This window comes from Stylophora pistillata, chromosome 5 (assembly GCF_964205215.1).
Source record: "Stylophora pistillata chromosome 5, jaStyPist1.2, whole genome shotgun sequence".
Taxonomy (NCBI): domain Eukaryota; kingdom Metazoa; phylum Cnidaria; class Anthozoa; order Scleractinia; family Pocilloporidae; genus Stylophora; species Stylophora pistillata.
In genome coordinates, this window is record NC_142523.1 from 4623192 (window position 1) to 4684476 (window position 61285).

Genomic DNA, 61285 nt, shown 5'->3' on the forward strand with positions numbered 1-61285 from the left:
ATAGACTAACATCAGTAAGCCTTAAAAGATTTGAATTAATTTGATGCAACTTTTAAACATGAAACTACTCTGGACAAGTGATGTATGTTCTCAGTAAGAATATTCTGAATGGTCAGTTGAACTACAAAACAACCAATCACATCACAAATTTCAGAGATTGCGCATTAAAACGCTTTAACTCCCAAGATCTGATTGGTCAATTCTCCCCTCTGGCTGCTACACATTTCTTTGTGAATTAGTTACCGTAGAATTTGGAGTTCGATCAAGATAAGAACTTCTACCTGATAAGTTTTAGTATTCTCATTACCTGTTTGCTGGATAATGTATGGATATCATAGGAAGAAGTTACAGGTTAATCACTTCTGGGAGTTAAAGAGTTACACTAAGTGTGATCTGTCAGTCAGCCAAGTCAATAAGCTCTTTTTGGTCAATAATTACACAAGTTTAAAAACTTTTGTTTCATGTCAAGTCTAACACGATGACAAGAATACAAAATTCAGTTGTACCAGATCATTGATTATGTTTAGAGGTACAGCTTCAAGTAATGTTACTTCTAAGACAAAGCAATTGTAGAGCCATAGTTATTTGCTCGAATGTTTTCACCATACTGATCTGGGAACCTATTCCTGAGTTAAACCAGCAGAGTGAATAGACTGTTCTTTGACACTTAATTTGGTAAAATTTTGTTATTGCATATATAAATATGCAATATCAAATTGTAAATAATCAAAATATAAAAATATGTCAATAAAATAGTTGTGATTGTTTATAAACTTTGCTGTATACTAAGTCTTTGATAAAAACAAAAAAGTGATTCGAAACTTTCTGACTGCTTTACGAGCAATTTACTAGGAGAGGTTGCACATTCACCCGCTAAAATAATCTGATTTAAAAGTGCTTTAATAATTCATGAGCTGATTAGCCTATCACACGAGGCAAATCGATCACGTGTATGAACCTTTTAAAGCCGGTATAGAATAATCATTCTGAAAAGCCCGGAGAGGGTTTTGATTTCGGTCTCGGGGAAAATCGGGGTACAATTCATTAAAAAACTAAATCATCAATGAATTATTAATGAAAATATGATTACTATGATCACTAGAGATCTTTCACGTTAATTTTAATTCCAAATTATTCCCTAAAAGGCAGCATACAAAAACATTAACCGCAGTAAACAACAAAGTTTATTTTCCGGATAATTTCTTATTAGAACAGAAATTCGTTCTTTTACAATTTCCCATTGTTCACAAAATTAGTTGTGCAGTTTTGAATGCTCTCATCTTTAACTCTAAATCCTATTTCCTCTAAGTTGGCGTCTTGAATTCTTCTTGAACTTTGCCACTCGTCAAAAATTTTTAAGCCCACTTTGTGGCATACTGAGTAGCCCTTGGAACACAACTATCCAAGCAATCTTTCTCTTCCATCGCATTTTTTGGTTCTCGAAACACGCGTTTGGGCGGCATTTCAAGGAAAAGCTTACTGAACTTTAAAGGTAGGCACACACGAGGGGACAAGTCCCTGCGACTAGTCCGTGCGACTAGTCCCGGCGACAAGTCTTTGAAGGGGTTACACGAGGGGACCGGTAGCAGGGACTAGTCCCTTAAGGTGTTCATACGAGGGCACTCAATTGCACATGAACATAGGAAAATTAAGAGGCAAAAGATGTTTCTTAGTCTGGGGCGTTACACGAAAACAATTAAAATTTGGTAACTTTTCATTGTAGCACTATTAAACATCAGCGCAAACGAACTACACTTATTCAGTCGGATTATTCATGCTTTTACGTGCTCCGTTTTTGTTTTTTTTATTTTATTTTTAACAGACACAGTCAAATAGGGTAAAAATTCCATCAAAACGGCTCCAAGACATCTGTATATGTTTACAAAACTAGAAATAGTTTTTTATTCTTCAGTTGTAGAAATCTAGAAGTCAGGGAAAATTCATCATTAGAAACTGCAATGTTTACAAATACCGGAAGTCACGCATCATACTGACCGTGATTGGCTTATTTACCGTTTAGTCGCAGGGACTCGTCGCACAAACAGTTCACACGAAGGGACAAACATTTGTTTCATGCGACCAGTCGCAGGGACCAAATTTTGGTCCCTGCGACCACAGAGATGTGTAGTTCACACGAAGGGACTAGTCACATGAAACTGGTCGGTGGGACTAGTCGCAGGGACTGGTCCCCTCGTGTGCGCCGACCTTTAAGCGCCCTTAATGTCAAAAAACGTTTTTCACTCATCTAATTCTACATTTCACCAAATAAACTTCGGTGAAAAATTTTTTTGGATTTGGATAAAACGCGATTTTTTACGAATTTTTACAAAGTTGAAAATTGCATTTTCTTGCGGTCAACCCCTGCCGCTGATCACAAGAATACCATGCTCAAAATGACCACGTGACTGATGTCTGCGACGTAAGTTCAGGAACCTCACTTGACCTTAAAGTGCATATAAATACACTGGTCGAGTGCGGGTCGTTTACGATATTGTGAGCTTACGATATTGTGACCACTCTGTAGCAAATTCCCACTTGTTTTCAAGTCAGATAAGTCACAACCTAAAATCACGTGTTCCTGAACCTACGTCTCGACTCACTTTAAACCTATGAAGACTGGTGCGAATGGTGGACAAAAAACTTATAAAAAAGTTGCCTTTTATCCAAATCGAAAATTTTTTTCGCAGAAGTTCATTTGGTGAAATGTAGAATTAGATGAGCGAAAAACATTTTTTGACATCAATGGCACTATAACAGCAGCCGAACAAGGAGCACTTTTCCCCTCTTTATGTAATTAACTTTTAATACATTCAAATCACGTTTAGAAAAATCCCTTGAGAGGCACGGCTTTTTGAAGCTATTTAATGCATTCATATAACGTTTGGAAAAATCCCTAGAGAGGCACGAGTCTTTGAAGCTATTTAAAAAACTCGCAGCACGTGTTTTATCGAGTCTAAAAACACTGCTGCTCGGTTTTAAATAGTATATAAATAGCTTTATTTACAAGCCGGAAGTAGTGTTTCACCCCTGAGAGATCCAGGCCAACCGGAAGTTCTTTCAGCGCACCCTTGAGAGTTTGCAATGCAACACGCTAATGCTAAATGCGCTTCCGACTGTTCTGTGAAAACTAAAATCCTTTCCAAAGATAAATAATGGCCAGTTTTTTTCTTTTTGTTTTCGTAAAACGCGGCCATGCCCTAAACCTTGTTTCTTTTATAACTTCAAGTCCCGAAAGCATCAGGTAGTTCGGGGTTACTGACTGCTCATTCGGAGAGCAGCTCTACAAAATACTGCAGCCGCAGCAGCACTTCTCTGGGGGTAGTCTGGAGCATACACTTTGTGATCATGACCGTAGACCCAGAAGCGACTTGATTGCTCCTTCCACTGGTGGGCAACTTCAGACACGGGTAATGCTCGCAGCTGTTGGCGCTGAAAACAAAGACATGTCCATAGCTAATTAGTGGGGCGCGAATGTTGGGACGCTAAGAAAAGTTGTACAAACCACACAGAGTGGACGGCAGCAAGAATCTTTCCTTTAAATAATTTACTACTGTTATTACTGCTGTAAGCGTATTCCACGTGTATTTGCGATTTCTTTTGCTGAGATGTGTTACTATTTGTTGGCCCAAAGATGGCGGATTAGAGTTATTGATGTGACTTGATGTTACCGCCGCAAAACCATAGCTTCTTTTTTGTTTTTGTTCTCTTTTAATGGATTGGACATTTACTTTGATATTAAATGAGGTGTGAAATGAGGAACTTGTAACCTGGATGAAAAAGCACATGTTTTGGAGTCGAAAAGAAGGTTTTTTTTTGGCTTTGTAAAAAACTGGCAGAGTTTCTGAATAAATTGTGGTAAACAAGTTACACATGATGTCGATTTGAAGTCTCGGCAACACCTGATTTAATAAATTTCCTGATTAAAGATCTATCTACCTGCATAAGAATGCTCTTGGCGGGCCACTTGGTGCTGTGTTCGTCTATCAGCCTCTTCGAGCCCATGTTTACTTGCTGGTCAAAAAAGGTCTTGATGGGTCACACCTTAATAAGAATCACAGAAAACATGGGTGTAGTTTAGTAAGAACGAGAAGGCGAAAGAGATAAAGTCATGAGTAATCCAGGATCGTATTAATTTTGCTTTACTCTTCTCTGTGATTGGTACAAAAAAAAAACCGCACTACTCAACCAATCGGATGCAAAACTAAAACCAGTCACGACCTGTTCGTCTGCATTTTTCCGCGCTTTAGGCGGTTTGCCTGTTTTATTCTTTGATTTCTCATTGGCGCACGATTCAGGTAGTTTTCTCGTTCTTCAATCTCCCCAAAGCTCTTTCTCACATTTCCCTTTTGCTAACTTTGCTGTTGCATTTACAAATCTGGTCACTTGCGTTTTCCCGCGCTTTAGACAAATTTGTTGTTTTTATCTTAGTTTCTTATTGGCTGATTGTGATATTTCCTTCAATCTGATTGGCTGTTATGATTACTTTGCTTTTGGTTTGAAAACTCAATCGAATAGCGCGCTATGTTTATGTCGGACGAAGAGTCTATTGAGATAGAATAAATATATGAAAATCATATATTTTGAACTGCGGTATTTGATACGTATGATGGACGATCCTCGCAGTAGATAGCGCTATTTGAGCAATAGCGAAATTCAGACCTGAAAAAAAAATCAGGCCTGTACGGGACTCGAACCACTGACCTCTGCGATACTAGTGCAGCGCTCTAACCAATTGAGCTAACAAGCCTGCTCTCAGTTGGCTTGTTAGCTCAATTGGTTAGAGCGCTGCACTAGTATCGCAGAGGTCAGTGGTTCGAGTCCCGTACAGGCCTGATTTTTTTCAGGTCTGAATTTCGCTATTGCTCAAATAGCGCTATCTACTGCGAGGATCGTCCATCATACGGAAGAGTCTATTGGTAAGAAAAGAAAAAAACTCACCCCTGGTAGTTCTCGCTTAAATATTTCAGTTCCTTACGAATAAACGATGAGTTCAGCGGGCAACTAATCTCATTTTTCGTCCAATCGAATTCCAGATCTTCGGATTTCAAAAGGAATCGAGTCCCAAACCTTTGCATTTCACAAGGTCTTCCTGATCTTCGGGTTTCGAGCTCGGATGGTCACTGGAACGCAAACCCTAGGAATTTCGAAATCTAAAATCTAGATTTCGAGTCTTTTTGCGGGGACTCGGATGTTTTTGGTTTCCTCCACGTTCGTGACCAAACAAATAGCTTCGTTCGGCTTCATTAGAAAGAATATGGTTCAAAAGATTTTAGCATCGCATGTCAACGTACCCTTCCACGTCCACAACACTTGTCACAGCGCTTGTATCCCACAGCCACACAATCATGGCACGGCTGGGAATAAAAGTGAGATGAAACAACATGAAACGAAGAATAAGAAGAATAATGTGATGGTTAGAAACCTCTCTTATATTGACCCTGGGGGCATGTTGGCTTAAAATGTTAAATTTATTAGAGATTGACTCCAAGTTCTGCAGTCAAGCATCGCTATAGGCTCCCTATTTTTAGTATTGTTGACCAAGCGTGTGAACACGATGGTTGGATATTGGTCAAGTTCTTTTTGCGTTTCCCTGCATAGTCATCTGAACAGGTGTATTGTTTTGCCTTTTTCCTTCTCTTTTTGCGCGAATCATCCTAATTCAATTAATGTACATCATGGAGAAGAAGGAAAGGAATGGGGTGGGGCTATATAATAAGTTGTATTCTTAAACCTTTGCACCCTAATATCAGTATGCATATTCTCCATACTGTTCTCTATACATTTCTTAAGGTGCTGACAAGGAGAATTTGTTTAACAATCAAGAGCTTCTTTAGTTGGTGATCATTTCCTTTATTTTCCTGACCTCAATGTGATGTTATAGCAAAGTTTATTTCAAGGTTTTAGTGTAACACAACCGTGACAGTGTAAGTCATGCAATCATCAAAGAGTTATCACTTAAATATAAATAAATAATACAAAATTTCCACGGGCTCGGACTTCGCAAAGTCAAGGTTTACTTTACTGATTCAAAGAGCTATGTGTCGTAGTATTGCAACGTACTGCTAAATGATCTTTTTACATGAATAAAACGAACTATCTACCTCAAAACATAGCTCCGCAACTGTGGGAGTCATTGTCGTCCACGGAAACAACATCCATGACAGCCGATTACGTGACCTGACAAGTTTCCATTTATCACGTGATAAATGATAAATTATCGCGCGATAATAAATATTATCGCGCGATAATTTCCATTAATCGCGCGATAATTTCCATTTATCGCGCGATAATCTCCATTTATCGCGCGATAATCTTCATTTATCGCGCGATAATCTTCATTTATCGCGCAATAATTTTTCATTTATCGCGCAATAATTTCCATTTATCGCGCGATAATCTATCATTTAACGCTCGATAAAAAAAAATGTGTCATGTCCCCTATGGGCCACCGTACTTCTGGGATAAACTGTAGGTCTCGTCTCCAGTCGCATCAGTCTCTGTGATGGTTAGTTGAGGACATTAGAGAAATCTCTTACTTCTTGCAAAGAGCAGGGGAGATAACTCCTAGAGGTGTGTTCTGGCCTTGTTATACAGGCACCCCATTCAAACCAGCTTGATTGCTAGACTAGGCCAGCCTGCCTGAATTACGCAAGTGAATTAATAAATGGATACAGTCTTTGAATTTTAAGGTTAGCCAATAGACAGCACTGTTAATGGACCTACCCCACCTCCATGGAGCATTCCTGCCCAGTTCCCTCAGTTGTTTAATGACTTTACAACCAATATTCAAGTTCCTCACACCACAACCATCGAGATATGTACATTATTTTTTTGTTAGGTGACAGTGCCCTTTTTTAACCTTTTTACCCCTTAGAGTGAGTAACATCTTATTTCTTCTTACAATATCAACCCTGAATCACATATAAAGGTCAGGAAAATAAAGGAAATGAACACCAACCAAAAACGCTCTTCATTGTTAAACACATCTCCTCGTCAGCGCCTCAGGAAATGTACAGAGAACAGAATGGAGAATATGCATACTGATCTGAGGGTGCAAAAGCTGAGAATACAACTTACTATTTAGCTAGCCTCACCCTCCCCCCTCTCCTCCAGAGATGAAGATGAATTGAATTGGGATGATTTGCGCTAAAAAGGTAGGGAAAAAAAGGCAAAATATTACACGTTTTAAGCGGGCTATGCATGAAAACACCAAACGAACTTGACCAATATCCAGCCATCTTGATCACATGCTTGGTCAGCAATGCGAAAAATAGGAAGCCTCTGGCGGTGCTTGACTGCAGAACTTCAAGTCCCATCAGATGAAGTCCCATCCATCAGATGAATTTAACTCTTTAGGCTAACATGCCCCCAGGGTCAAATATGGGAGAGTTCCGTAACTTTCAGTTTATTCAGTATGGACAATTTGTTAATAAATGAGTTTCGTTTTTTTCTGATCTCGTCTTCATGTTGTTTCATTTCATTTTTCTTTCCAGCCGTGTCATGATTGCATGGCTGGGGGTACAAGCGCTGTTACAAGTGTTGTGGATCTGGAAGGGTACGTTAATGTCAAAATCTTTAGTTTCATATTCGTTTTAATGAAGAACGATGTTATTTGTTTGCTCACGGACATGAAGGAAACCAAAAACATCCGAGTACCGCTAAGAGAATCGAATTGTAGATCTTGGAAATGGAAATTCTTAGATTTCGCGTTCCAATGACCATCCGAAACCCAAATATCAGGGAGACCTCGTGAAATCTGAAGATCTGGGACTCGATTTCTTTTAAAATCCGAAGATCTGGGACTCGATTTCTTTTGAAATCCGAAGATCTGGAATTTGATTAGCCGTGAAATCCGAAGATAGGCGATTTGATTCGTCGTGAAATCCGAAGATACGGGATTCGTTTCTTCGTTAAATCCGAAGATAGTTGATTTATTGATTTATTTAGTTATGTTTTTCGTTTTTCAGGTGTAATGGTTCTGGTCTCGTTAAAGGAATGCAGAAGTTTGAGCAGTCTATTAACTGCATGGGCAGAGGTTGGAAAACGTGAGTGTACAGCTGTCTTGGTTTTCATTGGTTTGGCGTGTTTGTTTGTTTGTTTGGTTTTCACAATACAGTCGAACCTGAACAAACTGCCACCTCTCTCAATGGCCGCCTTTCCACAACGGCCACTTTTTTGGTCCTGTCGGGCTGTCCATACATTCATTTAACCTCTCTACAATGGCCACTTCTTCACAACGGCCACTTTCTTCTGTCCTCAAAGTAGCCGTTGTGGAGAGGTTTAACTGTATCTGCAACAAAATCAGTCAGACACAGCTCTTGTAGATTTTAAAGAGAGGTGGATAAATCTTGTTACGGTATCAACATTTCCATTCCTTTCAAAGAAAAAGAGCTTTTAAAAATCTTTTTCGATTGCGGTTGTGAGGTTTGTAATAGCAACGGCCGAATAAAGTGTGGGACTTGTTTGGGACAAGGTCAATTAAAAACTTTCATTTCTCTGACTGTAAAATGGCAAATTAGTGAAGCCATACACATTTATAAACTTCGCCATGTTCTATCAAGTGAGGTGTGTAAACTTTAAAGTCCATATTCCAAATCTACTTAGCGAGCGTTGAGATTTGTTGATAGATCACTTCACCCGTGAACAAGTCGCTGACTAGTTCTTATACCCTTTTCCCGAGGAGTAATCTGTTCGTACGTGTGAGCAATCACCCGCGATTCGTCCAAAAGATTTGTTTTAATCAAATGGATGAAAACTGTAATAGCCTGCTTTCAGGCAGTACTTTGTGTTTTCAAGCGTGAGGCGAGAAAAAAACCCTTTCCCCTCCCCCTTGCTTTGTTCTTTTCCCAGATCTTCCACCCGTCCAATATGGTGACCGAGTATTAATCTTCAAGTACTAGTAGGCTGAAAGTGTAGCTGACTCTTTGAGCTTTTGAAATTATCCTAATAATCATAATATTCATCGTCGTCATCATTATTGTTATTGTTATTCTTCTCATTATTATTCTTATTGTTATTATTATCATTATTTCTATTTGTTTCAAAGGGAGAACCATGTGTCTTAATCATGTCGTGGAGAGAACAGATCAGTTGCCCGCCGAACTCATCGTTAATTCCCAAGGAACTGAAATATTTAAGCAAGAACTACCTTGGGTGAGTTTTTCTCTTTTCTTATCAATAGGCTAATCGTCTGACACAAACATAGTGCGCTATTCAATTGACTTTCCAAACCAAAAGCAAAGTAATCACAGCAACCAATCAAAGTCAAGGAAATATCACAAGCAGCCAATCAGAGCCTAAGAGAAAAGCAACAAATTTGTCTAAACCGCGGGAAAACGCGAGTGAGCAGATTTGTAAATGCAACAGCAAAGTTAGCAAAAGGGAAATGTGAGAAAGAGCTTTGGGGAGATTGAAGAACGAGAAAACTACCTGAATCGTGAGATGAGAAATCAAAGTAAAAACAGGCAAACCGCCTAAAGCACGGGAAAACGCGAGCGAGCAAGTCGTGACTGGTTTTAGTTTTGCATCCGATTGGTTGAGTAGTGCGAGTTTCTTTGTACCAATCACAGAGAAGAGTGAAGCAAAATTAATGCAATCCTGGATTACTTGTGACACAATTGAAAACTGTCTTTTTCTCTATCACCTTCTCGTTCTCACTAAACTACAACCATGTTCTCTGATTCTTATTGAAGTGTGGCCCATTACGACCTTTTTGACCAGCAAGTGAACATGGGCTCGGAGAGGCTGGTAGACAAACACAGCACCAAGTGGCCTGCCAAGAGCATTCTTAAGCAGGTAGATAGGTCTTTTATCAAATAATTTCTAAACCAGGACACATCAATAACTCAAATCTGCTATCTTTGGGTAAACAAGTAGTAACACATCTCAGCAAAATAAGTCGCAGATACATGTGGAATACACTTAAACAGTAATAACAGTAGTAAATTATTTAAACAAAAAGTTCTTCCTGCCGTCCACTCTGCGTAGTTTGTACAGCTCTTTCTTCCTAACGTCGCAGCATACGTGCCCCACTAATAACCTATGAAAGTTTTTGTCTTCAGCGTCAACAACTGCGAGCATTACCCGTGTCTGAAGTTGCCTACCAGTGGAAGGAGCAATCAAGTCGCTTCTGGGTCTGCGGTCATGATCACAAAGTGTATGCTCCAGACTACCCCCAGAGAAGTGCTGCTGCGGCTGCAGTATTTTGTAGAACTGCTCTCCGAATGAGCAATCAGTAACCGCGAATCACGTGATGCTTTCGGGACTTTGAAATTATAAAGGAGACGAAGCTTAGGGCATGGCCGCGTTTTACAAAAGGAACTGGCCATTATTTATCTCTGGGAAGGATATTGGTTGTGTCGCGATAGAATTTACCCGATCCAATATTGTAATAATCACTCCTCCATTGGCAAACAATTATCTCTAGTCCCCACTTTTGTATTCTATTGGCAACGACTGATTCCCCCTCCCTTCCCCTTGAACACCTCGCAGTACCCCCCTAAAAAAATTAATATTAACTCATAGAGTTTTTCATAGTATAGATGAAATACATAATTATGCTCTCCATTGCTATAGACGTAGATTTCTGAGTTCTGCAGTTCAATTAACTGCTGTTTTCTTTTTGTTAAAGAAAGACAGCATATTACTCTAGGTCCTTTAGCTGCCATGGATATGTCTGGTGCAAATCCATCGCATCTCTAATTTGACAGATTACCGTTATCAGTAGCTTATACAGCTTTGCTTTGAATGTTTGTTGTAGTTAAGTAGAAGTGAAAGCTACATTCATCTTAAGCAACATCCGTAATAGTAAAACGTGCGAAGTAATCTTGCCCTTGAGCCGAGCGGAAGTAACGCGCAGGCACATCCTCTCCCCACTCCGCTCAGAGTTTTTGTGCGACACCACATCTCGCTTAATGCTCCCGCGCGGCTTATGTATCTCCCTTTAAATGAATTTTAGATAGTGTTTATTAGGTTTTCATCACTATGTTACCTAAATTACATAATTCCACACTGCCGTAAAAACTCTGCTAAGTGTTTTATTCACAGACTTTAAAACAGATCATTAGACGCTATTGAAATGTCGACTCGAGCTTGCTTGGGGATTTGTTGTGTAATAAATAGGCGTAAAATGACCGATCATCAAAATAAAAAGATTGGTAAAATTTTCTTCGGAATAATGGCGAAGGTCAGTAGCATTGCGTAAAGGTTCATTATTCAGGAACTCACAACGACGCAACTAATTACGTAACGCCGCACAACGGTGCTTTTATGACAAAACAAACCATGTGGTTCGTAGGTTTGAAATCACCGCAATATCAAAGTGTGGGATTTATAATACGACAAATTCTCAAAATACTAAGCATCCCTGTAAATCCCTCTGTCCTCTATCCACCATCATTCGGTTAACGGGCCTAGTTGGTAGTTCTTCATGACCCTCAATGAAAATGAAGGTGGCGGAGCCGCCAATTGGAGCTGCAGAGCTTGGGTTTCAAAGTTTCAAACCTCGCAACTCATTTGCTTAACGTTCTAAAAAGCATATAAACTTGCTAGCCTCGTAGGTTATCAATCACTTTTTGAGGTTTAGCATTAGCGTGTTGCGTTACAAACTTTCAAGGGTGCGCTGAAAATTCACGGTTGGCTTTGATCTCTTAGGGGTGAAACACTACTTCCGGCCTGTAAATTCAGCTATTTATTGAGATTTCATATTTTAGCCGGTGGCTGAGCAACCTCTCTCAGTAAACTGCTCGTAAATCAGTCAGAAAGTTTCGAATCACTCTTCTTTGTTTTATCAAACACTTATTACACAGCAAAGTTTAAAAACAATCACAACTATTTTATTGACATATTTTTACATTTTGATTATTTACAATTTTATATTGCATACTTCTATATGCAATAAAAAAATTTTACTAAAGTAAATATCAAAAAACAGTCCATTCACTCTGCTCGTTTAACTCAGGAACAGGTTCCTTGCTCAGCATGGTGGAAATATTCCAGTAAAAAAGGTATGGCTGCAAAATTGCTTTATCTTAGATGTAACATTACTTGAAGCTATACCTCTAAATATAATTAATGATCTGGTGGAACTGAATTTTGTATTCCTGTTATCGTATTAGACTTGATTTCAAACAAAACTTTTAAGACCTGTGTAATCATTGATCTAAAAGAGCTTATTGACCAGGCTGACAGACAGATCACACTTGTGTAACCCTTAGACTCCCAGAAGTGATTAACTTGTAACTTCTCCCTATGATATCCAGACATGATCCAGCAAACAGGTAATGAGAATACTCAAAGTTATCAGGTAGAAGTTATCATCTTGATCTACCACCAAATTCTCGTAACAAATTCACAAAGAAATGTGTAACAGCCAGAGGGGAGAATTGAAAATGAGATCTTGGGAATTGAAAGGTTAATGTGCAATCTCTGAAATTTGTGATGTGATTGGTTGTTTTGTAGTTCCACTGACCATTCAGAAGATTGTTACTGAGAATATACATCACTTGTCCAGAGTAGTTTCATGTTTAAAAGTTGCATAAAATCAATTTAAATCTTGTAAGGTATAATGATGAGTCTATTCAAATATCTGAATGCGATGGTTACTAAATTCAGACACAACTATTCGACCATCCCTAAGTACTGCAACAGAGACGGGATTATTAAATTTTCCTTTAATGTCTCCTTTTGATCCAAATTTTGTAACGAACTTTCCACTAAGATCAAATACCTGAACTCTGTGATTACCTGCTTCACAGACAGTCAGGTGTCCTGCCTTGTTAACTGACAAACGAGGGTAAATGAACTCCCCATCCCCCTCCCCCTTCTTTCCAAATTTGTATAAAAAACTCCTACTTCTATCAAACACTTTGATACAATGTTCACGTCCGTCTGACACTATGAGATATTTTTCATACTGTGTACAGTGAATGGGATAGGTTAAAGAACCCTCACCCCCAAATTTACCTAAATAATGGCCTTTAGGAGAAAATATCTTGATTAAGTTGTTGCTTGAATCAGCAATAATTATATTTCCGTCGTTCTCTACACGGATAAGCCACTGAAATGCACTACATATTATTGACAAATTACATGTGATGCGTAAAAGGGTAATTGACAAGCGAGATTTCTGAGAATCGTGACAGGTTACCCGACTTGACCTCGCACATTTTAATGCTCACTGTGTAGCTGTCGGTGGACAAACGTGTTTTCAATCAGATGGTGGACCGGTTTTGTGAAGATTGGCTGACCTTCAGTGGGTCTTCAGAATGGCTGCGACAGATCGCGAAGTTTAATTGAAGGGAGATTTTAAGGAAAAGTTGACGCTATTGTAGAGTTGACTTAAAATTTCTGGAATAAATGGGCGAATTTTTATGGGAAGTCAAAAGTGGTCGTACCGGCTGTTTTGTTGGGGGAGCGCGTTTTGAAATGAATGTGATGACTGAAAAGGGAGATATCTGAGAATCGTGTAAGTTTACCGTGACCTTGCTCATTTTGATGCTCAATGTGGAGCTGTAGACATATGTTTTCAATCAGATGGCGGACATGTTTTGGGAAGAGTGGCTTTATTCTGGCCTCGACGAAGCTTAAAGATATTTGGGAAGAGCGTAGGTGATTTTAAAAAACAACAGACTCTTTATGACATTTATTTTGTCAGGTTGACATTATCAGTAGCTTATGCAGCTTAACTTTAAAAGTTTTTTGTACATAAGTGAAGGTGGTTTCTACTCTCTTAAACCACACACGGAAGAGTTAAGCGTGTGAACTAGTTGTCCTTGAGCCGAGCAGAAGTCACACGCAAGCGCGTCTTTTTCCCACACCGCTCAGAGCTTTTTGCTTTATTAGCTCTTGCCTTATGCTCCCACGCTGCTAATGTATCTCATGTAGTGTTTTATATCACTCTATTACCCGAGTTTTATAATTCCACACAGCGCAAGTCAGGTGTTTTATTCACTCCATAAACACTAAATTTATCACTCGCCGCTATTTACAGGAGCACTAATTCGAGCTTAATATAGCTTGCGAGGGGACTTATTGTATAAGAAACACGCGTAAAATGATAGATTGTAAACTTTCACCCGGAATAATTGTAAAGGGAAACCGGAATCCTTTGTCTCCTAACTTTTTCTGTTCTTTCTACTCCGGAAATTATCTTTCTCCCCTTCCTCCACTTTTCAGTTTCGTTCTTCCAGCCAATTTAATTGTAACAATATTCTTTTCTCGTGAGATAATAAGTCAGAGACTGGACTCTTTCGTCACAGACGAAGGGAATGTGGTGGTCCTTATTGTGGGATGAAATCATTATCTATCTTTGGCGGTTTTTTAATTTTTGGTGACCAATCCCTTCGCGCATGTTTGTGATTTCGTACATCAGAATAAGAGGAAAACGGAACTGTGACCTTAGGCAGCATAAAAATTGCTGCTCATAGATGTCATCTATTTTCTTTTCTATTTTGTCACATGTTTTGTGTAAAGTTGAGTTTGCTTTTAGAACAGAGAGCAAAACACTCGCAGACTAACACTGCAATCGACGATCGCGGCATAATTAGCAACTACCGTGACGCCAAATATCTGTTAAACAACTTCAGTTAGTAATCTTTTGATTGAAATGCTACTAATATTGACCAGTAAATGGTTTGAACCTGGGGGTAACATGTGAAGGTGTAGTCTGATCGTCCGCGTGAGTGTAGTCCTGAGAAGGACTGTTGTCGGTGGTAGTGACTGACGTTTCGACAACCTGTGCGGAAGTCACCATCAAAGTCAAGTGAATGATTGTTGTCAGTAGAATGTTCTTATTCCAGTTCGTGTGAAATGATCGGTTGGTTTTGCCGTGATGTTATTGGCTGTAAGACTCAAGTGACTTAAGTCGGTCGTGATTGGTCTGTTTCGATCTGTCGGTAAAGTTAGGTCGTTCTTTTTCGGTCGTTTGTGATGTTTATGTCGTGAATGAGTCGTTTGTATGGAGCGGGTAGTTGTTGACATCTGTTTAGGGGAGTCTGTTCTAAGTTAGTAAACCAGCTTTCCAGTGTCAGTCGTTGAAAATAGTCAGTGCTGTAGGTTAGGCATTGCGCAGAGTCCCAGTCAATGTTATCCAGAGTCCCAGCAACCATACCGTACATAAAAGGCATGTCTGAAAACATCTCGCGCATCTTACTACCCTTCAATATCCGCGTCGCCTACAAACCCATCATCACACTACGTCAGTTACTAACCAACGTTAAAGACAAAGACGAACCGAGGAACAGACAGGGAACGATTTATAAGATCAATTGTTCCGACTGCCAAGCCTCCTACATCGGTGAGACTGGCAGAAACCTCACAACAAGACTGACTGAACACAGACGGGCGACGAGGAAAGGTGATGTCAGCAATCACATTGCTGAACACCATCGACTTACCAACCACAACATTGACTGGGACTCTGCGCAATGCCTAACCTACAGCACTGACTACTTTCAACGACTGACTCTGGAAAGCTGGTTTACTAACTTAGAACAGACTCCCCTAAACAGATGTCAACAACTACCTGCTCCATACAAACGACTCATTCACGACATAAACATCACAAACGACCGAAAAAGAACGACCTAACTTTACCGACAGATCGAAACAGACCAATCACAACCGACTTAAGTCACTTGAGTCTTACAGCCAATAACATCACGGCAAAACCAACTGATCATTTCACACGAACTGGAATAAGAACATTCTACTGACAACAATCATTCACTTGACTCTGATGATGACTTCCACACAGCTTGTCGAAACGTCAGTCACTACCACCGACAACAGTCCTTCTCAGGACTACACTCACGCGGACGATCAGACTACACCTTCACATAATATTGACCAATTACATAAGATACCTAAATACTTATTTGACATGCAATACATCTGAGAATTATTTAAATTTAGCTTGACCTCAGAAATTCAAAGCTCATTATGAAGCTGTCACTTGAGACAGACATGTTTTATCAATAAGAAAATTGATAGTGTGTTAGAAGAGAGGCTTACCCTTATCATAGCTGCGAACGATCCAAGTTTTCACAAAGGTCTTTGAGAAGAGCGTGACTTCTACAAAAACGCTCTGAAGTCAAATCCGTGATTTCTGGCGTAACATTGTGTGCCGAATGGACTATGTGACTCAATCAAGCTTTCATTTTCGTGTAGCAACGACGTTGGACAGAATGAAAAGAACTTTCCTATTCTCGCCCTTCCCTTATGATCATGAAAACGTTTCATCGATGGCTAGTTTGTTTCTCAGATGCAGTCAAGTAGTTTTCATTACAATTGGTAATGGGACTTCGTGTCGTACAATTCCGCTTTTAGTCATAATCCTAACTAGCAAGTCGAACTCCCCCATCGCAGTTGTTCGTTTTTTGTTCATCAATTGTCTTTTTAACAGCACTAAGCAGATACGTTTTGAACGAGAACGGCGACTACAAGAAGAATAAAACTTTTTTATGGCGCACTTGTACATCCACCAATTTTCAGAAATTTCCCCGTATGAATATCAAATCTTAAAACAAACTAATAAGGGAAACACTGCACTACATACGTCACAAAAGGAAGATTCCGACCGCGACCGCATTCCATTCACTCTCACGTTTCACCCTCCCAAGCACTCACTTAAATCCATCATTCTTAAAAACTTTAAATTACTTCAAAACAATCCAGAGACAAGAACTATGTTTTCGCAGCCTCCGCTCATTTCATTCAAACGCGACAAAAACATAGGCAATATTTTGGTCAGAAGTTCTTTTCAGACTAATGACCAACCAGGCACTTTTAAACGCGCTCGTGTACGATGCAAAACGTGTCCTTTCATTCACAACACTGAGAACATATGAGGACCCAAACGATCCATAAAGATCACCGATCACTTCACGTGCACTTCCGCCAATGTAATCTATTGCATAACTTGCACTTATTGCAAAAAGATTTACATCGGCGAAACAGGCAGAAGACTAGGTGACCGATTCCGAGAACACCTTCGCGACGTGCAGAGGAATGACAAGGACACATTGAAACCAGTCGCTAGACATTTTAGTTTACCTAATCATTCTAAGCAACATATGGCAATCTGCGGTCTTTCCTTACACTTAAGTAGCACGGAAAGCCGTAAAACTCTTGAACAAAAGCTCATCTTTCAAACCGGCAGTCTAAATCGCACAGGTATCAACGAACGCTTTTCATTCCACTAATTTATTCGTGTTTTTCTCGTTGCCATGTTCCCACCAATCACGTAGCTCCATTTTCTGCCTTTAAAAGCACACACAACCCACAATTCCTCTATTCGCTCCGACGAAGGGCTAACGCTCGAAACGTCAGCTTTTATAATCGTAACGGTGGCCAATTTACCATTTCAACTTTGTTCATATATTGAAATTATTTCGTTACCCCCACCGACCCAGCCCCAAACAGTTTATTTTGAAACTATCAGCCTTTAATAAGGGAAACAGTTTGGCAGGAAACGTCGAGGAAAAGAACCTTTTACAGCCATCCGTTTTCATCTCCGCCTATGGGATGGTGGCAAGGAATTCGAAAGAGGAACTCGCGCCCTTTTGCTCCTTGGAATTAGGGAATCAGTTTGCTAATGTTTTATACTTTGGCCAAGATTGAAATTTTTGTATCTATATGTAATTTTAGCCAATAATTATCAATCACTTAGTAAGTTCAAGAGTTTACCTATACACCTACATTGCCTATTTTCAATTTTCAACCGTTGATTTACCAAGCTAAGGTTTAATTGTGTAAAAACTGTCTAGCAACATAGATCTGAGTGAAAATACGATCGTCGGTTTGTTGAGGTGTACATTTCATGTCGCTGTCTAGGTTTACAAGTTATCAACTATCAGAAATAAGAAATTTTTTATCAATTTTCGCTGCGACGGAATGACCGGCAGCAGGGTGCGGTCTCAAATAGACTAAATGCCTGGCAGTTGGAAATTTTCGCGTAATTTTAATTGAAAAGTTCTTTTAAACTTTTTAAGAACATCAGATGCTTGTGTAGTAGATTCAAAAAATTCAAAAAATTTGTTTGTTTTTTTTTGTAGTGGACAAATTCTGCGAGTTTGTACTCCCCATAATATTGCTCGGTTGTAGACGCTTAGCAGCCTACGCCTCTGATCAGAGTGCTGGGCACGGTCTCCAATAGAATAAATGCCCGGCAGTATGAAATATTCGGCGAAATGTCATTGAGAGGTTCTGAGGCGTTGTATTTCATATATGGCACTTTTACCCTTTCAGTTCTTTCTGTAAGCCAGCGAATCAACATGGAACTAGTCAACATGTCCCCCTTACGCTAACGCTGTTTTGGTTCACTTGATGTAAAGACTTCCGACAGAAGCAGTGTAGTTTATGCTACGTACAATACTCCCAAAGGCCCTGTTACACTAAATAAAAGTACAACTTCACTAAGGTAAAACGGGATAAGGATCTTAAATCTATGCTCCGTGAGAAAGGTCTTCTGTACTATTCACAGAATTCGGGGGGACATTTTAAGACCGTGCCCAACAGTCTGCTAAAGTGTTTTTGTGGTTCGGAAAAATTTATCCACTAAAAACCAAACTAATTTTAGAATCACTTGGAATACCTAAACAAACATCGTATTTTCTCACTGAATAGGTTTATTTGAGGTTTTCTGTATTGTTTACCTCCATATTTAGTAAACTTGAAGCTGTTCTGACGTAGGCCACCCTTCACGCCACAGTGATCTCAAAGAAAACATATTGCGAAACCAACTTGACCACCCAAGCCGCTTTATCTAACATGTTTATGTGTTTCAGTACGGTACGTTCAAGCGAGCTTGACCACTACAAAACCAACGCAATTCTTAGAATCGCTTGGAAATAACTATGGTTGCAACAATCTCTTTATCCCGGATGAAACATTACTTAAAGATAAATCTCTCAGTATGATCAATGACGAAGTAGAACTGAATTTTGTGATTAACATGTTACTTCTCCCTATGATATTCATACATTATCCAGCAAACCGGTAATGAGAGTACTCAAACTTATCAGGTAAAAGCTATTATCTTGATCTAACACCAAATCCTCGTAACTAATTCACAAAGAAATGTGTAACAACCAGAGGGGAGAATTGACCAATCAAATCTTAGGAGTTGAAAGGTTAATGCGCAATTTTTGACATTTGTGATGTGATCGGTTGCAATTGTTTTGTAGTTCCACTGACCATTCAGAAGATTCTTAGCGAGAATATTCATCACTTCTCCAGAATAGTTTCATGTTTAAAAGGTGCATAAATCTTGTAAGGTATTATGACGAGTCAATTCAAATATCTGAATGCGATGGTTACAAAAGTCAGACACAACTATTCGACCATCGCTGAGCACTGCAGTAGAGACAGGAAGATTAAATTCTCCTTTATTGTCTCCTTCTCATCCAAATTTTGTTATAAACTTTCCAGTAAGATCAAATACCTGAATTCTGTGATTATCTTCATCACAGACCATCAGGTATCCTGCCTTGTTAACTGACAAACAACTAGGTTCATTGAACTCCCCATCCCCCTCCCCTTTCTTTCCAAATTTGTACAAAAAAACTACCATTTCTATCAAACACTTTGATACAATGTTCCCGAAAGTCTGACACTACTATATTTTTCACACTGTATACAATGAACGAGAAAGCTTAAAGAACCCTCACCCCCGAATTTACTTAAATAATGGCCTTTAGGAGAAAAGACCTTGATTAATTTGTTGATTGAATCAGCAATAATTATATTTCCGTCATTCTATATAGATAACCCGTGAGGATTCAACAGCTGGTGATCAAGATTTCCATAACCACCAAACTGGCTCAGGTACTCACCCTGCTCACTGAACAATTGGGCACGGTTGTTATTATTGTCCACCACTACGATGTTATTGTTTTTCTCAAAAGCTATCCCAGGAGGCCAGTTTAACTCTCCCTCTTTATCACCTATGATACCTAAAGATCTTAAGTAAGATCCATCGCAACTGAATACCTGAACTCTGTGGCTATTCACCTCAGTCACTGCAATTTCATTACGTTCATTCACTGCCAATCCCCAGGGATTCCTTAACATTCCAGGACATGAACCTTGTTGTTCAAAAGATAACACGGGTCTGAATTGTCTGGGTGAAACTTGAACCGGGAAGGGACTACCTTGAGCTTCTTCTTTGTTCACTTTGATTACTGCCTGGCATTTTCCGGTTTCTTTGGCGAAATAGCTCACTTTGTAGCTTCCATCTTTCACTTGCATTTCTTCCGTGCAGTCATGGCCTTGCTGGCTTTTTGTTTACACAGTTACTCGGTCACGCTTTTCGTAACATTGTTGTCCTATGGCATTTTTTGTTGTTACAACAAAGTTTGCTTCAATTCCAACGATCGCTTCGGAGAGTCCTTTTCCTTCAGCAGTTGACAATCAAGATCTATCTACCTGCATTAGAATGTTCTTGGCAGGCCACTTGGTGCTGTGTTTGTCCCCAAGCATCTTCGAGCCCATGTTCACTTGCTGGTTAAAAAAGGTCGTGAAGGGCCAAACCTTAATGAGAATCACAGAGAACATGGTTGTAGTTTAGTAAGAACAAGAAGGTTTAAGTAATAAAGCAGTTTTCAATTGTGTCATAAGTAATCCAGGATTGCATTAATTTTGCTTTACTCTTCTCTGTGATTGGTACAAAAATTGGCACAACTCAACCAATCGGATGCAAAACTAAAACCAATCACGACTTGTTCGCCCGCGTTTTTCCGCGCTTTAGACGGTTTGCCTTTTTTTACTTTGATTTCTTATTGGCTGACCATTCAGGAAGTTTTCTCGTTCTTCGATCTCCCCAAAGCTCACATTTCCCTTTCGCTAACTTTGGTGCTGCATTTACAAATCTGGTCACTTGCGTCAACCCGCGCTTCCGACTGTTTTGTGAAAACGAAACGAAATAAACAAACAAACCAATGAAAACCAAGACAGCTGTACACTCACGTTTTCCAACATCTGCCCATAAAGTTAATCCACTGCTCCCTCTGCTACATTCCCTCAACAAGACCAGAACCCTGACACCTAGAAGAACGCAACTAACAAACAAAAAATATTAGTAAATACATCAATACATCGGCCACATCATGAGGAAAGAACCAAATAATGACTGCAGAACTGCATTGACCTGGACCCCAGGAGGACGGCGAAAACAGGGCAGACCAAAGACAACATGAAGGAAGACAGCAGAGAAAGAAAGGGAAAAAGCTGGATGGAACAGCCGGAGTGAGGTACAAATCGCAGCGGCTGACAGAGCTGGTTTGAGGGAATGTGTTGAGGCCTTACGTGGCACATGGCATGAAGGAGATAGGCGAAGAAGGTGACATCAATACATCTACTCTCTCCGGATTTCACGAAGAATCGAGTCCCAGATCTCAAGATGTCACGGGGTATCGAATTCCAGATCTTTGGATTTAGAAAGGAATCGAGTCCCAGATCTTCGGATTTCAAAAGGAATCTAGTTCCAGAACTTCGGATTTCACGAGGTCACCCTGATCTTCGGGTTTTGAGCTCGAATGGTCAAAGAAACGCGAAATCTAAGGATTTCGATTTCTAAGATCTAGAACTCGATTCCTTGAGCGGGACTCGGATGTTCTTGGTTAATCCTCCGCGTTCGTGAGCAACAAATAACATTGTTCTTTATTAAAATGAATACGAAACTAAAGATTTTAGCATTAACCTACCCTTCCACATCCACAACACTTGTAACAGCACTTGTATTCCACAGCCATGCAATCATGACACGGCTGGGAATAAAGGAGAAATGAAACCACATGAATACAAGATCAGAGTAAAACCAAACTTATTTGATAACAAATTGTCCATGCTGAATAATCTAACAGTGACAAACCTCTTCTATATTTAATCCTGGGGCCCAAAAAGTTAAATTCATCAGAGATGGGACTTCAAGTTTTGTAGTCAAGCACCGCTATTGGCTCCCTATTTTTTTTATATTGATTACCAGGCATGTGATCAAGATGGCTGGATATTTGTCAAGTTCCTTTTTGGATTTCACGCACAGCCCGCTTAAAACGTGTAATATTGTACCTTTTTTTACCTTCCCTTTTAGCGCGAATCATCCGAATTCAATTCATCTTTGGAGGAGGGGGGGAGGATGGGGCTAACTATACGATAAGTTGTATTCTTTGCCTTTGCACCTTAACATCAGCATATTGTTCTTCGTAGGTTTCCTAAGGTCCTGACGAGGGGATCTGTTTAACAATCAAGAGCTTCACTAGTTGGTGATCATTTCCTTTATTCTCCTGACCTTACTGTGTGATTCAGGGTTGATATTTTAAGGAGAAATAAGATGTTAGTCACTCTAAGGGGTAAAAAGGTTAAAAAAGGGCCAATTGTAACGTAACGAAAAAAACATGTACATACCTTGATGTTGGTGGTGTGAGGAACTTCAATACTGGTTGTAAAGTCATTACACAACTGAGGGAGATGCTCCATGGAGGTGGGGCAGGCCCATTAATAGAACTGTCTATTGGCTGACCTAAAATTTAAAGATTTCATTCGTTTTTTCGTTTATTTGCGTAAATCAGACAGGCTGGCCTTGTCTAACATTCCACCTGGTTCGAATGGGGTGCCTGTGTAACAAGGCCAGAACACAACTCCAGGAGTTACCTCTTCTACTCTTTGTGAGAAGTATGTGGGTTCTCTAATGTCCCAAACTAACCAGCACAGAGAAGACGCAGCTGGAGACAGAGCCTACGGTTTATCGTCTTTATCCGAGAAGACTAGATTGTCTAACCATTTCCGAAAGTATTCGCAATTATTGTAATACATTCTCCTCAGTCACTAGAGACCCTAAGTGCATGTTCATCTGGACTAGGGCTTTTATTCATGTTGTTAAAACAACATGAATTAAAATTAATCTTTTTTCTTCTATTTTGGAGCTGGATTTCTTGGAGGAGTACCTCTGTATCTCTGCGATCTGGAACAATTTCCAGAAAAGTATGCAACAATAATTCTACATGTAAAAAGGAGAGTTATTGAAACTAAAAGAAATTCTACGCTGCCAATAGGACTATAATGACATTACTAAGTTAGTCAGTACCTTGTTGAGATTCAAATTTTCACTCAGTCTTTTGCAATTCACAGAAACTTTCCAGAGAGTACTGCAATAGTAAAATTCAATGAAAAGAAACTTTAAAAAAATGCAACATGTTAATATCTGTATGTGAATGACAATGTTAATCTTTTTATTGATTCCTTCTTGAGGAAAAAAAAAAGCAAAATTAAGATTTATCCTCTAACTCCCATGATCTGATTGAACTCTGGGCAACTGAAAATAAATAATAAATAATTAGATAATAATAATTAATCTTATATATTATTATTTTTTATTACATGATAATAATTAACCTCATTTATTATAATTAGCAGGGAGTAGGACTTGAACCCAGGACCACCAGAATACAAGTCCAGGGCCCTGGGCACCACTCTGCCACACTGCCTCCTTCAAAACTAAAGTTGTCACAATGTTAAGTTTTGTAAATGAAAGAAAAAAATCTGTGGAATAAATAGCAGACAAAGGCCACCCATCACTAACTTGAACAGAATAAAGCAAATCAAAAATAAAATCAAAAATCATTGTGGATTAAATTAGGGTGAAAATAGAACATCACTTACTCTATTTCAACATTGCATTCCTTATGTTGCTTTCTGTTCAGATCGTATTCCTCTGGTAGAATTGAATTTCCAGCCTGTGAAAGTTTGTAATTCCAAGGGGCAAACTGAAGGTTCAGAAAGTTAGAAGAGTGCAAATTAAATTTATTCAGGGCTGTTATAAAACTACAGTCCAACTTATACTGTACACTGGATAGTCAGAACAAAATAAAGATAATTGATGAAGCCAATGTTTGATTCACTCAGCAACACTCAGTCAGCAACGACTTAAACCTTTGCACCCTAATATCAGTATGCATATTCTCCATACTGTTCTTCATACATTTCTTCGGGTGCAAACAAGGAGAATTTGTTTAAAAATCAAGAGCTTGTTTAGTTGGTGATCATTTCCTTTATTCTCCTGAACTCAATGTGTGATTCAAAGGGGACAGTGTAAGGAGATATTAGATGTTAGTCACTCTTAGAGGGGAAAGAGTAAATTACCCACAATGTTTGTCAAGGCAAAAATAATAACAAAAAAATTTTCTAAACACTACGTTCTATTGTCTGTGCCATGTTGAGTACTACAGTCAGTTCATTTACGTTTTGTTATATCCGGGTATCCATGGATATTGCAGGCTTGGCTGCTAAGCCCAAGGACGTTTTAGATACATTGGATTTGCCTACTTTCGGTGTAAACTCTTCTTGTATATTTGAGTCTGTTCCATTACAGTTAAAGACTTTGCGACGCTACATTTTTCAACAAAACTTGCCTACCTCAAACCACCTCCAAATGCTGCCCCAACAGCCATTTTACACCACCTAGAAAAGATGTTATACAGAACACCAGTTGAGGCTGTTATACATGTTCAAAGCAAAAAGTTGTGGTAAATTCATTGACCTGATTAATAGTCCACTTTTAGTGAAAAACTTTCATCACAGAAAAAATAGAATTATGACTTTTTATTCTAAGAAAAGAAGTTTTACAAACTATAGGTATTGTTCTTCTTCATGGCCTCTGTTGAGGAAAAAATGTTGTACATGTCTACGGGCTGTTTAAATTTTGTGTATGTGGGGGAAATATTACCTTTCCTTTAACCCTTTAACTTCTATGAGTGACCAAGGCAGAATTTCTCCTTACAATATCAATATGATATCAAGCAGACAAGTGACGAGAATAAAGAAAAATATCATTAGGGGATTAATAGTTGATCCAATTCCAAATTCTCAAAACTAACATGAGAATTGTACAGCAAGTAGTGAAGAGAATTACCAATGAAATCTTGGGAGTTTACAGGTTAACAGAAGTATTCATTTTGGAACAAAATTTTTTCAAATTGAAGCAGTGTTGTGTTACTTTATGGTATTCATGATAATTATGTGGATATTAACATATTTGTGGCACTTTTATAACCAAGGCTCTTTGAAATATGTAAAAAGTCAGTCCTACCCTAAATTAAAATATGTTTTCATGAATTTTTCCATCCATCTTTATCAAGATGCACATCATTCTGTCTAAAGAACAAAACATGGAGGACTCATTTTATTTCAGAATTGTTAAGGTCAGGAGAATTACGGAAATGATCATTAACTAAAGAAGCTCTTCATTATTAAACAAATTCTCCTTATCAGCACCTTAGGAAATGTGTAGAGAACAGTATGGAGAATATGCACAGTGATGTTAGGGTGTAAAGGGGGGAAATGAGGAATGGAGAGGAAGGAATAAAAACGTCCCAATTTTTGTGCCCTGCTCAGCTGCCATTCCAACCTTGGACAACCTTTTCCTGTCCCTTGCGATAAAATATGCAGATTTATGATTAAGAAAAAACATTTTAATTTGCACTCTTTTTCATCTTCCCACCTTTAAAAAAGACTCAGCCTCCTGCCATTTATTCTCAGTCCTCTTACATCCTCCCTCCCCCCCAACTCTCCTGGCCCTGGTTGCTTGAAGAGTAGGTAACACTATCCACTGGATGAATCACTATCTGCTTCATAGCGCTGTACATTTTGTTAACACTTACACCCTGGGTAGCAATTTATCCATTGGATAGTGTTATCTACCCTTTAAACAGCTAGGCTCTGGGCTTGGCCCTTCTGTTCCTCTTTACCCTCTTTATCCTCTTTACCCTCCCCCCCCCTCAACTCTCCTGGCCCTGGTTGCTTGAAGAGTAGGTAACACTATTCACTGGATGAATCACTATCTGCTTCATAGCGCTGTACATTTTGTTAACACTTACACCCTGGGTAGCGATTTATCCATTGGATAGTGTTATCTACCCTTTAAACAGCTAGGCTCTGGGCTTGGCTTCTGTTCCTCTTTACCCTCTTTATCCTCTTTACCCTCCCCCCCCCCACCCCACTCTCCTGGCCCTGGTTGCTTGAAGAGTAGGTAACACTATTCACTGGATGAATCACTATCTGCTTCATAGCGCTGTACATTTTGTTAACACTTACACCCTGGGTAGTGATTTATCCATTGGATAGTGTTATCTACCCTTTAAACAGCTAGGCTCTGGGCGTGGCCCTTCTGTTCCTCTTTACCCATAAGGAGACTGGTCATCACACAACAAATTAATTTTCTGACATCCTGGCCGTGAATTAACAAAAATGCAAAACAGCTTGAGTAAATCATACCAACAAGAAAGAAAAAACACTAAAAAAATTAACAGCGGTAAAAGTGGTTACTTTTCAACTTAAATCAAGGATATCAAGCTTCAGGGACTGACGAAGTCCTCCAGAAAGTATACCGCTAGTGTGTTTCCTAAGTGCACGACGATAAGCAGATCTTATGTGTTGACAATATTTTCCTTTTTTTACATCTGCCAAACCTTTCTTTGTAGAATGATTCCTTCAATCTCTTCCAAAGTGTACATTTTCAAAGATCTTCGTCACCTTTCACAGATGTCTTCCTTCTTAGATATTGTCCTCACGGTTTTTTTATCGTCAGAAAATGTACCAGGTAATTTTCAAGCATTATTCACTGTACATCTTGGAATCAAGCGAAAAAACAAGAATTGGAAAGAATACTGGACATCATTAAATATACCTATTAAGTATTCACTGCAAGTTAATCAAGGCATTAAAAAAAATTACCTTCAAAATTTTTAGATGCTTTTTTTATGCTCATCACTCTGTCTATAGAACAAAACATATTAAATAACTCATCATTGAATTTAAATATATGAAAACCATATGTATCTACTTCAGTTTCATGAAGTGTCATTTCATCCCAGAATTGCTACCAAATAAATATATTATCAGCAGATCATTATTGATGAAATGACTGAGATTCAGTGTGCTATGAGTAATGTCAGCAACCTACATCAATTTATTGTATTGAGAAACCCAAACTGATTTAGAAAATCATTAGATCTCACAGTCCATTATTTCATCGCATCACAGTATCCTTCTCCATAAGAATAATCCAGAAGAATAATCCACCAGAATTATCCAGCAGAATAATCCACCAGGGAAATCCAGCAGAAGAATCCTGCAGAATTATCCAGCAGATTTATTCTGACAATGGAGTGAACTTTTAAAACAAACCTTTGCATTTGAATGATCTGCTAATTTCTTTGTATTCCTTTTCACTCTCTATGTAATCAATGGGGGAGGGAGTCTAGGGAAAGGGGGGGGGGGGAAGACATGACATGAGTAATGGTCTCTATAGGTACCCACCTGACTTCAAATGACGCTTCTACTCTCTGCCAACCAGTTTCTTCTTCAGATTCACCATTCTCCAACATCCTACTAGTAAATTTACAAAAGTGCCTTCATAACATAATTAAAGCAAAGCATGCGCTCTGATTGGTTTATACAGCATCTACTATTTGCCTATGGGCACATGCTGCTGACGTGAGCAAATACTAAGACCACAGGCGCCCCAAGCTCTCTTTGAAAACCACACAAGGAACACAATTTACTTATCTATAAGGATTTGTATGGGATTTTCTACAAGATATCCACAGAGATAGTTAAAAGTGAAAATATTAAATAAAAATGGCTTACCTTGTTCCATACGTATGTTGCTTGCTCCTGGTGTCGTTATTTTACCGATTTCACTTGATTTAAGCAGTTTTTTTTAATCCTGGCTTTCTATGTGGAATCACTCTGTCTATCACTTTGTCTATATCCTTATATATATGCAAATTGTATTCCTTGTGTGGTTCTCAAAGAGAGCTTGGGCCAACTGTGCTAAGACTATTTTCCGCGCACGCTTTTTTTTTTTATCCCGTAAGATTTGTTAAATAAAAGGGAACTCTTGTTACAATATATCAATGTTATGTTATAAAACAAATGGTGAACGCCATAGCGAGCACTATTGAGTTATGGATGCACTTGGGAGGTTTGCTAAGCGCTCAAGTAGCTAGAGTCGCACGAGACGATAGCCTCGTGTGACTCTTAGCTTCTTTCATCCTTAGCAACCTCCCGCGTGCATCCACAACTCACTATAGTTCACCACTAAATTTTCTCCGGTTCTTATTGGTTTAAATCGATCACGTGACGCGATAGTGTTCATCCGTGGAGAGACACTATCAGCCCATAGTGCCCGCCCGCAGAAAATACCCGGATGGATAGTGCCTGTCCGCGTAAAATACCTGGATTGGTAGTACTCATCTGTGAAAAGTTTTGAATAGTTTGACAGGCGTGAAGTTAGGCAGATCGGATAAATAGTGACTTTTCAATTCTGACAGGTATAATGTATTATTTAGCCAATGTACGGTTGCGAATTATTGACATTTGTGACAAGCTGTAGGCGCGGAAGAAAATTTACTGGTGAACAATAAAAACAATAGAGTGTTTATGTCTCGGAACTATCGGTCTGATAGTTGCCCCTTGGAAATTTGAATTGGAAATATTTGTTTTAAGAACATCAAATTTCCGCAGGGCAACTATCACACCGATAGTTCCGAGACATAAACACTCTATTGTTTAAATAGTACACGCTATGGCATTCACCATTTGTTAATTGAGCTTGACTAATATCTACCAAAAGTGAAGGAAAATACTCAAAAATTAAACAACGGTGAAAGTGGTTACTTTTCGACTTAAATCAAGGATGTCAAGCTTTCAGGGGCTAATTAAAGCAGTCCTCCAGAAAACATACAGCTGGCGTGTTTTCTAAGTGCAAGACAATAATGGTAGATCTTGTGTTCAGAATATTTTACATTTTTTTTTTTTTACATTTTTCAAACCTTTCTTTGTAGAAGGATTCCTTCAATCTCTCCAAGAGTGTACGTTTTGAAAGATCTTCGTCACCTTTTACAGACATCTTGGTTCTTTAATATTGTCCTCACATGTAATTGTAGTCAGGAAATGTACCAGGTAATTTTCCAGCATCGTTAACTGTACATCTTAGAATCAGGCAAAAAAGCAGCAATTTGAAAGAACACTGTCATTAAATATACCCAAGTATTCACTGCAAGTTAATCAAGGGCAAGACATTCAAAAAATTAGCTTCAAAATTTATCACTGTCAGAGGAAGCCATCTTGGCCGAAAAATGCAGGGAACTGAGACCGAACCTGAATCCCTAGTGCCAGTCCCTGAGTGGCCCACCGTATTTACTCATGGCGCTTGCCTCAAAAGCGGCGTTTATTTTAAGGGGCGCTATTCCAAAACTTGACGCGACGCCGGAATGTCTTCTTAAAATTTTTCCAAAAAGTTTTCCAAAACATTTCTTGTCCGCCAAGAGCCTAACAAGGAATTTTTTTGATCTGGCATAGCCTACTTGAAGTAGCACCTTCCCCCTAGGGTACTACCACGGGAAGATAAACTTCTCAGAATTCTCAGAAATCTTGCACGTCAAATAGGCCTCTAGGCATCAAATGTGATTGGTCAATATTTACAGCATTCCACGAATTTTAGAGATTGTGCATTAAACTAAGTGTAATCTGTCAGTCAGCCCAATCAATAACCTCGTTTAGGTCAATGATTACACAGTTTTCAAAACTTTTGTTTGATATCAAGTTTAATATCATAGGTGACAAATTACTCCTTAATTTTGGCGCGAAATTTCAGCGTTAATTTTTAATTTCAGATGTGAAATTACAAAATTGCCATGGTAACATCTCTTGTATCTCGATCAGAGCCAAGATGGCGTCGAGATTTAAGACGGTGACCCTTGAAGAAGTTACGAACTTAAAAGAAGCGGCCGATAATTTATTAACAGGCACGAAGAATTCGAAAGGTGTTTTTTGTGAAGAAACTCAGAAAATTACGAACTTTAACAATAATGTATGCTTTAAACGAAAACCATATTCCTTTTCATGTTCTCGGTTTTCGATAGAATAAACCAGTAAAAACAATTACGATTGTGAACGTAATTTGTCACCCACGATATTAAAAGGTAATCAAATGGTTTTCTTGTGAAATTAGGCAATAACTTCATTTGCGTTTTGTCAAAATTCTGTTAATTTCCCTCGCCTAAAGGCTCGGGAAATTATCAGAATTTTGAAAAAACGCGCGTGAAATTATTTCCTAATTTCACTCGTCGCCATTTGATTACACATACAAATATGATGACAAGGAGTTTGACTAATGGTCGTGGGTCGTGAGTACAAAACGTGGGTCGTGGGTGTAAGTCGTGGGTCGTGGGTGTGGGTAGTACTTAATAATTAATGGTTAATAGCTCATATTTAATAATATTGATATACTTCTAATAATTAATTACTGTTATTATTGTAGGGGAGAAGGGTTTATTCGGAATCCGGCTGACCGACGAGCCTACCGAGTAGTAATTCTTGGGTGAAACAGGTTCTTGACAGTGAAAATAAATAACCATTACTATACCTTGCTTAATTAGATGGCTTTTTTCAGGGCATCTTCTTCGCTGTCCTGCTGGTAAGCTCGCATCCAGGTTTGGCTGTCATCTGGAGCATTCTGATCTCCCGATAAAACTCCGGCGTAAGTTCTTTTGGCTGACATAATTGACCAAATAAAGCGAAAACAGGAAAAGTTAACAGCGACTGCTTGAGAAAATCCGATCTTTGAACTATACAAAAAATCTGGGCACACAAAGTACGTACTACCTGAGGTACATGTGCCGTGACTGCGAGTAGCGTTACGCAAGTTTCTGTTTTCCGGTGATGACAGCTAGATGTCAAATTCGCCCGTTTTAACCTTGAGTCCTTTGATATATGAAAAGACTAGTGGGAGTAGCTGAGAGAAGAGAGAGAGAGAGTCGAAAAAAAAAAAAAAAAAAAGAATTGCGACAGCTAGGCTGAGTGCTGGGCTATTAAAACTGTTAAAATCAAGAAATTGTGAGTTTCTTTGTCGGCGAAAACCGATTCCCGACACATGTAATACTTCTCGACGAACAATGAAACGTATGTTTCTTGAGTACGTTTGATTTCGCAACTCTCCCGAGTTTGGTCTTTGTCAGATAAGAAATGAATCATTTAAACTATTAGAACCTCTTCATTTATTTATTTACTTATTTCAATAATCCTTCAGATCTAATTTATTTTATGATTTAGAAAACGACCTGGCTAGTTAATTGGAGGAAGAAAAATTTTAAGATTGTAATCGGTTCTTCATTTAATTTTATGTCACAGATGCCAGTTGCCGTGATCAATTTAACATAGTCCTGCGATTTCCATAGCTATTTCCTAGAATATTTCCGCCATGCTGAGATGGAAACCCTTTCCTGAAAAAAACAAAACAACAAACAGCAAAGTGAATAGACGGGTTTTTGACAATAGTAGAATTTTGTAATTGTATAATTAACTAATGTAATGAAATTTTGTAAATCCATCTGAAAATGTGTCAATAAAATGGTTATGATTGTTTTTAAATTTTGCTGTATAATAAGTGTTGAATAGAGGGATTCGAAACTTCCTGACTAATTTACGACCAAATTAACGGGAGACTCAATTTATTTGAAGGAAAGACTGAGATATTTTAAAAATTTCATTGAATAGCTAATTCCGGAGGTAATATTCCTACAGGATTCAAGCCAACGGGAGGTTTGTAACGCAATACGGTAATGCTCAATCTTAAAAGCTGATTGATAGCCCAAGAAGCTGGCGGGTTTGTGCGCGCATTGAAGCGTTTTAAGCAGAGAAGCCGCATGAAGTTTAATGCTCGAATTAGCTGCTCCGCCACCGTTATTTTTATCACTGGTCATGAAAAACTACCAACTAGGCCCGTTACCCGGAGGGATTTCCAGCGATGCTCAGTTTTTTTGGCAAATTGTCCAATTAATTCTCACACCCTAACTCTAACGAGATGCAGTTTTTGTTTTGCTGAAGCTCCTGTGAACAACGTTAAGTAATTAGTGGCGTTGTTGTTCAGTTTCCTGTTCAGTAAACTTTAAGGCAATGATTGTGACCTTTGTCGTCTCGGTTATCGCTTCTTAAAAGCAAAACTTTTATAATATGCCTGAGAGGACATGGGTAGAAGGTAAAAAAATCAACATCTGGAAAAAGAAACATATCGTGTGTAAGCAAAAGCCCATTTGAACGAGAAAATCAGTAGTAAAACGGCTTGATAAATATTCACGTCAGTAATATCATGGCTTTGTGATGCGTTCAGTTGTGTATGTAATTAAAGCATGATAACAAAACATCGTGTGGAGTCGGTGTTTCGTTACACCTTTGTTCAGTGCTGCGGTGTTAATAGTGAATTGTGGGTAAAACAGAGGAATAAGTGGAGAGGAATGGCAAGAAAAGGACTGGTGATGGATAGGAGGAAAAATCAAGGATTTGGCTCAAGAGCTTTTTTGTACAAGTCACGCTTATCCCAACACCTTCCAAAAAACTTTGATTGGTCGAAGCTATAATGAGGGTGAGCCTCTATTCTGACCCACTGACTCAAGTTATCTGATTGAAAACATGTCTATCTCAGGTGACAGCTACGTAATGAGCTTTGAATGTTTTAGGTCAGGCTAAACTTAACAATTCTCAGCAATCTTGCATGTTAAATATGTTTTCAGGCATCTCATGTAATTGGTCAAAATTAATATACCATCTCAACCACAAGACTGTTAAGTTGTTTAACAGATATTTGGCGTCACGATAGTTGCTAATTATACCGGGATTATCGATTGTAGTGTTGGTCCGCGAGTTTTTTTGCTCTGTATTCTAAAAGGAAAGTCCGCTCTACACAAAACAAAAGTGACAAAACTGAAAAAGAAAAAGATGAAATTCATGACAAGCAGTTCTGTTTTCCTCTTGCTCTGATGTACGAAATTCCAAACATGCGTGAAGGGACTGGTAACCAAAAATTAAAAAACCGCCAAAGAGCTCTCTAGAGATAGGAAAAAATCCATCGATAAGGACCACCATGGTCTTCTGACCAGTGACTAAAGAGTCAAGTCCCTGTCTCATTATCATTATAGTAAAACAGTGATACAAAACAGTACCTAAATTTAAATCAAATGGAGATACATGTACCGCGCGGGAGCATGGAGGCAAGAGTTAGTGAGGCAAAAAGGCACTGAGAGGGGTGGGGAGAGAATATGCTTGCACGTGACTTTCACTCGGCATAAGGACAACTAGTTCACATGTTTAGCTGTTGCGTGTGTTGCCCAAGATAAAATAAACCATCTCCATTTATCTACAAAAAACTTTTAAGATTAAGCTGCATAAGCCACTGATTATGTTAACCTATCAAAATAAAGGTCATACAGAGTCTATTCTTTTTTTAAAATCACGCTCTTCTTAAACACTTTCAATTAAGCTTCGCGACTGGCCGAGACCATACTGAAGCCACTCTTCCGCTGAAACCTGTCCGCCATCTGATTGAAAACAGGTCTGTCTGCAGCTGCACAGTGAGCATCAAAATGGTCAAAGTCGCGGTAACTTACACGATTGTCAGAAATCTCGCTTGTCAATTACCACATGTATTTCATCAGGCGCTCCCCCTACAAAACCGTCGGCTACGAAGACTAGTTAGTATTTTCAATGAAAAATGGCCTATTTATTTGAAAACTTAAGAGTTAGCACTACGATAGCGTCTAGTTGTTCTGGAAATCACGCTCTTCTTTAACACCTTCGCCATTGGTCGTGGCCATTCTGGAGACTCACTGAAAGTCAGCCAATCTTCCTAAAACCTGTCCACCATCTGATGAGAACATGTTTGTCTACCGAGGTCAAACCGTATAAAATTAGAAGTATTCTTAGAAATCTTGCATGTCAAATACGCCTTTAGGCATCGCATCTGATTCGTTAATATTTATAGCATTTCATTCGCAAGACAACAACTGTGTTATTAGGGGTGTTTAATACGTGCAGCAAAATCCTTCCTTTCAAGCCGCTAAACATGGATATCAAAACCTTACTTGACAATCTTCATGAAGAAGTTTCCTGTTCGGTGTGCATGACCACATTTACTGAACCAAAGCAGCTGCCATGTTTACACAGCTTCTGCCTTCACTGTTTAGAAGGAATTCAAAGAAACAGTGGCCGCCATGATGTCATAACATGTCCTGAGTGTCGCAAGGAGAGCCAAGTCCCTGGAGGAAACCTAAGAGATCTGCCAACCAACTTTCGCATCAACAGCTTACTAGATGTGTTGGCCATAAAGCAGTGCAGTTCTACTGGAGTCAAATGCTGAAACTGCGACAAAAGAAGAGTAAAAAGTTTCTACTGTTTTCAGTGCTGTACATTCTGGTGTGAAGAGTGTATCACTGTGCATAACTTACTCAAAGCAAATAAAGATCACCGAGCTCTTGCACTGAAAGATTTTGAAGATCAAGACATCGAGGATGTCTTGAAGCGACCAGCATTTTGTTCGCGACAAGGCCACGAAAAGAAAGAGCTGGAGTTCTTCTGTGTGAAATGTGAAGAAAGTGTTTGTTCTTCATGCGTTGTAACCGCTCACGATGGACATGTTAAAGTACTATTGGAAGAAGCGGCCAAGAAAAAAAAATCGATAGTCGTGTCCACGATTGAATCCAACAAAGCAAAAGTACAAAGGATGAGAAACAAAATCTTGAAACTTGACGAGAGTTGTCATGACATCGAAGCAAACGTTGCCAAAGTAAAAAGAAGCGCGCAACAGTTTGCAGAAAGCATGATCGCAGTTATTGAAGCCAAGAAACAGGAAATCTTTAGTGAAACGGATCATGAGGCGCAACAATCCCTGGAACGTTTGCGAATACAAAGGATCGAAATGGAACAGAAAGTCAAAATGATCGAAACAGCAGTCACAAAATTTGAAACGCTTTTAAAGCGAAGCACCAGCGCAGAGCTTGCAGAGTTAGATAAGGCAACAAACACAATCATCCCGAAAGAAGTCGACGATGAGCGCGAACAACTAGACTGTGACCTCGAAGGTCTGCGTCAATTAATCTTTGAGGAAAACGAAGCCTTAAAGGCAAAAACAATACAAGGAGGAATTGGCCGTGTATTTAGCTCTGAGTCCAAAGCGGATCAGTCGACTGCTAAAGGAAAAGGACTCACTGAAGCGATTATTGGAATTCAAGCGAACTTTGTTTTAACAACAAAAAATGCCAAAGGACAACAATGTTACGAAAACCGTGACCGAGTAACTACGGAAATAAAAAATCAGGAAGGCCATGACTGTGCAACAGAAGTGCGAGTGAAAGATAACCACGATGGTAGCTACAAAGTCAGCTATTTTGCCAAAGAAACCGGAAGATGTCAGGCAGTAGTCAAAGTGAATGAGAAAGAAGCTGGAGGCAGTCCTTTCTCGGTTGAAGTCCCACCAAGACAATTCAGACCCGTGTTATCTTTTGGACAAAAAGGTTCGTCTCCTGGAATGTTAAGCAATCCCTGGGTAGTGGCAGTGAATGAACGTGATGAAATTGCAGTGACTGACACAGGTAACCACAGGGTTCAGGTATTCAGTAGCGATGGAACTTACTTAAGATCTTTTGGTAGTAAAGGTGATAAACAGGGTGAGTTCAACTATCCTGCTGGGATAACTTTTGGTAAAAACAATAACATTATAGTGATGGACAGCGGTAACCACCGTGTTCAATTGTTCACACAGGATGAAATAACTAAATTAAGTTTCCTTAAAGGTAACTTAAAGGTTAACATTAGAAGTATTTAAGTCATCTTTAGGTGACATACGAAAGTTCTGAAATGTATCTTTAATTGAACTTTCCGAAGTCAATTAAAGTGTCCTTATGAACCATTTAGTTAACACTTTAAGGTCACATGAAAGCAAACCTAAATAACCATTTCATGAACACTTTAAGATCACATGAAAGCAAACCTAAATAACCATTTAATTGAATTTAGGAATCCTCTTAATTCTTGTAAAGTCAACTTTAGTCAACCAAAACTTCCACTTGTAAATGTATCTTAAAGGTTTCTTCAATCTTTTGTTTCCCTTTAAGTACTGCTTAAAGTTACAGGTTTTGTTGTAATTCATCTTTAGTTGTACTTTCTGATTCTCTTAAATTTCAAGTTTTGTTAACATTCATCATTAAGTGACCTTTAAGCGCCTCTAAAGGCTGCAGGTTTCACTTTCAACTGACTTTTGATTTGCTTAATCACACCCTCATTTATATCCCAATAACTTATGATATTTTGGGCAACCTTACAATTGATAGAAAAAGAAGCATCACACATTCAAGTAATAACAAAGTGTTTGAAATTGCAGTGATGAAATAGTTTCGTTCAAAACTCATTTGTTCCCCTGAGATAACATAAACCTACAATGAAGCTGAGGATATCCCAGTCGAGCCCCATACATAATTAAAAAAAGAGATGTCCAAATGTTTGAATTACTGATTGACATACTTTATTAAAATTGTTTCACTTTTGTCAATGTATAATATAATCTTCGTCAAGCAGGTAATAGAATATTTACCACTATAAAAGTATGACAAATACACAAATTATATAACTAGCTGTAGTAACAAACTACACAAAAAGCTATTGATTCACAAATTGTACTCTCAAATCCAGCTACTAAGAAATGTGATTTGAAATGATACTTGTCTAACAATAAAAAATATAAGTTCAACCTATCAATCTAAAATTCAGAAAAATTTTCTTAATCGACTTAAATTTGCAATAACTCTCAGTTATTTGCTACATTATTACAACTGTAATACTTATTAAATATGATCATATACCTTAATTTCTTTTAGTAAACAAGTATTAGAAAACAGTTCTCTTACTCTAAAATGCAGCTGAAACTTTGATATACAAAAATGATGTGTACATCTATATAGAAAAAAGTATCTCATGTGGAGGAAATTTATTAACATTGAAGAATTCACGATCACTTACTTAAGATGAGACCATAATTATTCAATGAAAAAGAAGCCTCATGCAGGCATGCAAAATAACCTCATTCTAGACTTGGCTTGATATTTTGTACATTTTCGATTTCATTGATTAGTAAAACAATTTTCTCACTGTATTATTGCCCACTCTGGAAAATTTTCAGTAGGTGGGCATCTCAGAAAAGGTTGCCCATAAACCCTGGATGGATTCTCTCTTTAGCTCTTGAAGTGAGCTTTTTCTTATAAGCCTTGTCAAGTTTCTTTTCAATTTTTTTCATTCTCCTACTTTCCCACTGAAGGTGATGCACAGAGTATTTTGTTACTTTTGAGGTATTTCCATCGTCATCCTCGTAGCAGCTTTCCTCACTGCTCATTGCCTCCATGACAAGAACCTCTGCTGCTCTCCCCTTTTCATGCTGGTTGGCCCAGTTGACCAGCTCCAGGGCTGTAGTTTGTCTCATTAACTTCTAAAAAAAATAAAAAAAATTAAACAGGCATGAGAAGGGTGTTATAGGACTTCAAATGAAAAATATGATCCAAATCACTAATTTCTCTTGATATATATATATGTGTGTACCCATTGTAAGAATGGAATTCTTAAGCATGTTATAATATAGGGTCTCTTTGTCCTTTTTTTTTTCCCATCAAATGGTGCATACAAACTATCATTTATTTCACATCACATTTTAATATTTTTCAAATTTATTTTACAAAGATTTTCTTGGGAGGCTCTAGATACAGACCAGAATACCTCACTTATTTAACAATTTCTCTAATAAGAACATAGTCCCTTAGATGTGTCTATATTCAAAGCCATCCAATTTTGAAGTGCCAAAATAAAGACATTCAATGGGAAATAGCTTCCCTCCCACTGATCAAGTGTACTTGAGGGTGTACTCAGTCTGGTAACATTGAACATCTGTCGGACCCCATCATTTGTGAACAGCAGGGTATATGAAAAGTAAAATGTTCAAAATAGTATCCTAGCCAATAAATACCTCTCTTTGGCGACCACTCTTCCAGGTTTTTTGTTTATGAGCCTCATAGTGGTTACCACTCTTCAGTTTCTGTGTTTTCACACATATTTGAAATATATTTGTAAAGCAGCTGTTTAAAGAAATGATTATGAAAATGCCATGAGAAGCTGATTGTAAAAAGATTCCCACATAAATTAATGACAATGTTCAAATTTATAATAATTTATGGCAGGCCACCTTAGAATATCTGCCAAGTTAGTATGTCCTTAGTGATTCATTGCTAAGGTGTAAAGTATGCTTTTTTGAGGATCTACACTGAAGTGTTTCAGATCTAGAGACAAGAAATAAACCCGAAAATTTCAGTTTGCAACATATTTAAATTTCTGTAACATTTGGGAAAGTTAATATGTAAGTTAGGAAAAACTATAAAATGCACCCCCCCCCCCTTGTCCTAAATTTGACCATGTAATGAAGGTGCTCATTAGAGGTTTCAGGGTATCTAACTGTGTTACTGAATGCTAGTTTTATGATGACATTTATGTTGAGGGGAAAGTGGTAAAAGACACAAATTGATGGTAGAGACTAAAAGCAGGGGTATCATTAAGGGCTGGGCAATAGACAAATTGACCAACTTTGAGCACAATTTTGCCTGGATGTTTTCAAGCCAAGGCCTTCAATAAAACTCAAGTTGTTATAAAGGAGATATGCATCAATATGCTTGAGTGCAAAATCCTTATGCTCACCCACAAAATGTAATGACACCCCAGTAAAAGTGAAATGCATGTGCTATGATTATTGGTAGCTACCTTCTATGACTTCTTTTGTCCAAGGACACTTTTCAGGTCCTCCTTGTTGATGTATTGCCTGCTCTATTGTCCACTCAAAAAGGATGTTGTTGCTGTCAGAATTTATTCTAAGACAAAAACAAATACAATTAAGCCTGGTATTCTGTAGTAACAACATTAACACTAAGACAAAAGTACAGTCAAACCTCGATTATCCGGACCTGTTGGGACTTAGGTAATCAGTCAGGATAATCGAAAATATGAATATTAATGAGACAATAATGTAAACAAAAGAAATGAAGATAAAAATCTGCTTCGATGACTCTCCGAGTGCTCGATCTTTTGAAAGCGGAGGAGGCAATGTTTTAAACGCACTTTTCCTGAATTTAGACATAATCTCTGAATTTTTTTACCCCATAAAGTTTGGAAGATCAAAGCTCATTAATAATCATGAAAAAAACGGGACCAGAGAAAAAGTCCGGATAATCGAAAGTCCGGATAATCGAGGTTCGACTGTAACCACCATAAGGTGTTCACATAACATCTCAATATTTCAAGCAGCAGCTTAGACTCGGATTTCCTCGCTCAATCAAGATAAAGTAAAATATCTCTGAATCTAAAAACATATTACTCACTCTTCGTCAAGATAGAAACCACTAAAGTCATCTTTTTTCAAAAGGAGTTTGTACATTCTCCTCACAGTTCTCTAAAAGAATGAAAAAAAATTCAACAATCGGTTTGTCAAGTATGTCCTATTTCTACTCTCACGCTTTTTAAAAACCCTGGTTGTTTGAAGGCTAGATGATGTAGAGCAATCGACACAAGCACAATTAAAAATTAACCTTACCCATCTATGTGAATAAAACAGGCAAGGTCAAAAGGGTCCAAGAGAAAAAATGATTAAATGAATTTTCATACTAGATAATTCTCGTTGAAACAAAAGGGAGGAAAAAAACTTTTCTGGTAGACCTGTTTATGGTAAAGGATTATCAAGTAAATGTAACCACATCTAATCATGTCAAATGATTACCGCCGAAATAATTAAGTTAATTATGCATATAATTCGCGCGCCAAACATCTACTCAACATAAAAGAAAATCTTCCACGAAACAGAACTGATTCAAGCAAATTATGAACACATATCACATTATTCATGCTTATCAGTTATGTTTTTTTACTCACTCGACAAGCCGGTGGAACTACTACCGTCGTTCGCCTTTGTCTTCTGTTTTGGCGCCGACGGACGTTGGCTGCATTATTATTATCAACAGTTTGAAGACGGCCCTCGATCCGCTGAAGCGCTTCAGAGTTTTCTTTGTTGCCGCGCTCTTGCTGCTGCCGAAGCTTTACATTTTCGCTCGCCAGAGCGTGATTGCTCCGGATCAACTCCTCCAGCAGCACAATGCAATCGTCGGACACTTTATTCCTTTTTTCGCCGCTGGAACCACATCATGGTTTTGATCGTGCAATCGTCTTTCCGCCATATTCTTTTCTTACTTGCTTTAACTACGAATTAACGGTAAAATAACCACACTACAAGTGCTTCTCTCGGATGCTTTGTGATGCTTTGTTAACAAAGTAGTCAAACGGAATATTGAGGTTCAAAAAAGCGCGCGAATTAATATTTCTAAAACCAAACAACGACCTCCTGTTGACATATTGCCTCGTTGTGATGTTTATCGTACTGTGCCTAGCTAACGCTGGCCAGTACAAATGAAGACTCGAGTGTAATTGGAAGCAAGGAAACAGAAAGGCGGGAAAACACGAACTACACGTTCGAACTTTACTTGTTCAAGTAAACAGCTTCATACCGATACCAAAGTTTCAAAAGGGTTAGTTAAAAATATATCTGAAAATCTAGCCGTGTGTAGGTCAAGGATATCTTGTAACAAAGGAAATTTACGTGTGATGCACGATCCTCGCAGTAGATAGCGCTAATTTAAGCAATAGCGAAAATAACACCTGAAAAAATGAGGCCTGTACGGGACTCGAACCACTGACCTCTGCGATACTAGTGCAGCGCTCTACCAATTGAGCTAACAAGCCAACTGGGAGCAGGCCGTTAAGTCGATTCGTAATAAACCCGTGAAAGTGATAAATCAGATACAATGAAATATATGAAGTTTATATATTTTGAACTGCGGTATTAGATACGTATGATGCACGATCCTCGCAGTAGATAGCGCTATTAGCTTAAATATTTGAAGCTGTTCACTGTTTCTTAGGTTCTGTATTTTTTTTTTCAGGGAGTGAGGAATCTGCTCTTTTCCTGCCAAGACTTTTTCCCACAAGGGCACTGAAAGCTTTCTCGATGGCACATCATAGGTTGGCAGATGATGAGATGGCACATATTGTCAGTCAGTGCTTTTGTTGTACTGCCAATGTGTATGTAAAATTGTCACCCTGTATGAATTGAAGCTTTGGACGAAGTCAACAGATTAATATGTATTTCTGTAAAATCAATACTGTCTGTCAGCTTCATAGGGAGATTTCCACAAATAACATTGTTTGTATATATGAAACAAAATTTACACTGATCCATGAAAATAAAAATTTCACAATACATATACAAAAAAAAAAAAAAAGAAAGAAAAAGACCAACTACAGAGAATAACCAAAAGTGCTAACCTCATTATAGTAATGCTTGATACAGACATTATTTTTTGTTGCCTTTATAGAGTGCTGGAAACACAAACTATTACGTATTCATTTTTATTGTTTGAATTATTTCTCTGAAATTCCCATTTATTGTGACAGTAACATGGGTGTAGAAAGCTTTCTCAATGGAATTTTGTAAGTTGGCAGGTGAAAAAGTGGCACATCTTGTAAATCAGTGCTTTCAAGTGACAGAAGTCTTTCTTTTACCCATTCTTTAATTGCATACCAATGCTTTTGATTAATAAAGCTATTTATTCAGTTTAATTGTAAATGACAGTTTCTTAGGATTTATTGTGACTTGATTTTTGGAGACATGAGCTATAGAACACATTATTTATATTGTAGACAATTTGTTCGGCCGAAGTCAAAATAATTTGTTAGTTTTGTGCAATATATGTTCGCAGTGTTTATGAAAATAAAATGTTATGTCTGTGGTAGGCAGAGGCCTGCCACTTTTGTTTGTCCGATTAGTTGTTTTAGTAAGGGTGGATTACATGAGCCGAGTTCACTGTTTGCTAGGATGGCATTATGTGGGCAGGCCAGCCTGACTCATGTAATCAGCCTCTAAGTGGATGATTGGCAGGCCTGTGGCCTGAATTATTATTTCCCTCGGATTTCTAGCAAAGGTAAATAGATCAATCACATTTAATTCCAGTTTCATTTACATTAGATTTTATTCTGAATACAGTTGAACCCAGTAAATGGGCCACCCTCAGGGAACTGGCAAATGGCCACTAAATAAGGGTTTTTATTTCTTTTTTTGTTAGATCCCAATGCAAATTTATAGCAAATGAACAGCTTTGCTCAATGAGCAAGGTAAATGTAAAGCAAATGTCAAATTTACGTCACACTTGCATGGAATTTTGTCAGGAACAAATACTTGAGTTTAGCTTCAGTTTATAGCTATTGCAAATTTAGTTCAAGCACACTTCTTTTTCAGCTTGAGGATAGTGTTTCAGAAGAAGACATTTCATTCCCAGCAGACAAGATGGATCACAGAAAGCTAATGGTATCATCTATAGGATAGTGAAAGAAAAACCATTGCAATCTGTGTCCCTTGCGAGGATTCGAACCTCCTGCAGTCAGCCTAGAGAAGGTGATCCCAGCTGTGAGGAGAGTTTCGTGCGCTCCTCTCAGTGCTTGTCTATTTTCGCGTCTCGAGGAGAGGTGCAGTGCAGATTGCCCATACTTTGTTCTTACCCTCTGGTACCTCGGCAATGATGTATCCGTATCGTTTTTATTTTTATGTTTTATGATTTTTTTATTTTCATTGATTGATACGAGCACTGAGCCGTTAAATAGGTCTCAAACCCGGAGGCTAGACAAGTCGGTTCTCGGCTGTAACCACCAGAGGACTGTGTCTGTGTTCAAGCGGGGATTTACTTTTCTCCGGCACCCTTGACATTCAAAGTCAAAGGAATACAAAAAGACTAAAGCCAGGTTGGAGAGTATCTGCTTTTTAACTGAACAACATTAAAAAATTATGGCATTTGCAGAACGGAATGGTGACTGTAGCTTAACTTGAGAGGGGCCACGAGAACTAATTGTTTATATCATATCAGTCAAAAATCAATTATCTCAGAAAAATTGCGCATCACCTTATCAGCTGGAAGACAAAAAAAAGTAAGAGCTGGGTCAATATTCATAAGGAACATCTGCTCTATCAGCTGGGCAGAGGAAGAAATTTGTGTGGACCTTTGTGATGATTCAAACCTCAATTTATTTAACATCGCTACCAAACGTTCTTATAGCAGAGCAGAAAGACAAACTTCTGGGTGGACGCATGTGAGGATTCAAACCTCAGGCTTTTTAATCAATATTCCTGGAAAGGAGAAAGATTGTAAGCCTTACATTTAATACGGAGAAAGAAATAAGCCACACGACAAAAGAAAACAAAGGCAAATAATATGAACCAGAAACATTACAAACTTGCCGCAATAGTCTACGAAGGTACTTTCTCAATGGGGCGTCCATGCCCACAGCCAGTAGACAACTCCGACCTCAAAAAATCTTCAGGGACTGAGTGCGAGGAAGTTTCAATGTTAATCGTCTCAAGCAACGTTCAATAGCGGTTATGTTCTCATGTAATAATTAAAGACGTAAAGATATATGTAGGTATGTATCAATACATACACATGACTTTTTTTATATTCAAATTAACTAACCTTCATAGTCAGATGAACTTGAAATTTCGTGAAATCACGGGAATTTGAAGTCGCCACGAAAGTATCAAAGTATCTGTTAATTTCTTTCCGCTTATGCCTTTCGAAAGTTGAACGTGATTCGAAGCCATTAAAGCGCGCGCAGAAAACATGTCCTTTCTTGTCATCGCACTCCATGCGCTCTTTAAAGGAGATGCAAAAATGAAACCGTCGCTTTCAATAAGATGTTTCGACCCCAGAAAGAATTGTGAGCTCACGTTGCTGCACGTAAAACAAAATTTGCTCTTCTGGCTCATCAGTGCAAGTGTTGGCTGATTTGTGATGAATTTTCTGTTGACAGTTCAGATTACAATGAGACTATCTTTAATGCATGAATTAAAGATGTCAGAACAGCTATACTCATTTAAATCTCACCTTAAAGTCAACTTAAATGTATTTTAATGAAACACCCTCTTTTGTGCCAAAAAAGAAACCACTTAAAGGATACTGAAAGATTTGCGCTACTAAAGTTAAACTTATGTTCAATTAAAGATTCATTAAAGGTTAGAGTTAGCTTTCGGATATTTCATTTGACAATTAAAGACGATTAAAGCTTTACTCAACCTTTAAGACTGCTTTAGATTTTGCCTAAAGGCACTGAAATAAGAACATTCGTCCTGTGTCAGTGAGCAGGGTGAGTACCTGAGCCAGTTGGGTGGTAAAGCAAATCTTGATCACCAGCTGGCTTATCCTCATGGATTATCTGTCGAGAACAATGGAAATATAATTATTGCTGATTCAAGCAACAAACTGATCAAGATGTTTTCTCCTGAAGGCCATTATTTAAATAAATTCGGGGGTGAGGGTTCTTTAACCTTTCCCTTTCACTGTATACAGTATGAAAAATATCTCATAGTGTCAGACTACTCTGAACATTGTATCAAAGTGTTTGATAGGAATGGTAATTTTTTGTACAGATTTGGAAAGAATGGGGAGGGGGATGGGGAGTTCAATAACCCTCATTGTTTATCAGTTAACAAGGCTGGACACCTGATGGTCTGTGATACATTTAATCACAGAGTTCAGGTATTTGATCTTAGTGGAAAGTTTATAACAAAATTTGGATCAAAAGGAAACATAAAAGGAGAATTTAAATGGCCTGTCTCTGCTGCAGTGCTCAGCGATGGTCGAATAGTTGTGTCTGACTTTCATAACCATCGCATTCAGATATTCGAATAGACTAACATCAGTAAGCCTTAAAAAATTTGAATTAATTTTATGCAACTTTTAAACATGAAACTACTCTGGACAAGTGATGTATGTTGTTAGTAACAATATTCTGAATGGTCAGTTGAACTACAAAACAACCAATCACATCACAAATTTCAGAGATTGCGCATTAGAACCCTTCAACTCTCAAGATCTGATTGGTCAATTCTCCCCTCTGGCTGCTACACGTTTGTTTGTGAATTAGTTACGAGAATTTGGAGTTAGATCAAAATAAGAACTTCTACCTGATAAGTTTTAGTATTCTCATTACCTGTTTCCTGGATAATGTATGGATATCATAGGAAGAAGTTACAGGTTAATTACTTCTGGGAGTTAAAGAGTTACACTAAGTGTGATCTGTCAGTCAGCCAAGTCAATAAGCTCTTTTAGGTCAGTAATTACACAAGTTTTAAAACTTTTGTTTTATAGCAAGTCTAACACGAAAACAAGAATGCAAAATTCAGTTGTACCAGATCATTAATTATGTTTAGAGGTACAGCTTCAAGTAATGTTACATCTAAGATAAAGCAATTGTACAGCCATAGATATTTGCTCGATTGTTTTCACCATACTGAGCTGGGAACCTATTCCTGAGTTAAACCAGCAGAGTGTTTAGACTGTTCTTTGACATTTAATTTGGTAAAATTTTGTTATTGCATATATAAATATGCAATATAAAATTGTAAATAATCGAAATATGAAAATATGTCAATAAAATAGTTGTGATTTTTAGTAAACTTTGCTGTATACTAAGTCTTTGATAAAAACAAAAGAGTGATTCGAAACTTTCCGACTGATTTACGAGAAATTTACTAGGAGAGGTTGCACATCCACCCGCTAAAATAATCTCATTCAAAAACTCTTTAATTTTTCATGAGCAGATTAGCCTATCACACGAGGCAAATCGATCACGTGTATGAACCTTTATGGCCGGTTTAGAATAATCATTCTTAAAAGCCCATAGAGGGTTTTGATTTCGGTTTCGGGGAAAATCGGGGTACAATTCATAAACAACTAAATCATCAATGAATAATTAATGAAAATATGATTACTATGATCACTAGAGATCTTTCACGTTAATTTTAATACCACATAATTCCCTAAAAGGCAGCATACAAAAACATTAACCGCAGTAAACAACAAAGTTTATTCTCCTGATAATTTCTTATTAGAACAGAAATTCGTTCTTTTACAATTTCCCATTGTTCACAAAATTAATTGTGCAGTTTTGAATACTCTCAACTTTAACTGTAAATCCTATTTCCTCTAAGTTGGCGTCTTGAATTCTTCTTGAACTTTGCCACTCGTCAAAAATTTTGTAAGCCCACTTTGTGGCATACTGAGTAGGCCTTGGAACACAACTATCTAAGTAATCTTTCTCTTCCTTCGCATTTTTTGGTTCTCGAAATACGCGTTTGGGCAGCATTTCAAGGAAAAGCTTTCTGAACGTTAACAGCAGTCGAACAAGGAGCACTTTTCCCCTCTGTATGTGATTAACTTTTAATGCATTCAAATCACGTTTACAAAAATCCCTAGAAAGGCACGGGTTTTTGAAGCTATTTAATGCATTCATATAACGTTTGGAAAATTCCCTAGAGAGGCACGAGTCTTTGAAGCTATTTAAAAAACTCGCAGAACGTGTTTTATCGAGTCTAAAAACACTGCTGCTCGTTTTTAAATAGTAAATAAATAGCTTTATTTACGAGCTGGAAGTAGTGTTTCACCCCTGAGAGATCCAAGCCAACCGGAAGTTCTTTCAGCGCACCCTTGAGAGTTTGTAACGCAACACGCTAATGCTAAATGCGCTTCCGACTGTTTCGTGAAAACCAAAATCCTTCCCAGAGATAAATAATGGCCAGTTTTTTTTTTTTTTTTGTAAAACGCGGCCATGCCCTAAACTTTGTTTCTTTTATAACTTCAAGTTCCGAAAGCATCACGTAGTTCGCGGTTACTGACTGCTCATTCGGAGAGCAGCTCTACAAAATACTGCAGCCGCAGCAGCACTTCTCTAGGGGTAGTCTGGAGCATACACTTTGTGATCATGACCGTAGACCCAGAGGCGACTTGATTGCTCCTTCCACTGGTAGGCAACTTCAGAGACGGCTACTGCTCGTAGCTGTTGGCGCTGAAAACAAAGACATGTCCATAGCTAATTAGTGAGGCGCGAATGTTGGGACGCTAAGAAAAGTTGTACAAACCACACAGGGTGGACGGCAGCAGGAATCTTTCCTTTAAATAATTTACTACTGTTATTGCTGTTGTAAGCGTATTCCACGTGTATTTGCGATTTATTTTGCTGAGATGTGTTACTATTTGTTAACCCAAAGATGGTGGATTAGAGTTAATGATGTGACCTGATGTTTGTTCTCTTTTTATGGATTGGTCATTTACTTTGATATTACATGAGGGGTGAAATGAGAAACTTGTAACCCGGATGAAAAAGCACATGTTTTGGAGTAGAGAAGAAGGTTTTTTTTGGCTTTGTAAAAAACTGGCAGAGTTTCGGAATACATTGTGGTAAACAAGTTACAAATAATGTCGATTTGAAGTCTTGGCAACACCTGATTTATTAAATTTTCTGATTAAAGATCTATCTACCTGCATAAGAATGCTCTTGGCCGGCCACTTGGTGCTGTGTGCGTCTACCAGCCTCTTCGAGCCCATGTTTACTTGTTGGTCAAAAAAGGTCTTGATGGGCCACACCTTAATGAGAATAACAGAGAACATGGGTATAGTTTAGTAAGAACGAGAAGGCGAAAGAGATTCTTTATCTGAGATTCAGAGTTCAGATAAAGTCATGAATAATCCAGGATCGTATTAATTTTGCTTTACTCTTCTATGTGATTGGTACAAAAAAAAAAAAACTCGCACTACTCAACCAATCGGATGCAAAACTAAAACCAATCACGACCTGTTCGTCTGCATTTTCCCGCGCTTTAGGCGGTTTGCCTGTTTTTACTTTGATTTCTCATTGGCTCACGATTCAGGTAGTTTGCTCGTTCTTCAATCTCCCCAAAGCTCTTTCTCACATTTCCCTTTTGCTAACTTTGCTGTTGCTTTTACAAATCTGGTCACTTGCGTTTTCCCGCACTTTAGACAAATTTGTTGTTTTTATCTCAGGTTCCGATTGGCTGCTTGTGATATTTCCTTCATTCTGATTGGCTGTTATGATTACTTTGCTTTTGGTTTGAAAACTCAATCGAAAGCGCGCTATGTTTATGTCCGACGAAGAGTCTATTGGTAAGAAAAGAGAAAAACTCACCCCTGGTAGTTCTTGCTTAAATATTTCAGTTCCTTACGAATCAACGATGAGTTCAGCGGGCAACTAATCTGATTTTTCGACGAATCAAATTCCAGATCTTCGGATTTTAAAAGGAATCGAGTCCCAAACCTTCGCATTTCACGAGGTCTTCCTGATCTTCGGGTTTCGAGCTCGGATGGTCACCGGAACGCAAACCCTAGGAATTTCGAAATCTAAAATCTAGATTTCGATTCCTTGTGCGGGGACTCGGATGTTTTTGGTTTCCTCCACGTTCGTGACCAAACAAATAGCTTCGTTCGGCTTCATTAGAAAGAATATGGTTCAAAATATTTTAGCATCGCATATCAACGTACCCTTCCACGTCCACAACACTTGTCACAGCGCTTGTATCCCACAGCCATACAATCATGGCGCGGCTGGGAATAAAAGTAAGATGAAACAACATGAAAAGAAGGTCAGAGTAAAATCAAGCTCATTTAATAACGAATTGGTCCTTCGCTGAATAATGTGATGGTTAGAAACCTCTCTCACATTGACCCTGGGGGCATGTTGGCTTAAAATGTTAAATTTATTAAAGATTGACTCCAAGTTCTGCAGTCAAGCATCGCTATAGGCTCCCTATTTTTTGTATTGTTGACCAAGCTTGTGATCACGATGGTTGGATATTGGTCAAGTTCGTTTTGCGTTTCCCTGCATAGTCCCCTGAACAGGTGTATTGTTTTGCCTTTTTTCCTTCTCTTTTTGCGCGAATCATCCTAATTCAATTAATGTACATCATGGAGAAGAAGGAAAGGAAGGGGGTGGGGCTATATAATAAGTTGTATTCTTGAACCTTTGCACCCTAATATCAGTATGCATATTCTCCATACTGTTCTTCATACATTTGTTAAGGTGCTGACAAGGAGAATTTGTTTTAACAATCAAGAGCTTCTTTAGTTGGTGATCATTTCCTTTATTCTCCTGACCTCAATGTGTGATTCAGGGGAGGACAGTGTAAGGAGATATTAGATGTTAGTCACCCTTGGGGATGAAAGAGTAAATGACCCACAGTTTTTGACAAGGCAAAAATAATAATAAAAAAACTTTTATAAACACTTTGTTCTATTGTCTGTATCATGTTAAGTACTACAGTCAGTTCATTTTTTTTTCAACAAAACTTGCCAACCTTAAATCACCATCAAATGTTGCCCCAACAGTCATTTGATGCCTCCCAGAAAAGATGTTATGCAGAACACCTATTGAGGCTGTTATGTTCAAAACAAAATGTTATCATGTGGCAAATTAATTAACCTGATTGATAATCTGCTTTAAAAGTGACAAAATGTTTTCATTACTGATTTAATCGAATTATGACTTTTTATTCTGAGAAAAGAAATTTTACAAACTAAGTATTGTGTATGTACCAAATAGAGTGTTTTCAATCTCCACACTTACCTCCACTGGCCATAACATTCAGTGCATCGTGTCTGTTGCGATACGCCTCCAGTGCTACCATAAGAAAGCTATATTTAAATGTAAAAACAGTATAATTTATATATTTTTTCATTTTAACTAAACCTGAAACATTTTATTTCTTTAAATATTAGAATAGAACAATCTATTAGGGACCAGCTTGTGATTTTGATTATTTTTGTAATTTTGAATTTGTCTCAGGGGAGGTTGGGTGTGGGCGGTATAAGGTCTCTCTAATTAATTCAAGAAGATTCAAGTGAAGTGAGACCATTATAATCTCATATTTTCTTTGAAAATCAAATGAATATTGCTCTTAGAATTGTGATAATAATTATCAACAGAAAGGTCAAGTCTACTCTTGAACCCAATAACTTACACCATTAGAACTTAAAACTGTTTCTACTGCAAGAAGTGCCAATGAGTGCTACCATTTCCCCCCTGGATGGGATGCATGCAGGTAGACCCCTTCTAACAATTTTCTGCAACCTGTTTGAACTCTTGAGGTACACAGAGGTACATGATCTTTCCAAGGAACACACCACAATGGTTTGGTTTGGGTTGTAATTTAGACCTCTCAAATCTGAGTCCAATGAACTAACCACAAGTCTTCTGAATATCCAGTCTTGACTTTGGAAATTGTAGAAATAAAGAGTTTACTTGAGCCAAGTGGGCCTCCATAGCATTAAGCCACTAATAGTATTGCTACTCAAACCTGGAAGGGATGCCAGTCCATCCCAGATTAATTAACCTGCAGTATTTTGTCAGGCTTCCCTGACAGTTAGCCCCTACCCCTTTATTCTCCTGGGTGTAGAGAAGCACTGTAAAAGTAAAGCGTCTCTTTAATAATACAGCACAATCGCTTGGCCAAGTATCAAACTAATACCTCTCATTGCAGAGTCTAGTGTGTTGACTTTAAGGTCACTGCATCTCGCACACGACTCACCTGTAAGCACCCACAAAGGCACCAGCTCTCCATCCCCAGCGCCATCCATACTTAACAAATCCCACAACAACAGATGCATGATAGCAACGCTGAGCATGCATTACAGATTCATACACAGTCAACTGGTTGTGTCGTCGAAAGCTGTCATCTACAATTCGATAACCAAACCGACCACCAAAGACAAAGGCAAAAACAGTTGTTGTAAACATGACTGTTCTTATTATTTGTTCCATCTCTGGACAAAGTCCTTCTTCATAGCCTCTGTTGAGGAAAAAATGTTGTACAGGTCTCCAGGCTGTTTAAAATTTGTGTATGTGAGGCAAATATTACCTTTTCTTTAACCCTTGAACTCCAATGAGTGACCAAGACAGAATTTCTCCTTACAACATCAACATAAAGCAGACAAGCGGTGAGAATAAAGAAATGTGTCAGTTAGGGGACTTGATCCAATATCAAATTCTACAAAGCAACATCATCAGAATTGTATGGCGGAGGGTAAGGAGAATTACCCATGAGATCTTGGGAGTTAAAAGGTAAACAGAAGTGTTCATTGCAGAGCAAAGGTTTTTCAAAATATACCAGTGTAATATTGATCCAAAATATTCATTATTAACAATTACATGGATTTCAACACATTTGTGGCAGTTTTACTGCCAAGGCATTTTGAAATATGTAAAAAGTCAGTCCTACCTTAATTTAAAAAATGCTTTCAAGAATTTATGCCATCAATCTTTATCAAGATGGTCATCACTCTGTCTAAAGAACAAAACATAAATACAACTCATCAATGAATTTGAATATATGAAAATCATGTGTCTACTGCAGTTTCATGAAATGTATGAAGAGCTCACTTCATCTCAGAATTGCTACCAAATGAATGTATTTTCAGCATATCATTATTGATGAAAAGATTGACATTCTGTGCGTGCTATGAGTTGTTAGCGACCTACATTTTATTGAACTGAGAAACCGAAAACTAATTTATAAAATCAATAGATTTCAAAATCTATTATTCCATCTCATCACATCCTTCTCCAGTAGAATAATCCAAAATAGTGATACAGAAGAATAATCCAGAAGAACAATTCAGAGGAATAATCCAGAAGAATAATTCAGCAGAATAATCTAGAAGAATTATCCAGCAGAATAATCTGCCAGAATTATCCAGAAAAAGAATCCTGCAGAATTATCCAGCAGATTTATTCTAACAATGGAGTGAATTTTTTAAACAATCCCTTTTATTAGAAGGGCGATCCTAAAAGTCAGAACAGTGGAATGGCAGAATGGCAGAATGGTTGGAAAATTACCCCAAATTCTAAAACATGGAACAGCGGAAAATGACCCCAGGTGGGGGGGGGGGGGGGGCGGTAAAGGGGGAAACATGATATTAATGATGCTCTCTATCGTACCCACCTGATAATGCTTCTACTCTCTGCCAACCAGTTTCTTCTTCAGATTCACCCTTCTCCAACATTCTAGTAGTTAATTAAAAAAATGCCTTTAAGCTTGAGTAAAACATACCACAAAAAGAGAAAAACACTCAAAATTTGAACGGTGGTAAAAGTGTTACTTTTCGACTTAAATCAAGGATGTCAAGCTTTCAAGGGCAAATTAACGCAGTCTTCTAGAAAACATACCGCTAGCGTCTTTTCTAAGCTAACTGCACGACAACATGGTAGATCTTGTGGTGAGAACATTATACATTTTTTACACTTTTCAAACCTTTCTTTGTAGAAGGGTTCCTTCAATCTCTCCCATAGCGTACGTTTTGAAAGATCTTCGTCACCTTTTACAGACATCTTGCTTCTTAAATATTGTCCTCACGTGTTTTTGTAGTCAGGAAATGAACTAGGTAGTTTTCGAGCATTGTTAACTGTACATCTTGGAATCAGGCAAAAAAACAACAATTGGAAATAACACTCTCATTAAATAAACCTAAGTATTTATTTCACGGTTCAGGAAGCCATCTTGGCCGACAAATCTAGGAAACTGAGACCAAACCTAAACCCTAGTGCCAGTCCCTGAGTGGCCCACCGTATTTACTCTTAGCGCTTGCCTCTAATGCGGCATTTATTTCAAGGAGCGAGTATTCCAAAACTTGACGCGACTCCGAAATATCTTCTTGAAATTTTTGCGGTACATTTTTTATCCGGCAAGAACCTAACAAAGGTATTTTTTTGATCTGGCATAGCCTACTTGAAGTGGCACCCACCCCCTCCCCCGACACGTAAGTGGTGAACTTAGAGGAATTTCTTAGAAATCTTGCCTGTCAACTGTGATTGGTGAATATTTATAGCATTTCAGTCGGAAGACAACTCTGTTTTATTATTCTGTTTCATTATTCTGTTTTATTAATTTTATACTATACAAAGCGATAGCCCTCCCTTCAAACCGTCAGTCATGAATATCAAAACCTTGCTTGACAATCTTCATGAGGAAGTTTCCTGTTCTGTGTGTATGACCACATTTACTGAACCAAAACAGCTACCATGTCTGCACAGCTACTGCCTTCACTGTTTAGCAGGAATTCAACGAAACAGTGGCCGCCATGATGTTATTACATGTCCTGAGTGTCGCAAGGAGAGCCAAGTCCCTGGTGGAAACCTGAGAGATCTGCCAACCAACTTTCGCATCAACAGCTTACTAGATGTGTTGGCCATAAAGGAGTGCAGTTCTACCGGAGTCAAGTGCGCAAACTGCGACAAAAGAAGAGTGCAAAGTTTCTACTGTTTTCAGTGCTTTACATTCTGGTGTGAAGAGTGTATCACTGTGCATAACTTACTCAAAGCAAATAAAGATCACCGAACTCTTGCACTGAAAGATTTTGAAGATCAAGACATCGAGGATGTCTTGAAGCGACCAGCATTTTGTTCGCGACAAGGCCACGAAAAGAAAGAGCTCGAGTTCTTCTGTGTGAAATGTAAAGAAACCGTTTGCACTTCATGCGTTTTAACCTCTCACGATGGACATGTCAAGGTGCTCTTGGAAGAAGCAGCCAATGAAAAGAAATTACAAGTCATGTCCACGATTACGTCCAACAAAGCAAACGAACAGAGGATGAGAAACAAAATCTCTAAACTTTACGAGAGCTGTGATATCATCGAAGCAAAATGTACCCAAGTGAAAAGAAGCGCACAAAAGTTTGCAGAAAGCATGATCGCTGTTATCGAAGCCAAGAAACAGGAAATCTTTAATGAAGCGGATCATGAGGCGCAACAATCTCTAGAACGTTTGCGAATACAAAGGATCGAGATGGAACAGAAAGTCAAAATGATCGAAACAGCAATCACAAAAGCCGAAACGTTTTTAGAACGAAGCACAAACGCAGAGCTTACAAAGTTAGATGAGACAATAAACAAAATCATCCCGAAAGAAGGCGATGATGAACGTGAAGAAATAGACTGTGACCTCGAAGGTCTCCGTCAATTTATCTTCGAGGAAAAAAAAGCCTTAAAGGCGAAAACAATACATGAAGGGATCGGCCGTGTACTTACCTTTCGACCCAACGAGCTCGAGACCAAGGCGGATCAGTCAACTGCTGAGGGAAAAGGACTCACTGAAGCGATTGTTGGGATTGAAGCGACCTTCGTTTTAACAAAAAATGCTAAAGGGCAACAACGTTGCGAAAAGCGTGACCGAGTAACTGTGGAAACAAAAAATCAGCAGGGCCATGGCTGTGCAACAGAAGTGCGAGTAAAAGATAACAACGATGAAAGTTTCAAAGTCGGCTATTTTGTAAAAGAAACCGAAAGATTCTCGGCGATAGTCAAGGTGAACGAAGAAGAAGCTCGAGACAGTCCTTTCTCGGTGCAAGTTTCACCCAGACAATTCAGACCCGTGCTATCTTTTGGAAAGAGAGGTTCGTCTCTTGGAATGTTAACCGTTCCCTGTGGAGTGGCAGTGAATGAACGTAATGAAATTGCAGTGGCTGACTCAGGTAACCACAGGGTTCAGGTATTCAGTAGTGATGGAACTTGCATAAGATATTTTGGTAGCAAAGGTGATAAACAGGGAGAGTTCAACTGGCCTACTGGGATAGCTTTTGGTAAAAACAATAACATTATAGTGGTGGACAGCGGTAACCACCGTGTTCAATTGTTCAGTGAGCAGGGTGAGTACCTGAGCCAGTTTGATAGTAAAGGAAATCTTGATCACCAGCTGTTTAATCCTCACGGCTTATCCGTAGAGAACGACGGAAATATAATTATTGCTGATTCAAACAACAAATTAATCAAGATCTTTTCTCCTAGAGGCCATTATTTAAAAAAATTCGGGGGAGAGGGTTCTTTAACCTATCCCTTTCACTGCATACAGTATGAAAACTATTTCGTAGTGTCAGACTCCTATGAACATTGCATCAAAGTGTTTGATAGAAATGGTACTTTTCTGTACAAATTTGGAAAGAAGGGGGAGGGGGATGGGGAGTTCAACACACCTGGTTGTTTGTCAGTTAACAAGGCAGGACACCTGATGGTCTGTGACAGATCTAATCACAGAGTTCAGGTATTTGATCTTAGTGGAAAGTTTATAACAAAATTTGGATCAAAAGGAAAGAATAAAGGAGAATTTGATGTTCCTCACTCTACTGCAGTGCTCAGCGATGGTCGAATAGTTATGTCTGATTATAATAACAATCGCATTCAGATATTTGAATAGACTTAACATCACTATGCCTTACAAGATTTTAATTGACTTTATGCAATTGTTAAACATGAAACTGCTTTCGACAAGTGATGTATATTATCAGTAAGAATCTTCTGAATGGTCAATGAAACTACAAAACAACCGATCGCATTACGAATTTCAGAGATTGTGCATAAACTAAGTGTGATCTGTCAGTCAGCCTTGTCAATAAGCTCTTTAAGGTCAATGATAAAAGAGGTTTTAAAACTTTCGTTTGATATCAAGTTTAATAGGATTGCAAGGCTACAAAATTCAGTTCTAACTCCACATTAATTATACAAAGATTTATTAACTTCAAGTAATGGTACATCCAAGATAAATAGTTTGTTTCAGCCATAGTGTTTTCCTAAACTATTTCCCAAATTATTTCCGATCCGCCATGCTGAGTTGAACATATTCCAGAGTAGACCAGCAGAGAGAATGGACTGTTTTTTGACATAAGTAGAAATTTGTTACTGTATAATTAACTATGTGATAAAAAGTTATAAATAATTAAACAGTAGAAAGGTATGTCATTAAAATAGTTGTGATTGTATCTGCACTTTGCTGTATAGTGTGTGGAAGAGATTTAAAAATAAGGAAGGGGGATTTGAAACTTTCTGAATGATTTTATCTTGGACCAATTTATTAGGAGAAGTAGCAATTCCCCCAATTTATTGTGGGAAAAAGGTAAGATCGTAAACCCCAATAAATAGCTAATGCCGGAAGTAGGATTGCACTCTTGGGAGATTCGGCTAACCGGAAGTTCTTTCACCGCATCTGGAAAGTTATTGCGTAATACGGTAATGCTCAGACTCACTGCAAAAATTGATTGAAAGCCACAAAGCTGGCATGGTGGGTTTGTGTGCACTCTGAGGCGTTAAGCAGAGAGGGGGCATGATCATGAGGTTTGATACTGATCAGTGGAAGAAACCCACGCTCTGCGCTATGCGGCTCGAATAAGCTGCTTCGCCACCCGGCCTCTATTTTCTTGAGGGCTAGGAAAAACAACTAAAATGGCGCGTTAGCCGATTATTGGTGGATAGAGGACAGAGGGATTTGAAATGATGCTCAGTTTTTTGGCAATTTGTCGAATTAAATTCCACGCTGTGATGTTGCAGTGATCAAAATATTACGGAGTCCGTTGTTTGCTTTGTCATGAAAGTTCCTTTGTGCCTCGTTACGTTGTCGCGTTGTCGTGGTTTCCTGTTCAATGAACCTTTACGCAATAATCGTCGACCCTTGTAGTTATAGTCTTTCTTGAAGTTAAATCCATCGCTTCTTTGTGGCAAGACTTCCATAATTTGCCAGAGAGAATTTTGGGTAGAAGGAAGAAAATCAACACATCAGAGATAAATTTTAAATAAAACATACGGTATGTAGGCAAGGACCCATTTGATCTTGAAAATCAGTCAGTAAATCGACTTGGAAAAAATACACATCAGTAATATGTGACTATGTGATGGGTTCAAGTGCGTGTGTAATTCAAGCATGATAATAAAGCATCAAGTTGTGCGGAGTCGGTGTTTTATAAACCCTCCGTTCAGAGATGCAGTGTTAACAGTGAATGTTGGGTTAGGAGGGAGAAATAGAGGGAGTGTGAGAAGAAAAGGCAGCCTGGGTGAAGCAATAAAAGGAATGTTGAGAGATAGGAGAACAAATCTCAGATTTAAATTTAGAGCCATTTCGTAGAACTCACGATCTTCCTAAACACCTTCAAGAAAATGAGGGTCAGCCTCTATTTTGACACGCTGTCCATTATCTGATTGAAAACTGTCTGTCTCAGGTGACAGCTACATACTGAGCTTTAAATGTCAGAGGTCAACTTAAACTTAAACAATTCTCAGAAATCGGGCCTTTGCTAGCTAACCTGTTTATGTCATTGTTGGAAGAAAGGCTAGAGCTCGAAGGTAAACTGCCTGATTATTATCGCAAACATCACCAGAAATCGGGGACATTTTGAGCCCCTGGGTTTGAGTCAGCGGTGTATCGCATTTCACTGAAAAACAAGATGGCGGCCATTGCTACCCGATCTGAGCGAGAACGTGTTTCCTACTATATCCTCCATAATTTAAGTTCCTCCGATATATTATTTCCTGAGAGAAAAAGGAAAAAGAGGTGCCGTGGAAAAAATCTCGGGACATATGAAGCTGAGCGCTTGATAGCAAATCGGGAAGACTCGGAGGTAAGGCATTCTGCTTATCAATTGAAATAAGTTTAAGTTCATAAAACTAATTAGATATCTTTTTGTCAGGGAAAAAAAATTCCTCGTAAAATGGAAAGGCTACAGTACCTTTGAAAATACTTGGGAACCAGAAGAAAACCTTTCCCCCCTTCTGTTGAGGTAATTCATGAAAATTTAATATGGATTTTATTAATGAACTTTGTTACATAACTGTACCTAAGAAGTACATGTAGTACATATTGCATTATCAAACATTCTTGAACCTTCTGTCATTTGCTTTCATATAATACTGGATTCATGCATGTTAATGTAAGTCTGTAATTTACGCTTGCATGCTCCAAATGTTTGGTTTAAATCTATTAATGCTTATTTCTTTTTCCAGGAACTTTGATTCTCCAAGACCTGAAGGAGACATTGTACAGAGCTGCATCGACAGAATGAGATTTGCTCTACTGGAAGCACTTAAACACAAGGGTCCTGAGCAGAAAGTCTCTTTAGAGTTTCGACATGATGTTTTCAAGTATTTGTTTTGTGGAAAAGGAAGAACAGCAGCAGAGAAAAACTGGACTCTCTTAGAAGAGACTGACTTTAACAAATGTAAACTCCCAATTAACTGGAGTTGCATTTTTGATAGTCACGGAGATGGCATTATGGTTAGATTTCCTGTTAAAGTACGGAAATACCTGACATTGTCACCCAAATCTTATGAAAAAGTTGGTGACAAAATTGTGGAGATGCCAAGAGCATATATAGAGAAACTATCAATCAAATTTGTTAAGGTCCCTTCATCATGTAATTAATTAGTAGCTGTTTCAGTTGTGGGCCTTTTATACGATTAAACCTTTCTCTAAAGTTAAGTTAGGATTTTTCAATAATTGTAAGAAGTTCTTTCTTTTTTAATTTACTAAGGTTTTTCACTTTCAAGCCTCTTTCTTTGATGAGTTTCCTTAGCTGCGGAAGGGTCATTTTGTTGTAGTCTTCAGTAGGGCTTTCTTCACACATTTCCTCATCCAGGCTGCTACTGGGAGCTGACATTAGCCGCTGTTCTTTCCTCTTTTGGCTGATGCCAGCTTCCCAGTATTCAACATTTCGTTTTTTGTAAGTTGCCTTCTCCCTTTCATGATGTCGTAGCTCCCATTGTCTGCTCTCAGTATTTAAAATGTCCTTTGCAGCTTCCCATTTGTTTGACTTTTGAAATAGTATCCTTTTGGCATCGTCATTATTCTTCTCGACACCTTGCCCGGAAAATTTCTTGAAGCCTCCATGCTTTTCAATAAAAAATGGAATATGATAGGGTATGATGTGCATGTATGGTGTCACTCGGGGTCTCTCATACCCTGATCTCTTTCCTCGAAGTGAACAAAAAAGGTTTATCCATGACTTTGCTTTAGTGAAAATTGCTAATGAGTCATTACTGCTTATGTTTAAATCGGTAATAATGTTATATAATTCTTCAAAGTCTTTCCATATTTGTTGAACTGTTTCACATGTTTCTGGATAGAGGAATTGATTCATTTCAGAAGGCAGTACATTAAGCAATTTCTTTTTCTGAGAGCCAAGCAAACTTGTAAATTCTTTTACTTGACTCTCTGAGCCATTTGCATTTTTTTTATTCCAAACAGAAAAGGAAATCCCAAGAGTATTGATACAGTTGACCAGCTTTGTGAGATGTACTCCTTTGGGTGTTCCCCTTTTTTTGTTAAAATCCTCAACTGCATCCCTTTGAAGAACTTCATCAATTACATTTTGTAAAAGTTTGTCAGTAATTCGTAATAGCAAATGGAGCTCATCTGCAATTACATTCGTCAGAGAAATGTTCAGGAGAGGCTCGTTAATGCACCCATAATTGTTCTCCTTGCATTTACAGAGGGCCTTAATTTCCTCTAGTGTTCGCTGTAGGGGTTCTTGGTTGTAATAGTTTGAAAGTTTAGTTGTATCCCATCTATTATCTTTATGTATTTTGCACCAAAGACAAGCATAGTCAGCAGTTGCTGAGTTCATACCCATTGCCATCAGTAAAAATTTCATATCTCCACCCAAGAAAAATTTTATACTGATATCCTTGCCATCAACTGTTATTTGACCTTTCTCTATAAGATCATTGACTTCTTTGAAAAAGTGTTTGAGTGAGGTCTTCATTGTTTCATACTTTTCTGGACCATTGATTATCGCAACTGTTCTGTTGCTTTTTGAAGACATGACGCTGTCTTTACCTTGAAGAAGAGCAAATGAGAACATCATAAAATTTGTTGTTCGTGACATTCTTGCACCATCGCCACTGAGTTTGATTTGAATACAATCATCTTTTAGCTCTGGTTTGTTGTTAAGAAGTTCTCTGATGTGTTCCTCAAGTGTAGCAGTGAAATTTATTTTTGCTCCGGGATACTTCCCCTGTGTTTGTTCTATATGGTATGTTTTGTTTAGGTTACCTCGCAACTGTTTTACTAAATAGGATTTGGGTAGGTCTTCTGTAATCATTGTGAACTCATGATACACTTCATCACCCACACAGAATTTGTCCAATAAAAACAAGACTTGTTCAATTTTTTTCTTTTCCTCTTTCTGAAGATTTTCATAAGCTCCATGTGAAGGGGTGGGTTCCCAGTCCAAACTGTGTGCTCCTCCTTTTTCATCTTGCAATTTTACTTGAGTTAATTCAAGCCCAAAGCTTTTACAAAACCACAAAGCACACTGAACTTTATTCTTTAAATGGCGAAGCTTTCTCCCTCTTTGTTTTGTGCCCACTTCAGTGACCTTCTTTCCTTGGCATTTTAAGGATTCTTCTTGTTCTAAGGCCCCAATGTAATCAACTAACTCTTTGTTGACATCTGTAAGGTTTGTTATCTCTTCTTCTAGTTTGTTAATTTCTTTCTTCATTTCTTCATACAATTTCCTTTTCTCATTTTCTAAGTCACTGTATGCTTCTCGCCATTCTTCGATCTCTTTGTAGCTGTGCAAAACTTCAGACTTCAATGATTCAATTGACTCAAGCTCTCCCCTTCTAACACAGAGGCTATATGCTTTGCTGTCCAATTCCTTTCTCTTTCTTCCCGAGGTTTTCTTGTAAGAAATCTTCGTTGAGCTTGATTTTTTTCGAAGCAGCTCGTTCATTCGTTCATTTTCACGCTTCAAAGCAAACCATCCATCCACGACGGTCGCATTAAGTAGGTCTATGTAATTGATTTCTGTACCGGAAGTGATTTCAAGAAGCTCGCTCCACTTTCGTAAGAGGGGCAAAGGAATCTCCACACAGCACAAAAAATCGTACTGTGAGGCTGCTTCTCGTCGCACATACTCTAAAGGAAACTCAGAACTTAGCTTTAACTGCCATTCAATGTCTTTCCTTTTGTATTCGCTGAGCAAATCAGCCATTTTAAACCCTACTTTTAACCGGAAGTTGTGAAGAAACTTTTGCCGAATGAATTCGGGAATAAAGCATCTGTACGAGAGTAGCCTGAGACTTAGCTATCCCAAGAAACACTAGGGGATTTTGAAAACAAAAAACATGGCGACGAAAATCACTTTCCTCTCAACTTTTGCAGCGTTTTTCGATGAACATGTAAACAAAGGGGACTTTAAAAATGGTGGCACGGCTCCTTCGATGCTTCTAAAATTCATAAAATTCAATTGCTCTTGGAAGAACTTTGGCGTAGATGAATCAATCTACTACGAAAGATAGGGCGAAAGGAAGCTTCGTACAACTCATTTCGAACTGTGCACCATGCATTCTCCTCCGGGATCTCCCTGTATTTGTGGAATATCAAGATGACCTCCGAGGGAATTTTAAGAAGATGTATGGGGAAAAGGAGTAGAAATTGACCACAGGATTACATGCCTTAGGAAGAAGGTTAGAGTTGAATTTGGTACTTCTTTTCTTTGTCAATAACTCGGCTAGTCCATTTTAAATATGTTTCGAACTGTGCACAAGGGATCTACCGCATAGTAAGTAATATTTTTTCAAAAAGGTCTTTTTCCCCATACATGTTCTTAAGTACTTTCAGTGCCATTACTGTATATGATGCGCACGCGCGGCCGCCATCGTGTCCCAAATTTCTGGCAATGAATATGTTGATGACACTCTGACTCACTATAATGCTCAACATTACTACAGCTAC

At 38.4% G+C, this 61285-nt stretch overlaps 3 protein-coding genes, 2 long non-coding RNA genes and 3 pseudogenes across 16 annotated transcripts in view; 5 read left to right on the top strand and 3 right to left on the bottom strand.

Annotated features, from left to right (window-relative positions):
• The window catches only part of LOC148729920 (E3 ubiquitin-protein ligase TRIM45-like), a 4626-nt gene extending 2653 nt beyond the window's left edge, over window positions 1-1973 (top strand). The window contains exon 1 of the mRNA XM_088761392.1: window positions 1-1973. This exon is cut by the window's left edge and continues 2653 nt beyond it. Coding sequence (XP_088617518.1) covers window positions 1-4 — 4 coding nt within the window. The 3' untranslated portion in view covers window positions 5-1973.
• A 4691-nt stretch (window positions 1974-6664) lies between these two features.
• Window positions 6665-11953, top strand: LOC111319956 (protein SSUH2 homolog; annotated as a pseudogene).
• A 7416-nt stretch (window positions 11954-19369) lies between these two features.
• Window positions 19370-50513, bottom strand: LOC148729921 (protein SSUH2 homolog). Of its 10 annotated transcripts, XM_088761404.1 has the most exons (14): window positions 30422-33439; window positions 28827-28985; window positions 27310-27381; window positions 26725-26766; window positions 26460-26619; window positions 25082-25146; window positions 24409-24453; window positions 23656-23759; window positions 23081-23141; window positions 22402-22516; window positions 22176-22229; window positions 21702-21764; window positions 20965-21056; window positions 19370-20529 (listed from the first exon to the last, which is right to left on the bottom strand). In XM_088761404.1, the coding sequence occupies exons 10-14, from the start codon at window positions 22446-22448 to the stop codon at window positions 20504-20506; spliced, it is 282 nt and encodes a 93-aa protein (XP_088617530.1). In that variant the 5' UTR covers window positions 22449-22516; window positions 23081-23141; window positions 23656-23759; window positions 24409-24453; window positions 25082-25146; window positions 26460-26619; window positions 26725-26766; window positions 27310-27381; window positions 28827-28985; window positions 30422-33439; the 3' UTR covers window positions 19370-20503. The 10 variants fall into 10 exon arrangements, 9 of the variants coding, with proteins under 9 accessions (XP_088617530.1, XP_088617533.1, XP_088617531.1 ...); XM_088761407.1 differs by lacking the exon at window positions 30422-33439 and having other exon boundaries at window positions 26725-26762; window positions 27310-27378; window positions 28827-29536; XM_088761405.1 differs by lacking the exon at window positions 30422-33439 and having other exon boundaries at window positions 27310-27378; window positions 28827-29536.
• LOC148729922 (E3 ubiquitin-protein ligase TRIM45-like) lies at window positions 33556-45403 on the top strand (annotated as a pseudogene).
• LOC148729923 (uncharacterized) lies at window positions 36324-44074 on the bottom strand (annotated as a pseudogene). The gene is made up of 5 exons (XR_016001804.1): window positions 39781-44074; window positions 39234-39304; window positions 38620-38726; window positions 37835-37943; window positions 36324-37303 (listed from the first exon to the last, which is right to left on the bottom strand). The product of XR_016001804.1 is annotated as an uncharacterized LOC148729923 (transcript).
• Window positions 50514-50564: 51 nt separating the features above from the next.
• On the bottom strand, window positions 50565-52386 carry LOC148729924 (uncharacterized). Of its 2 annotated transcripts, none has more exons than XR_016001809.1 (4): window positions 52046-52386; window positions 51737-51798; window positions 51014-51079; window positions 50565-50584 (listed from the first exon to the last, which is right to left on the bottom strand). It is a non-coding gene; the product is annotated as an uncharacterized LOC148729924 (long non-coding RNA). The 2 variants fall into 2 exon arrangements; XR_016001810.1 differs by having other exon boundaries at window positions 50574-50702.
• Window positions 52387-52723: 337 nt separating this feature from the next.
• LOC148729925 (E3 ubiquitin-protein ligase TRIM45-like) lies at window positions 52724-55547 on the top strand. The gene has a single exon (XM_088761391.1). It carries the CDS (start codon window positions 52724-52726, stop codon window positions 54977-54979), a length of 2256 nt encoding a protein of 751 aa, XP_088617517.1. The 3' UTR covers window positions 54980-55547.
• Window positions 55548-56925: 1378 nt separating this feature from the next.
• LOC148729926 (uncharacterized) lies at window positions 56926-58461 on the top strand. The gene is made up of 2 exons (XR_016001811.1): window positions 56926-57170; window positions 57553-58461. It is a non-coding gene; the product is annotated as an uncharacterized LOC148729926 (long non-coding RNA).
• Window positions 58462-61285: the final 2824 nt, after the last annotated feature.

What these genes read in the sequence shown, in the direction of transcription:
- LOC148729925 (XM_088761391.1), top strand. Translation starts at nt 52,724, where the DNA reads ATGAATATCAAAACCTTGCTTGACAATCTTCATGAGGAAGTTTCCTGT.
- LOC148729921 (XM_088761401.1), bottom strand. Translation starts at nt 20,247, where the DNA reads ATGCAAGTGAAAGATGGAAGCTACAAAGTGAGCTATTTCGCCAAAGAA.